The sequence below is a fragment of the Pinus tabuliformis genome, chromosome X (genome assembly GCF_031772625.1).
Source record: "Pinus tabuliformis cultivar Carrire ecotype Pingquan chromosome X, CPIR1, whole genome shotgun sequence".
NCBI classification, from domain to species: Eukaryota; Viridiplantae; Streptophyta; class Pinopsida; order Pinales; family Pinaceae; genus Pinus; species Pinus tabuliformis.
The window spans coordinates 452,846,754-452,918,842 of record NC_142308.1 but is presented as its reverse complement, the minus strand read 5'-3'; the positions used below and the strand labels follow the sequence as shown (position 1 = coordinate 452,918,842).

The following is a 72,089-nucleotide window of genomic DNA, read 5'->3' as shown; positions in this document are numbered from 1 at the left end:
ATTTTATCCTACACCTACTAGGTTATCAATATGTAATTTTGGTAATTTTGATTTCAAAAGATATTTTAAAGAAATGCAATGATTTCATTTGTGTATTCAATAAACACACGATTTTATAATTGAGTAAAATATTCGCCATGGCTGGTGAGAGATTCGCTAAAAAATTATATATACATATCATATTATTGATAAAATCGCCTTCCATTTTTCCTATATACCATGGAGATTCGCCCATTTATTATACATGTAAATTTAGGGGGGTTCTTAAAATTTTCCCTGGCTTTTTCCTAGATTTGTGGCATGCACATTATAAGCCTCGATCTTATCAAAACTATTTATTTGACGCTTCAGAGCTCATTCCTCACATCGATCTTAGATCTCTATCATCCCACATCGCATCTAGGAGCATTCGGCACACTCAGCTCAACTTTTTCCAGGTAAGTTCATTTTTCATGTCTTTTGTTGCTTTTCTATTGCTTTTTGTATTTCAGTCTGTGTGAGTGATGTTTGCTTGGTTTCATTGAATGCTTACAGTTGTTTTAATGCATGTTAGCTTGTAGAAGAATTGTTTCAAGTTTTTCATTGCATCTCAATATTGTTGTTAGGTCCCTATACTACTAGTGTAACCCCTTATTGTTATTGGTGCAACCCCCTTAGACTACTATATATAGAAAGGAGGTATTGTCATTTGTATTATTGAAGAATTTTTCATTTGTGTAATGTAAAGGAGGTTTCCCCCTTGAAGAAGTTTATTTTTAAGTCGTTGATCTATCTTTCCTATCTTTTTGTGAGTTGGTTTCATAACATTTGGTATCAGAGCTTTGGATTCTATCGTTTCACTGCTCCAAATAGATCATCGTGGTATTTTCACTATAACTTTTTCTTTGTGAAGTTTCAAAAGCTAAAAAAATCCCATTTGAGCCGAAATCGTTCTGAAACTCGGGTTCATATCTTGTCTCGCTATATTTTCAGAGATATGATCTGCGGAATTTAGGGTTTTTTCAAGCTCCAGAATTCCATCGCAAACAGGTCATCGTGGAATTTTCGCTATAATTGTTTTGCTACGAAGATTCTGTTGGAAAATATTGAGAAGGGGGGGAGGGTGAATCAGTATTCCTTAGTAGTTATCACTTTGAAATCTTTTCAGAGCATTAGTTAATCTTCAATTATTATTAATGTTTATGCAATAATAACAGTAAATAAAAGAACACATGAGGCACAAAAATTTTAGGTGGAAAACCCCCTCTGGGTCAAAAACCACCAAACGATTTTCTAATAAATTCTTTAATCTTCAATCCTAATTGAAATGAAAGCAACAACTTCCTAGAATTCTAGAAAATCATTCTTCTCCAACTCCCACTGGAAGGATGCCCCAACGCCCTGGTTTCTTCAGTAATCAATTGAATGGATGCCCCAACACCCTAGACCAACCTACCACCTTGAAGTGTTCACAGGCTCCAACCTGTAGGTGACTTCATGCACCTACCTAGCAACTCACTGCCACCCTATAATGACTGAAATGAGATAAGAGTGTGGATTGCCATACCACGGACAATGATCCACAATACAATATGATTTACAATGATTTGGACCGAACACCCAATCACACTATGAATTGCAACCCAACCATGACATCCCAACAAACACTCCTATACCTCCCAAAAATGCCTTTTCTACTTTAGGAAGATTGATTCTTTTAGAATAATGACTCTTTCAATGATGACACTTTTACAAATGACTCTTCCAATGATGACACTTTTACAAATGACTCTTTTACAACTTTAAAATAATGACTCTTGGCCTTGACACTTCTTCACAATATACGGATGACTGTCATATCTTCAAAGCATGTTCACCTGCAATGCTTCCTTTGATTTGATACTTCTACTCTTGAATTCTTGCTTGAAGTTATACTTTAATCTTCTTCTACCTGGATGCAAAATTTTCCTGACAAAACCAATCCTAAAACAAAACAAAATACCCTTCAACTTACCTCTACCTGCAAAACACATGTAAGTGCATAATAATGAATAAATACAAATTAAAATTACAATGCTTACCTGAAATGTTCTTGTCACTTTTGTTGTTGACTTGTTGCAACAGTAGACAAAGACTCCCACTCTTGATATAGGCCTAGACTTTATGCAAGACTATATCCAAAACTGACCTAAAGATATATACAATAGAAACTGATGACAAACCCTAGACTTATGATGAACCAAGTTCTAAGTATAACAACAAAGACCATTCTATCAACTATGACAAGACAAGTATCATGAACTTACAACATGATATAGATTTCGCAGACTTGGTGTAGCATCAAATGTGTAGTATCAAGAATAGGACATCCGAAATGTGGTATCAAAACTAACTGTGACATATAGAGACATAGAGATATAACTGAGACCCTGTATATACTTACATTGTCCTGCAAAAACATATGCCAGAGATGATACTCAAAATTCAAGTGTAAAAAATTAATCATACATGCCTTTCTGTAGGATACTTACCCTTGACTGTTGATGTGTGGTCCTTACTGCAGTGATCCTTGAATGCATGCTTTTTCTTTCCTTTTAGGAGCTCGATACTGAATCGGTTGTATCTATGTAATTTAGGATCACCACGGTCTGAAATTTTGTCCTATGGTAGCCCTATGAGTCCTCTTTGCAACCCCATAGGTTTGATCAAGATTGGATTCTTCAAGAAAGAGTTATGCCCAATCTCCCACGATGATCTGTTTGACATGGAATTCGAGAGCCTGCAAAAACCCTAACTTCCTCAGATCATATATCCAAAAATATAGTGAACCAAGATTTGAAATTTGGTCACAAGGTTCTTCAAGATTTCAGATCAAATGGGTTTTAATTTTAGCATTTGAAGCTTCGCAAAAAAAAATGTTACAACGAAAATGACACGATGACCTGTTTGAAGCCACAACAACCCTACTAGAGGAGGATATGAGGGTCATTATTTATATGAATGTCTTGAGTTGAGAGGGTCCTCAACAAGTGAACGTTGGAGGGATTTTAGGAGCAATTTTTTTTATTATTAATTATTTACTATTCAATGAACACAACCAATTATGAGTGCCATGCCACAACCCCATAGAGTTTTAGCCCACTAATTGGGGTTACTAACTTCAAATGCAAATAACTCTCAAACCGGGAAGAACTGGGAGGTGTACCATATATCAATGGAAACATCTCGATGAGTAGAATCCATCGAGAAGATCTTTGATGAAAAATAATATGAGTTGTCAAGTCAAAATTACATAGCAAGATCGGGGTAGCCCCTGGTACTTCTTGGGTTGACATCAATGACAACCACTGATCAACAATCTCCCCCTTTGGAATTGATCACAACACAAGTACTCGCCCTGCGATCATGACACCTCTTCCTACTACCTTCTCTCCCCCTTTGTCATAAATGGAAAAGGGTAACTCCCCATGACAAACAACCATCTTGTGGACCTGTACACACCTCCACTCCCCCTTTCTACTCGAGTAGGTAAGAGAAAGATTCTAATGAAAAATCGGGAGAATCCCAAGCTTTTGGCAAAGATACTCAAATGATTCACATGGTAAGGGTTTGGTAAAGATTTCAACAATTTTTTCCTTTGTGCCAACATATTCAAGCTTGATATTCCTTTCGACGACCTACTCTCTAACAAAATGATATTTAATCGGAATGTGCTTCGTTTTGGAATGCATCACAGGATTCTTGGAGATACTGATGGCGTTGGTGTTATCACAAAATATGGGAATATGCTCATTGAATTTGAATTGAAGATATTGCAAATTTTGCTTCATCCAAAGAACTTGAGTACAACAAGTTGCTGCCGCAACATATTCCTCTTCTGCTATGGATAACAAGATTGAAGACTGACTTTTACTTAACCATGAAACAAGACAACCACCTAGATAGAATGCTTCTCCACTGGTACTCTTACGATCATCAACACTTCCTGTCCAATCTGCATCTGTATAATCTTGGATAACCAGATCATTTCCTTTGGGATACCATAGACCATATTCCATTGTGCCCTTAAGATATTGAAGAATTCTTTTGATGACAATAAGAAGAGATTCTTTTGGTGCTGCTTGGAATCTTGCTACTTGTCCAACTGCTTGCATCACGTCGGGCTGGGAGGATGTCACATATAGGAGACTACCAATCATGGATCTATACAATTGGTCCACATCCTTTGAAGAATCTTCTAAGCTTAACTTGCAGCCTGTTATCATGGGGGTAAGGACTGGGTTGCAATCTTCCATCTGGAATTTTTTGAGCATTTCCTTGATGTACTTGGTTTGATATATGAATATTCCTTTATCCTGCTAAGAAATCTGAAGCCCCAAAAAGTATGTCAGCTCGCCAAGCATAGACATTTCAAACTAACTTTGCATTTTTGTGGAAAATTCTTTACTTAATTTGTCATCATTGCTTCCAAAGATTATATCATCCACATATACCTCGATAATCATTAGGTTATCTTGATCCACTTTCACATAGAGATTGTTTTCAATGCTTCCTTTCTTAAATCCTTGTTGATATAGATACCTACAAAGCCCTATGAGCTTGCTTGAGACCATATAGTGCCTTCTTTAATATGCAAACATAGTTTCCTTTGTGAGTGAGCAAAAAACCTTTGCGTTGTTCAATGTAAACTTCTTCTTCCAATTCACCATTTAGAAAGGCTGAATTAACATCCATTTGGTAGACCTTGATTTTTATCAAGCATGCATAATTGAGAAACATCCTGATAGCTTCCATTCTAGAAATGGGAGAAAATGTTTCTTCAAAATCGATTCCTTCAACTTGTGCATATCCTTTGCAGACTAATCTTGCTTTATTCTTGGTAACCTGTCTGTCCTCATTCAATTTGTTTCTCAAGACTTGTCATTTCCAAAAGACATTGTTCCATCCTTCTTTTCTTTCAAGGATATGAACTTATTTCTATCTCTAGTCATTTGCGTTGAGAAACACTGTCAACATACCATACGTTTCTATTGTTTTGAGCATTGAGAGCGAGAGCACAACTTTCAGTCTTCCTTTTCCATGCTTGTTCATTCTGATTTTGTGAGAATTCCTTTGAAGAACTTCCAAGTCTACAATCTTTGGTCAAGTGTCCAAAATTGTTACATTTGTAACATTCAACATCATCTCTCAAATGATCAAATTTGTTGATATTCTACTGAGTTTTGGAATATCCATTTCTGAGAGATTTCCTGGAATTATATTCATTCCAAACATACATGGCACATTCTGAAGCTCTATGTCCAAACCTTCCACATGAGTAACAATGACCACAAAAGATAGGTTGATACCTTGGAGGAAATATTCTTCGAGGAATTGTCTTCCAAGGTTCTTTCTGCGAGTCTTGATCTCTCGATCTAGCTGGGAGATCTACCTACTTGGCAGATTTTGCATATCCATCTTCTTTAATTGTCATAGAAGGACTTGACTCCTTTTCAAAATTTTCTTTACAACCAAGACTAGTCTTGTCATTGCATCATCACTGGTTACTGATGAGTTCGTCCAAAGTCTTTGAGCTGTTGGCATAGTTTTGAAGAGTTTTTCCATTTTTTACTTCCTTTCGTAAAGAAATGATTTCAGCTTCCAATGCTTCTCTTTCCTTGTTGCTTTCCTTTAATTCTTTCCTGAGCGATTATTCAATTTTGATTTTAAGATTTAGGACCTGTTCCCTTTCTATCTTTAATTTGTCATCAAGAGTGTTGACATGCTTCTTCTCAGCCTTGAGCTCTTTGATAACCCTCATCACTTTGTTTTGAAATTCAACCTGAGTTATTCTTCTTCTTCGTCTCCTTATTTTTCAGGTGCCTCTTGCTTATTATGCTTGGCCATAAACAATACTCTTCCATTGAATTCTTCTTCGTTATCACTGTCTTCCTCGGATGAGGAGCTATCTTCTTTGGAGAAGAAAATTTTCTTAAACCATTTCTTCTTGCCTTGCTTGTTGAACTTCCTGGGACTTTTATTTCCTTTCGTAACAAACTCATTTTTGTGAGGACATTTGGCTGCAGAATGCCCAAGCTCACCACAATCAAACATATTAATGGAAGTTTACCTTTAAATTCTCCCATACATGTTCTCCTTTTCTGCAAGAAATAGGAAAACTCTTTATCTGAGAATTCTTCTTCATCCTGTTCCTTTTCCTCATCCTTATAATTGCAGGTTTTTTCTTTCAGAGTCTGCTTGTCCTTACTATTCTTCTTGGATGTGGAAAATGTTGTTTCTAAGGGAGATGTGCCATCCTCTTCTTCAATCCTCATTTCATATGCCGTAATAATTCCATGAAATTCATCTATGCTGAGATTGTTCAGATTCGATCTATCTTCCAAGACATATACCTTAGGGTTAAATCTTGTTGGCAAGGTTCTGAGGATCTTTTGGACAACAATTTTCATTTCAACAGGTTCTCCCAAACCTTCTAATGTATTTGTTGTTTCATCAACACACTGAAAGTGTGCAGAAATATCTTCATCTTTCCTCATTTTGAGTTGCTCAAATTTTGCCCTTAAAATTTGAAGTTTTGCTTCTTTCACCTTTGAGTCACCTGCATATATATTTTCAAGCTTGCCCCATACCTCTTTAGAAGTTTTGCAACTCAATACCTTAAGATAAATAGATTTGATAATCCCACTGATAATAATATCTTTAGCCTTTGCATCATATACCATATTTCTCTTACCTTGTTCATCCTGGGTCGGTGTGAAGCCTTTTTCAACAATTTCCCATACTTCGTATCTTTGCACCAACAAATGAACATGCATTCTTCTTCTCCAAAGTGCATAGTTATTTCCATTGAAAAAAGGAACTCTATTCTTAGTATACTCCATGATCTCCTTCCAGTTTTTAGACTGCTATTGAAGGAACCAAGCTCTGATACCAATTGTTGGAAAATACTGATAGGGAGCAGGGGGGAGCGGGGGGTGAATCAGTGTTCGTTAGCAATTATCACTTCTAAATATTTTTAGAGCATTAGTTAATCTTCAATTATTATTAATGTTTATGTAGTAATAACAGTAAATAAAAGAACACAAGAGGTACAAAAATTTTAGGTGGAAAACCCCCTCCAGGTAAAAATCCACTAAACGCTTTTCTAATAAATTCTTTAATCTTTAGCCCCAACTAAAATGAAAGCAACAAATTCCTAGAATTCTAGAAAATCATTCTTCTCCATCTCCCACTGTAAGGACGCCCCAATTCCCTGGTTTCTTCAGTAATCAACTGAATTGATGCCCTAACACCCTAGAACAACCTACCACCCTGACGTGTTCACAGGCTCCAACCTGCAGGTGACTTCATGCACCTGCCTAGCACCTCCTTGCCACCCTATAATGACTGAAATGAGACAAGAGTGTGGATTCTCGTACCATCTTGTACCATGGAAAATTATCCATGATACAATATGATTTACAATGATTTTGATCGAATACCCATTCACATTATGAACTACAACCCAACCATGACAACATCCCAATAGAGACTCCTATACCTCCCAACAATGCCTTTTCGACTCTAGGTAGATTGATTCTTTTACAATAATGACACTTCCAATGATGACACTTTTACAAATGACCCTTTTACAACTTTACAATAATGAATCTTGGCCTTGACACTTCTTCACAATATACAAAGGGCTGTCATGTCTTCAAAGCATATTCCCGTGCAATGCTTCCTTTGATTTGATACTTCTACTCTTGAATTCTTGCTTGAAGTTGTACTTTAATCTTATTTTACCTAGATGCAAAATTTTCCCGACGAAACCAATCCCAAAACAAAACAACATACCCTTCAACTTACCTCTTCCTGCAAAACACATGTAAGTGCATAATAATGAATAAATACAAATTAAAATTATAATGCGTACTTGAAATGTTCATGTCACTTTTGTTGTTGACTTGTTGCAACAGTAGACAAAGACTCCCACTCTTGATATAGGCCTAGACTCTATGCAATACTATATCCAAAACTGACCTAAAGATATATACAATAGAATCCGATGACAAACCCTAGACTTGTGATGAACCAAGTTCTAAGTAAAACAATCGAGACCATTCTATCAACTATGACAAGACAAGTAACATGAAATTACAACATCACATAGATTTAACAAACTTTATGTAGCATCAAATGTGTAGTATCAAGAATAGGACATCTGAAATGTGGTATCAAAACTAACTGTGACATATAGAGACATAGAGATATAACTGAGACTCTGTATATACTTACGTTGTCCTGCAAAAAAATATGTCAGAGATGATACTCAAAATTAAAATGTAAACAATTAATCATACATACCTTGCTGTAGGAGACTTACCCTTGACTATTGATGTGTGGTCCTTACTGCAGTGATCCTTGAATGCATGCTTTTTCTTTCCTTCTAGGAGATCGATATTGAATCTATTGTAACCATGCAATTTCAAATCTCTAGGGTCTGAGATTTCATCCTGTGGTAGTCGTCTAAGTCCTCTTTGCAAATCCATAGTTCTGATTAAGATTGGATTCTTCAAGAAAGAGTTATTCCATATCTCTCACGATGACCTGTTTGACATGGAATTCGGGAGCCTGTAAAAACCCTAACTTCCTTAGATCATATCTTCAAAAATATAGCAAACCATGATTTTAAATTCAGTCACGAGGTTCATCACAATTTCGAGTCAAATGGGTTTTAATTTCAGCTTCTGAAGCTTCACAGAAAAACGTTATAGCGAAAATTCCACAATAACCTGTTTGAAGCCACAAAATCCCTATTAGAGGAGGATATGAGGGTCATTATTTATATGAATTTCTTGAGTTGAGAGGGTCCTCACTAAGTGAAAGTTGGAGGGATTTTAGGAGAATTTTTTTTATTATTAATTATTAATTATTTAGTGACCATAACTAATTATGAGTTCCATGCCACAACCCCATAGGTTTTTAGCCCACTAATTGGGGTTACTAACTTCAAACGCAAATAACTCTCAAATCGTGAAGAACTAGGAGGTGTACCATATATCAACGAGAACATATCGACGAGTAGAATCCATTGAGAAGATATTTGACACAAAATAATATGATTTGTCAAGTCAAAATGCCCTTGCAAGATCGGGGTAGCCCCTGGTGCTGCTTGGGTTGACATCAATGACAACCATTGATCAATAGGTTCAGACTCTGATATTAAAACCCATTTGAGCTGAAATCGTGATGAAAATTGGTCCCGAATTTTGGATATTATTTCACTATATTTTCGGAGATATGGTCCACGACATTTAGGGTTTTTGTAGGCTCCTGAATTACATCCCAAATAGGTGACCTGGGGAAAATCATCATAACATTCTCTCTGAGCATTAGATTGAAATTTCGTAATAATTTATAGAAATAGGATGACCTGTAGTTTTATTTCTATCGGTTTCAGGTCCTAAGGTTGAAACAGTAACACGTGGCACTTCATACAAGTTCACTCTACTGAACGAGTCTATAATCAAGTCATCATGGGAGATTTAGCATAACTCTTTCTTGGGGAATCCAATCTTTATCAAACTTGCCAGGTTGGAAAGAGGAATCAGAGAAATACACAGGACGCAATTTTAGACCTTGGAGATCTGAAATTATAGAGATACAACATATTCAATATTGAGCTCCTACAAAGTGAAAAAAGGTGTGTAGTTTTTTTAAAGTTTTGGATAAGTTTGGTTGAAAATTTAGTGTGAAGGAACTCAAAGGGTGTGGAAGCTAAGATGGATGGTATGGAATAAAAACTTAAAGGAAACATGGAAGATTTGAAGACAAATTTGACAAATTTGCTACAAGAAATTCTTACTAATGGCGAAAGGGTAGTAAAGGAAACTCATGATGAGAAAGAAAGAAATGTTAATAATGATTTCATAAACTCTAATGTTGGATTGAATACCCACCATGTTCCAAGGATAGATATGAGGAAGTTTGATGGCAAGGATCCCATAACATGGATACTACAGATGGAGTAATATTTCGATCTCCATAATGTGCAAAACACACAAAAGGTACACATTGCAACTTTATATTTGGAACCAAATCGATGTGTATGGTATCAATGGCTTTTCTCTCGTAAACAATTTGTGACTTGGGTAATTTTTACAGAATAAATGATAGAACATTATGAGGATACAAAAAACAACACCTTTTTTAGCCAATTGATAAATCTCAAACAAAAGGGTTCAATGCCAGAACACATTGAGGACTTCCAAAAATTGAATATAAGGGTAAATGATATACCAAAGAAGCATAGGATTGAAGTCTTCATAGGGACATTAAATGATAACATTCAACATGAGGTTTGCCTTTGGGAACCTGATTCATTAGACAAGGCATACACGTTGGCAATAAAAATTGAAAGCAAAATTATGGCAACAAGGAAGCCTACCACTCCTAACTCTAAAGATGGAAGTATTGTTGCTCCTAGCCTTTCACCACCTACAAGGTTGACACCACAACAATTGGAATAAAAAATAGCCAAAGGGCTTTGTTACAATTGTAATAGAAAATACACTAAAGGTCATAAGTGTGCTGAGAAGAAATTAATTTACATAGATGGGGAAGAGGAACAAGAAACATCAAAAGAAGAGGATACACACCAGGAACCGATCCCATAGAAAGAAGAAATGAATTGACCATATCTTGTAATGCATTGATAGGAATTACCACTCCTCAAACTCTTAAGATAGAAGGGAATGTCAAGAAGAAAAAGGTAATAGTGATGATTTATTCAAGTAGTACCCATAATTTTATTCATTGTAAGATAGCCAAGGAATTGAATTTCTTCCTATATCCAGCACTAGATTGTCAAGTAATGGTTGCAAATGGAGGAACCACAAATTTCTCTGGAAAGTGCCATAATATCAATCTATCCATGGGATAATATGTCTTGAATAGTCCAATGATTTCCATTCCAATGGGTGGTGCAGATGTTGTACTAGGAGTCCAATGACTACAATCTTTGAGTACGATAACTTTTAATTTTCACGAACTTTTCTTGAATTTTTTTTGGGAAGGAAAGGAAGTTGGATTAAGGGGTATCGCAGGGAAAGAAGGAAATATAATCAGCTGTAACAACATGAAAAATATTCTAAAGAAAGAACAGTGGGGCCTAATTTCACAATTATGTTCACTAGAGGTTTCCACATCGAAATCATCTATTTCTTTAGATCTCCAAAACGTTTTGGACAATCATTCCAAGGTATTTGAGACTCCCAAAGGCCTCCCACCTATTCATGATCATGATCCTGCTATTCTTTTGATTCTAGGAAGTATTCCCCCAAACATCAAGCCTTACAGACATCTAGAAGTTGGTATAATTAAACCTAGTCAAAGTTCTTTCTCTGCGCTAGTGGTATTGGTACACAAGAAGGATGGATCATGGTGCATGTGTCCGAATTACAGGGAGCTCAACAAGATTACTATTAAAGATAAATTTCCCATTCCTGTCATTGATGAATTTTTGGATGAATTACATGGAGCAATTTACTTCATGATATTCGTTCAGGATATCATCAAATCAGAATGAAGACTGAAAACATTCCAAAAATAACATTTAGAACTCATGAGGGTCTTTATGAATTTTTGGTCATGCCTTTTGGCCTTACCAATGCACCTTCTACATTTCAAGGTTTGATGAATTCCATTTTCAAACCCTTTCTTATAAAATTTGTGTTAGTATTTTTTGATGATATACTTATCTACAACATGTCTTGGAAGGATCATGTTCAACATGTTGACAGGGTGCTCAAACTATTGGAGGAGAAACAATTATATGCAAAAACTCCAAATGTTTCTTTGGAGTACAAGAGGTGGAATATTTGGGTACTCAGTTAGCTCATAGCTCATCTTATCATCCTAAATCTGATGGGAAAACTGAGATAGTGAACAAATTTTTGGAAGGATATCTTCATTCCTTTGTATCTAATAAATAGACACAATGGGTCAAGTGGTTGTCTCTGGAAAAATGGTGGTATAACACTTCCTTCCATACTTCAGCAAAAATTATGCCATTTATGGCACTTTATGGATATCATCCACCATCCATCACATCATCTTTAAAAGAAAATTCTAATGTTCAAGCAGTGGAAGATCACATCGAGCATCAACAAAAAGTTCTCAAACTCTTAAAGGATAACCTCACTTTGGCACATAATAGAATGAAACAACAGTTAGATCAACATCACAGCGAAAGAAGTTTTGATGTAGGTGACTGGGTATTTCTACCACTACAACCATACAAACAAATGTACCTCAAGAAAGATAAGAAGGATAATAAATTATCACCAGAGTATTATGGTCCGTACAAGTCATTACAAAAGATTGGTACTATGGCATACAAATTGGAGTTTCCTGCATCTTCCCGAGTGCACCTAGTTTTCCATGTTTCATGCTTAATGAAGGTTATAGGTGAGAAGATACCAGTTCAAACAATATTTCTAGAACTTGACGAGGAAGGAAAAATCATATTGGAACTGAAAGCAGTCACAAAAAAAAAGAAATCGAAAGCTACGAAGTCAATCAATTTTAGAGTATCTCTTCAAGTGGAAGAACTTACCCACTAAATATTCCACATGGGAGGATGAGAATTTTATACAAAAGCATCCTAAACTTCTCAAGCGTTGAGGACAACACTTTTTGAAGGAGAGGGGCATGTTGGGTCCCTATACTACTAGTGTAACCCCTTATTGTTATTAGTGCAACCCCATTAGATTGCTATATATAGAAAGGAGGCCTTGTCATTTGTGTCATCGAAGAATTTTTCATTTGCATAATGTAAAGGAGGTTGCCCCCTCGAAGAGGCTGATTTTCAAGTCGTTGATCTATCTTTTCTATCTTTTTGTGAGCTATTTTCATAACAGTTGTCACATGCATGACAATGTTTCTACACTAACAGTCCCCATTACGAGGACTCACTTCACACACTTACTTGTTTTCCTATTTTCTGAATCTTGCACTCATTGCTTGCATGCATGATCATTCACTCTTGTCTGCACTCAACTTCACCATGCATTCAACCTTTACATGTTTTCATCCACCCATTGGCGGGTCTGGGTTGCCTTGGCTTGGACCTTTCCTTGTCCAGCTTGCACAACACATTTATGACAGTGAATAATTTTCCTTCCTTCCAGAAATTGTGTAGAGCTGGCCCAAAACTGGCCTCTAGGATTTCTCTGCGCAATTCTGAGAGGCAGTGCCCGCTGGCCCTGGGAATTGTGCAGATGCAACTTTCTGGGTTGCAATCATTGCTGATTGAAACTACGAATTGTGCCGCTTCACTCCTCAGTAGACCAATATGGACTATGATTTGCGCAGTTTCAGCATTCAGTCAGCCCATTGACTGTCCAGACTGTGTTCTCCGCAATTTTGGAAGTTAGTCTCTTACCCTCCCAGTGAAAATTGCGCAATATTTCTAGTGAGTCACCCAGGTGTGTTGCATGTTAGTCCTCAAGTTGTTTTGGTTTTCAACTGACATTTTTATTTCCATGAGTGTTTTGTTGTATCTAGGTATCACAGGTGTTCATCTGTCTCTCACTAGTACAGGTACAATGGCTTCTAAGAGAGCAGGGTCAAAGGACACCGTTAAGAGTGCAACTGGAGATCCAATTGAGAAAGTGTTTATGAGCTTGCCCACCTATGAAGACACTAAGTTATTCATAGACAAGCATATCAAGATGAAATGGCAGGACATCAATGACACCTTTTCAGGCACATCTGAGGAGAATCTGGAAGACCATAGGGTCTATTTCAACATACACAAGTCTAGCTTGTACTGGATTTCATGCAGGTATCCTAAATTTCCGTGCGCGAACATGATCCACTAGATTGTGTCGCATATTGATCCCGAGATAATGGTGTTGAGCAGTGTCAATGGAACACAACTTGCTACCTTCAGGGCGAAGGACTTTCAGAAGATGTATCACTTGCTGCAATCAGTGATCATGATGGATACAACCTTCACCAGACCCAACAACAGTGCAAAATCAAGAGACATCTTGAAGAGCTGGGTAAAATATTCGTCCAAGTTCAGGACAACACCCAACCAGGTTTACAATACAATGATATTGCAGAAGTAGTATTAGCTCTTGGTCATCTTTTCATCCCTCTTATATGACCAAGAGAGCACAAAAACCTTCCTGTAGAGTTGGGTGATTGTGTTGGATCAACTGGTGAGAGAAGGAATAACTTTCAATTGGTCCAACATGTTGGTTCTCAGGTTGAAGGAACAAGTAATAGAAGCCCGACATCCACCCAAGGGTCAACAAGCAAACCTCTTCATGTCCGCTTACATACATGATGCAGTCCGGGCCCATCAATATTTCCTAGGCTTGGGTTGGGCATGGACACCTTCAGAAACCTCTGTGCACACTTATTGTAATTTGTTCTCCAAATGCAACTTCCATGGAGTTATCATACAACTATAATACCACTTTGTCACCCCGGTATACATGATGATATTTGATCAGGATCCACCTTGCATGTCATAGGCAATGATGGAGGCATTGATCGACATAATAGATTGGTATGCCTCGCCCCTTGGAACCTTCATACAGATGTATATTGCTGAGAAGGCTCTACATGTTTTACCGAAGTTTTCCATGGATAAGTGATCCAAGTGGATATTGGTGGCCACCATCCAATTCCACTTGGACCCACACCATTGCTTCTTTTAGTTTTTCAGTTTCCTTAATTGTAGCACAATTTACTATTTTAGCAGTTTTTTGGGTCCTAAACTTCCAGAGCCATTTTTGGGCCCTAAACACCGTTTTTTTGGAAATCTACCACCAGAGATTTTGTGTTTAAATCTGGATCAGTGGTATCAGAGCGGTCTACTCTTTCTTTGTTTTTCCTTGGATGTCCCCAACGAGGTCAGGATATAAGGAGTTAGGGTTTGAACTAGTCGAACCTTTGCAAGAACAGCCTTACAAATCCCAATGGCCTCCCATGGTGGATGAAAAGAAAGATGAGGGGGCAGGAGATCCTATCAAAATCTTGCTCGAAGAGGCCCTCGAGCGACAAAGGAACGTGGTGATGGACAACTTTGCCCAGATCCTTCAGCAGCTATCCAGGGGAAACACATCTACTTCTAGTAGCTACTATGGAAGCGCTACACCCTTTAAGGTACAAGTTAACTTTGACATTCCCATATTTGAGGGTCAAATACATGAAGATGCTATAGATAAATGGTTAAATCTGCTAGAAGGGTATTTTTATATTCATGATTTTTCTGGCCAAGAAAAGATTACTTTCGCTCTTCTCAAAGCCACCCCCCACATCAAGGACTGGTGGGAAACCTACTGTGAGCAGAAGGATGAAGGTATGGACTCATAGTTTTCAGCCACACCCACGTGGAATTCATTCCGGGCTGCCATCAAGGAGCAGTACTACCCTATCAGAAGCTATGAAGATCAATACATAAAGTGGACCATGCTGCAGCAACGAAGGGACCAAGACGTTCCAGAGTTTACCAATAGTTTTCATACCCTTAGCACAAATTTGGGTTTCAAGGATTCGGAGCAGCATTTGGTACTCAAATACCGCGGCTACCTGCACAGGTACATCTAGGGCGAAAGAGAATTCCTGAACATCTCCTCGCTTAGCATAACATACCGACATGCCGTCAAGATCGAACAAAAGTTTAAACAGAAGAAGCGAGACTTTGGATCTGCTAATCTGAAGCAGGGGAAAGGTGCCCCCAAACCACAGAATAAAGGACGAAGCCAAGACGGGGTAGCCCAGGACAACCCGCCAAAGTCGCAAGCAAAGAAAAGTGGTGTGAGTTCCATAAGAGCTCCACTCACAACATAAGTGAATGTCGAGCCAAGAAGTCACTAGTGGCTGAGCTAAAGCCTTCAGAATTAGATGCATGTTCCGACTCTGAGTTAGAACCCGACAAGGGGAATGACAAAGGGAAATAGATTATAGATGCGGAGCCCAACACCACCGTTGCCACCACGAAGATCCATAAGGAGGAACCCGAAGATCCAGAGGAGGAGGAATGCCTCTTACACTCCCAGATGTGGGTAAAGGGCTCCCCGCTATAGTTCATTGTTGACAGCGGGACCAAAAAGAAACTCATTTTGGCAGAGGTCGTGAAGCGGCTGGGCTTACCAACCACAACACATCCACAACCGTACACCATCAGGTGGCTTCACCAAGGACGAGATCTTCGCGAGAGCCAAGAGTGTCACCTTCCATACAACATCAAGCCCTTCACACATGAGGCATTGTGTGACATTTCTCCCCTTGATGTTTGTGATGTATTATTAGGCCAACCATACTTGTGGAAGCGAAATGCTATGTATGAATCAAGGGCTCGTGCTATTATTGTTACTTTGGGAAATAAGTTGTACAGGATACCAGAGGTAGCACCACCTATCACCATCTCTTTGGTTACTACAAAACAATGCAGTAAGCTCATTTCCAAAACAGAGAAATTTGTTTCCTGATGATATGCCCTCAAGGAAAGAAGAAGGTAGTGGCCACGACCTCCAAACAGGGCCCCTCCACATGACAACTACAGATGGACAAGGTCGTGGAGGACTACGAGGACATCTTCACCTCCCCTGCGGGGGTTCCTATGCACTGTCAGGTCAAGCACTCCATCGACCTACCCCCAGGTGCACCACTGCCCAATGGACTAATCTATCAGTGCTATGTTATGGAGAACGATGAAATCAAGAGGCAAATTCAAGAGCTGCTGCAGAAAGGTCACATCCGATCAATTTCATCACCCTGTGGGAGCCCGATCGTGTTGGTACAGAAGAAGGACGGGACTTGGAGACTTTGTATTAACTATCGGGTGTTGAACAAGATCATTGTCCGGAATAGGTACCCGATCCCACAGATTGATGACCTTCTAGACCAATTGAAGGGGCCAAAATATTTCAGTAAGATTGATTTGAAGTCAGGATATCACCAGGTACCAATCGAACCCTCCGATGTGTGGAAGACTACCTTCAAAACCAAGGAGGGCCTTTTCGAATGGTTGGTTATGCCTTTCGGGTTGACAAATGCTCCTGCAACCTTCATGAGGCTAATAGATGACATCTTGCAGCCATTCACCAAGTAATTTGTAGTGGTATACTTGGATGACATCCTGATCTTCAGCTAGAGTTGGGAAGAGCACCTCCACCACATCCGACAGGTTCTCCAAACATTGCGGCAACACAAGTTATGTGCCAATTTGGAGAAATTCACTTTTGGCATGACCCAGGTTCAGTATCTGGGATACATTATTGATGAATGGGGGGTGCATGTGGATCTAGCCAAGATCCAAGTCATTCAGGATTGGCCATCTCCAACCACTTTGACAGAGCTCCGTAGCTTTCTGGGTCTCGCCAACTTCTACCGTAGGTTTGTGTTGGGATTTTCTCATATCACTTGGCCCTTGAGTCAAGTCACCAAGGGAGGAGCGAAAGAAAAAATATTTTGGTCTGAACCTCAATAGAAGGCATTCACAGAGTTGAAACATCGCCTTTGCTCAGCACCAGTGCTCACATTACTAGACTTGCAACAACCATTTGAGATCAAGACAGATGCCTTTGACTATGCTATTGGAGCAGTCCTTACTCAACACGGGCATCCAGTGGCATATCACAGTGAGACACTTTCAGACATAGTCTGGAAGTATCCCACTTATGACAAAGAGATGTATTCCATTATGTAGGCCTGACGACAATGGAATCATTACATTTTGGGGAAGGAAACAGTCATCCACACAGACCGCCGACCCTTGTAGTTCATACAGACCCAAGGGAAGTTGTAGAATGATCATCATTAGAAGTGGTAAACATACCTGCAACAATTCCATTTGAATATCAAGTATAAGAAGGGCAGCACCAATAATGTTGCAAATTTCCTCGGTCGACCGCTGATCATGGCGTTAACCACCGTGCTCAACTCATATGGTCACGAGACTTCTGGTTGGCCACTTCTCTACGAAAGCGACGCATAATTCAGCCACACATACCAAAAACTCTTGGAGGGTCATCATGTTCCAGATTTTCACCTCCAGGATGCCCTATTATGCCACCTGGGTCACCTTTGTGTTCCTTCAAGCGAGCGTGCCAAGATGATTTAGGAAGCACACTACAGTCAAGCTGCTGGGCATTTTAGGGTCGAGAAAATAGCGGCAGTAGTGCAGAAGTATTTCTACTGGCCGAATCTTTGACAGGTGGTGAGCTCCAGTATTGTAGCAATAATGCTACAACTCTTGGAACTCCCTTCTTTAATTTTATCAACCCGGTAGTTCGTAACAAACTTGGAAGCGACGGTGCTGTATGCACAAGTACTAGCTCTTGCCGCAGCTGTCACTTGGTCAGCTAGCACAAGTCCACTAGGAGCTTAAGCCAACTTCTATGAGCTCTTAGAAGAATCTTTTTAATTGATGGATGAAAGCTAACTTGAAGGAAGCTAATCTAATTGCAAAAAGAAACTGAAAGCCAAAAAGAAACGCAAACCCTAGCAAACCCTAATTCTACCAGCTAGTCCTACTGACGCAAAGGAGAGCATGAAAACTACTGAAAGAGATGCCATTACTTCTATGAAGGTAAAATACATGTGTCTAGACTACCTCTATCTGAAGAAAACATCTTTTTGTATTTTTGATTAAGTTGTTGGAATTATCATGCATGTGCTTTTAACTATTTTTGACTGTGCAGAGGTGGATCAAGGAGGGGAAATGCTTGGGAAAGGTTGGGAAGGTTCAGAGAGGGTCTAAGGGGTCCCTAACACCCTTCCAAAGAGTCTCACAAAGCTTGGCTACCAAGAAACCGTGTTTATGAGCTTCTACAGGAAGTCTGCAGGGGTTCTACAGGATGTTCAGAGATTTCTACAGGATGTTCTGAAAAGAGGATTTTGGAGAATGGATGGAGGGAAAAAGGTGGACGAATGAGTATGGAGGTGAAATAGGGATGTAGGGGAGTTCAAGACTTGGAGGATGGAGTCGAGGAGTGGCGCAGATGGTGAGATTTGTTCAAGGAGGGATGAAACAATGTTGCACAAGAAGATGAGAATCATGGCAAAGTAAGCGAATGAGGTAAATGTAAGGTAAGGGTTCTGAGTGAAGGATGAAACAGGTAGGTTGGATGGAGTATGTGCAGGTAAGGAAGGGTAATAGGTACTCTGCAAGTGGTTTTTCAAACTGAACAAAGAAAGACATGCAAGAAAATGAAAAACTAGTTATGCTACCCTAATATGATCTAGCTAACAGTAACAAGAATGGACAACAGCTTTATTTGCAAGGAAACCATGTATATTAACTATGCAATGAAGCATTCAAAGATCTGAACATGTAACCAACTTCTGCAAGTGAAAACCAAACACTAATGATTGCATGGCAAAGCAAAGTCAGTGTTTTTGTGGGCAGCAAAGTCATCCTAGTCACAGCTCCTGATCCCACTGAGGGAGAGGTGAAACCACAGATGTTTGTTGGCCCTTTTCTTGAAGCTTTTTCTGTTAACAACTTATCAACTAAATCTGAGCATGAAAAGCTATTTTACTCATCAAAAACAAATTAAATAACAAAACAAGATTTAGATCTAAATAACAGATTTTATTCTAAGAATGCAGCAAAGACACATAAAGGTAAACAAAGGAGGTACTGGGTGCTTGAGATGGGCCCAACCCCAAGAGCTACAGCCTCCTAAGAGAGATTTAGAGCTGGTGCAAAGCTGGATTCATCTTTATTGATCAAGAAATGAAGAGTTACATCAAAACTGTCCACAAGGAGAACTTGAAAATGAGCTGACAGCAAAACTAATCTATTGCCTAAAAATCGAATTACAAAATGACTACAACAAGACTATGAAATGACTAACTACCAGCTACAAAATGACTAACCACTAGCTAACCAAATTGACTAACTGAAATGAGGCCCTCAGCCCTCTTATTTATACAAATTGAGGACCCAACAGTCCTCCTAAACTTTAGGGACTCGGCTGCCCAAGACTTGTAGTTAACAGCAGTCCTACTTGACTTGCTTGGCTGCCCTTGTGCTAATTGATTTGGTGGCACTTGAACTCCGAGCTGATGGTGGAGAATTCGAGGTAAGGGCCCATAAATGAAGGGGACACCTTCCTACAAATCCTCTCCCTTGTTCTCCCACGAATTTGGCTGCCAAGTGCTCATTAAGACCTTCAATTTTGTCTCCAAGTTGACCAAAAAGGCTACACAAAGCACCCATTAGACTTGTTGGCATAATGACTAACCAAATTCACTCTATTAGCATAAATATAATAAAAAACATGCAATAAACTAATGAGAATGGTGGATTAAGTCAAATTAGGAGGTTGAATGAGCCCAAATAATTATCCATTTTTGGGGCTCATCAACAGGATGTCGGGAAGTACATCAGATCCTACACTGCCTGCACCATTGCCAAACCGACCATCAAGAAGCAAGGCCTATATACCCCGATGCCTACCCCTAGTCGACCTTGGGAATCCATCTCCATGGATTACATGTCGAGCCTTCCTTCTACTAAGCATGGAAACGATTGTGTTTTTATGGTCATCGATAGGTTCTCGAAGATGGAAATTATGATGGCTTGCATGAAGAATATCACAGCAGAAGCCACTGCTAAACTCTTCTTTGAATGAGTGTGGGTACACTTTGGAATCCCACAGTCTATCATCTCAGATCGGGACACTAGGTTCCTCAATACATTTTGGTCCAATCTCTGGTCGATGCTGGACACCAAACTCACTAAGTCCACAGTCTTCCATCCCCAAACTGATGGCTAGATAGAGGTTGTCAATAGGATCATCATACATATTCTGCACATGTGCAACTCAAAGCATCCATGGACATGGGATGAGAGCCTCCCCTATGTTTAGCACAGTTATAACTAGGCTCTCCACAGCTCGACTGGCCATAGCCCTTTTCAGGTGGGCTTGAGATTTCAGCCACTATGTCCCATTGATGTGGCCATGCCATTTGCAACTACTCAGGAAGATTCGACTCATGTCCAGTTTGAAATAGATAAGGCAAACAATTTCATTGAGCACACCCAACATATCTTCCATGAGGTCCACGAAATTCTGGAGAAATCAAATGCCAAGTACATCCAATGACATGATCAACATCGGGTGCCACACAAGTTTTAGGTGGGCAACAAAGTTTGGTTGCATTTACAAAAGGAACGCCTTACAGGAGCCTATCGGAAACTCGGACCACTTCGATATGGTCCTTACACCATTACGAAGGCTATGGGGGACAATGCATTTGAGCTCAGAATTCCCCCATTCCTTGGCCTACACCCAGTGTTCAATGTGGATTGCCTTCGACCATACTTTCCACCATTACTAGACACATCTGACATTACAGAACAACTCATACCAACATAGTTAAATCTAGATTGCATGGAACAAGCTGCAACTGATCAGATCATGGACACATAGGTCAAGCACACTCTCCAATAGAAGATCCAACTGTATCGAGTTGTCAAAGCAGGCCAAATCCTTCACCAGGGCAAGTGGCTCACCAGGGACCAAGTTTAGCACAAGTTTCCTCATCTCATGGAGGAACTCAACGCAATGGGGACCATTACTTCCTAAGGGGGGAGGAATGATCCAAGTGGATATTGGTGGCCACCCTCCAATTTTGCTTGGACCCCCACCATTGCTTCTTTCAGTTTTTCAGTTTCCTTAATTGTAGCACCGTTTACTATTTTTAGCAGTTTTTCGGGTCCTAAACTTCCGGAGCCGTTTTGAGGCCCTAAATGACGTTTTTTTGGAAATCTACCACCAATGGTTATTTGTTCAGAATCATCTTTTCCATCGTAGTCCTTAGAGAGATATTTCCAATGGGTTATCATGCGCGTCAAACGAAGATAATATGACCAAGTCGCGACCTCGAGAAGTTGGCTGTCCAACTCACCCCAACGGGGCCCATAAACTCTTGGTGTTACATCTCCTCGGGTTAGGGTTTTGGTTGTTTAGGGTTTTCTCTTATTGTTCAATAATAAAAAGGCCCTTTATCCTCATTATAAGGAGTTCAGAGGCATGTAGCCGCCACATCTCTTCTCAGAGATAAGCTACCATCGCCCGAGCTAGTTTATTTCCATTTCTGTTTGTAAGCATATTTCAGTATTCTCCATTAATGAAATGAAGTATTATTTCTGTTGTATCTCTATATTTGTGTTTATTTTTGTACTTTATTGCGTTCTTGTTTAAATATGGATCAATAAGTTGGTCATGCAAGAAGTGTCATATCACATCTTAACAGGGTCGTCCACTAGACTACACAGGAAGAAGAAGACACCACGGCCCACTCTTCCTTTGCAGATCGGTTTGTATGAGATCTGAAATCTCAAGCATGTTGAGGCCAAGACGAAGGAATTCAAGAGATTCAACTTTGGCACCAGAAGTTTCAATCCATATGACCTGAATTGCTTAGTGAAGGACCACTGTGTGAGAGTGCATCATCCTTGGATCCATGGGGCATGTCATTGGCTGAAGGAAGACCCATGGAGATATTGCTATCACTTCTCAAGGTTCAATGAACCAGTCAACATAGTTTTAGAGTGGTTATTAAAGCAAAAGGAAACAACATTCGAGAGAGTAGCATCATCAACAGAAGCAGACCTGCGTTTGATAAAGGAAAGATGAAGGTTGTTGAAAATGCAGAGGTGGAGAAAACTTGCAAGTTCAAAGAATATCCACTTGTGTTGAGAGAAAATTTGGATATTGGGGTTAAGAGGCGACAACGTGACAAAAGGATTGCACAAAGGCATAGGGAGAAACAAAAGCTGGAGGAAACAGAAAAGGAGTTGAAGTAACAACTTAGGGAAGAACAAGAGTTGGATAGAAGAGAGAAGGAAGCACAACAAGAATAGGGACAACAGGAGGCAAAACATGCAAATATTAATGAAATTACACCCATACATGTTATTGACTCATCCGAGCAGCTGGCACAGAGCAACCATGGTGAGTAGTCATAGGAGCAGGAATTTTCCCAAGAGATTGAATAGATGCTAGAATAGATGGACACCGATATGGTTAAGCCAGAGTCAAATTAAGATATTGACCTCATGCCTCAGAACCAAGAGGTCACCCCACCGGCTTCACTAGATCCAAAAGCAAAGAAAGTCTAAAGGGATCAAGGAGATAATGAAATCCTTGAAGACAATCTGGAGGCAGAGATGCACAACATATCTTTCGATGAGTCACAACATAGAGTTGTGCAATCGCGTAGAGTGCCTACTTTGGATGGCCAGGTATCCCCTGTGTCGTTTGAAGAGTGAGTGATAGTGTTCAATGTGTGCAAACATCTAAATGCATTAGCTGATGCTACCAAAGCATATGTCGAAGCCACCAAATCAAGTGTTAGATTATTGATAGTTGAGAACGAGCGCTGGCTAAAGAGTTATAAGCGGTTAAGCAAGGAGGAGAGCAGGTTACAGTATCCACCAAAGCAGAGTTGAGGAGAGAGATACTAGATGAAGTATCGTCTCTCGAGACAGTCATGTGGAAGCTGTACTTCAGATTCATCACCGTGCATAAGTCATTTTTCCATCTCAACGGTTAGAAGCAACGCTATGCTAGGAAAGCACACATTTTGTCAGATCTATGCACTACTGTTGATCACATGCAAATATGGACAATGAGGTGCAAATTAGCCCCATTTCACTTTCCAAAGATGATGAATCCAAAGGGAGTAAAGTTGAAAGCACGTATCTGGAGTCAGATCCAGAACTATGAGGAACTCCCGCAGTTCATCACCAGTTTCCAGGATTCACATGCACGGGTGTTCAGGAGCATGGATGTCATTGCGCACATGTGATCCCATCCATTGGCACACTCATTGAGGTGAAGTCAAAGAACCAATTCTGACTGGAGATGGACATGTACTTTGATCAGTTGATGCGCGTAGCCACCAACATAGACTTGTAGATGAGCATAGACACCATGCATTAGTATATTGTTGGTCCAGTTGCACTCAAGACTATGATGTGCATGTTATCTGATGAGTTGGACAGAGGTGCCAAATCAGTGTACCGGATGAAATAGAGGAAAGAGTTCACTTTCAGAAGGATGTCACCACAGAGTACGCAGACACCATAATAGACTACCAAGCTTGGCATTAATTTTCCACCATGAATCATCCCAAGGATGTCGAAGAGTTAGTCTTCCCAGAACTATCCGAGTATTAGTGATGTCTTGCATGGCTTACTCAAGCCTATTTTGTCTCATGTGGGTACATGTGCATATTGTAATATAAACATGTTATAAAAGTGAAAGACCAAATGTCGATAGTAGAATGTAACATTCACGTAGTAGTTGAAGAGTCATGAGGGTAGGTGAAGAGTCACAAAGGGGAATGCTAGGGGTCACCCCACCCTTTGCTATTTATAGAACCTCATAACTCATTGTACAGGCCTTTGGGAGCCAAGCTTCCTATAGGTGTAACTTAGAGAAAGGTTGGAATCTATTGTAAAGAGCCTTGGCTTCTCCACAGTGCAGAGCTAGTACATCTCTTTGGAGGAGAAAGCGGCAGTGAATGTAATGTTTCACTATCGGGGCAAGTGGAAGTCTTTTTTGTATGTATGATTGGATCTTGCACTCTTTTAATATAATAGAGACAACACATTTCATGCATATGTTGTTATTGTAGTTAGACTATCCTGGTTACTTTAATGATGTATATAGTTGTTATTTACTCATGTATGTATGGACTATTCTGTATGTGTCTATATGAATCTTATCGAAACATGTTGTTGATATAACCCATCACTTTGGATCATCGACTATCCCTCTTTACATCTCATGATGTCTTTCTGCTCGTGTGTTCCCTTTCAAGTTGTGTGCTATCATAGGTTTCTAAGAGCGTAATCACTCCCCCTTCCATGTGTTAGAGTATTTCATTCACCTTCCTTGACTTGTTGCAAGGTCACACCCTTGCTACCAACAAGGAAATCTTACTTACCTCTGCGCGCAACCACAGCCAAGGCGATACTGTACTACCCACTACTGGGACTCCTACTCCAAATGGTCTAAGGTCTAGTTGGGACTTCTTATCGAGGAGATGCTCTGACATGTTGGCGGGTCCAACACTGTCAACAGGGACAGGAAAAATAGAATAAATAAATGAAAGGAAAAGAAAAGAAAAAAAATCAAAAAACAAAAAATATGTTTGAAAATGTCCCCCTAGGTGAGAAAATCTAAATGCCACCAAGAAAAATCAGTATTGCATCAATTTACATTTAGAAATTTTGAATAAAGTGTGCAGCTTGTTTAAATGCCACTTGGTAAATAGGAAAATTAGAAATGATTTGGGCTAATCACACTGTTTAATCATGATTAGGCTAGGAATACAATAGGTTAGGTTAGTGAATAAATTAATCACTTGGTTTAATCGTGATTAATTGATAGGAAAAATCAGTAAAAGTGTGCTCTGCTAGTTCAAATGCAGCATGGAATTGTTTCTGAATAATTTTTAGGGAAAGTTAGTTTTTTATTAACCTTACCTTAAGTAAGGGTTAATCGCGCTTTAATGCGCTTGTAATAAAGTTGGAAATATGTATTTTAGCCCAAGATAGAACTTTAGAAGAAAACAAACGGCTGAGATCGTCCCCCTCCCGAATCAACAACGGGGGAATGTTACTATGCTTTTTTCATGGGGGGGTTTTGAAACTCCTGCTACGTGGTGCCCTCTTGATGTTTCACACCCCCCTCACATTCCTCTCATCCCCCCCCCTTAGAAAGTCTCCCACTACTGACTTTCCGCCACTTCCACTCATCACCCACCACGTCAACCTCCTGTCCCCACCTTCCCTCCATGCGCTCTCCACCACCTCACCCTCGTGGACCCCACTCCCACAACTACTCCTGACTGTTAAAACTCATTCTGATGACTTACTTCCTCCCAATCCTATGCTTCCACCTGGCGCCCCTCTTACCATGTCAGGAAGCCATTGCGAGATTAACTACCCTTTGCTCCTTTGCAATGGACCTGCTCCCCGTTAACGGTAACATGATTAATAGTAATTATGAAATTACTCTATATAATGATCAAAAAATGTAAAATTCCTTTCCTTCACCGTGTCGTATGATCAGTAGCCTGTTACATATTCTTAAGCCACACAATGACCATTTGATTTTCCCAGCCATTACTGTTTCAGACTGTCATCAGGGACCCAGTTCAACATATTTCTGTCTTTTTCCTATTCTAGGTAATCCGTGACCTTTCCTCATTTCAACAATTCATCATGCCACCCAAAATGAAACTCCCCAAAGAAAAGGGAAAGAAGCCAGAAGAGAACCCTATGTTGCCCCCACCTGTAGACTTAGATCATGTACCCTTATTAGACCTGTAGTATAAAATTGTTGAAACCAACTATGAATTCGACTTGTTCGAACTTCACAGTTGGTTAAAACAAAAATTCCTTGACCAAAGTGATGAAATTAATCTGTGGGAGTCTACCCTACCTCAGTTTATGTTCCCACAGACCCATTTCTTCCCTAAGTTTGTTTCTTGGTGCCAATTGAGTTATGTCCCCTCTCATAGAGCTATCATAAGTCGCAATGGTGAAGTTTTGATCAGTATCATAGCTGAAGCCATTGCTCAAATGCTCCTGGTAACTATCCCAAAGTCAGCTAAGCCATTGTCAGTAGACTCTCTCACAGAGCTCTACAAGAATTTAACTTTTCCCTATAGAGCCAAGATCTTTGAAATTTTTTTGCCTGAAGATGCCCAATTACCGAAAACCAATCCTCCATATTCATCTTCCATGTTCCCTAAGGGAAATAAGCAGATTATTTCCATCATTTCTTACATTCTTAGTTATCACTCTAACCAGTGGGTTGATGAGGCCATGGTTGGCTTCTTATCAATTTTCACCACTGGTGAGCAACTAGTTATTTTTAATTATAGTCAGTTTATTGTAGAGGCTATGCATGATTAGTTTGTCAGATTTTCTATATAGGGAGCTTTCAAATACTCCTCTGTTTTAGTGTACATGTTTATTCATCAACAAGAAGACAAATTCCCTTTCACCTTGCAGAAGATGGATGAGCATGGAAATGCTCAGTCAGTCATATAATGGAAATCCACGGTGAGAAGGAATTCTAGAGAATTCTCTTTCATAGACTTTGTGGACCAGTTCTTATATACAGTGGTATGTCTCCTACATAGTGATGTGGAGCCCAGGATAGGTGAAGACATTCAGAAGATTCTACATCTCAGTGATCAAGTAAAGACAGGGGACTGGTATCTTTACCAGACATACACAGAAATTCAGATATATGGGTGTGAGCTGCCACCTTACAAACTGCCCAAATTTGTGCCTATGAGACTTTTCTCATTAGAGTACATTCAAAAGATGATTCACATGGATGACCTACATTTCGTGGTAGCCAAGAAGAAGGCCCAATTCAAGATTAAAGCCAAAGTGGGACCTTTTGTCTTCAATACCATATAAGGAAATCGATTTGCTGCTGAAGCAAATGAATTTTAAATTGAGTTTCACCTAGTCTTATGACCCTTTTGGCTTGATCTCAAAGCTAAGGGTGGAGAAAAAGACCACACCTTATTCACATACTCCTTGACTAGAAATTGAGCAGTACATGAACCAGACTCAATGGATGGAAAGCACACTGCAGGATGCAGAGGAGCAGGTTCTCTCTATTACAACCACTCAAACACCCATACCTAAAGAGAAATAGGAGAAGAGAGCAAGAGAAGAAGAATCTTCCCCAGTGATGGAAATAGGAGCAAAGGATTTCTTAGTTTATACTAAGAAGCAGAAAACCAACTCTGCAAATGTTTTTCAGCAGGACACAAAAGAACAACAGACTATTGTAAAGATAGGTCCTCATGTGTCTAGTATAAAGGAGGATATCTACATAGGATCACCATCTTCATATACTTCCAGAGATCCTCCAAAGGCACCAAAGACAACTGATTTGGCTCAAGACACTGTTGAGCCCAACAATTTTTCCAAATACAAGACAATTAAGCAAAGGAATGAAATTCTAAAAGCCTCCAACTATACACAGTTCTGGAAACAAACAACTATCTCTTAGGACAATTTACTATCAACATTCGACTCAGAGAAGGGAAAAATGCAGATAACATTTCTCAAAGCCAAAGTACCAGCTCCTAGGTCATCTGCAGATTACAAGGAATCTGTGTTCACTTTTGATGCACATCATATTCATCCCATAGACCAGATGGAAATGCACAAATAAACAAGTGAGATCCACACTCATTGAAATTGTTATGTCTACTTATAAATTACAGGTATCACTAAATAATGTACAGTCCCAGCTCAAATTAGATAAGGTTTCATCCTTAGCCAAGGATACTAGAATCAAGTCACTGGAGGACTTGGTGATAAAGTTGGGATATAATCCCAAAGATATCAAGGCAACTGAAGAACTTCTGAAGAAAAAGGATGCTGATATAGTAGCCTTGAGAAAAAAATTGAAGTTGCATACTACGGAGGATCCATAGGCCAAGGAGCTAGGAGAGAGTGAGAAGCAAAAAGAGGATATGTTCAGGATAGTCATCGAGCTAAATATCCAAAGAGACATGGAGATAGAGTTAGAGAAACTGCTCAAAGAAAAAGAGCAGGCGCAACAGTTGGCCATAGTTCCTCTTACTGCAGTTCCAATTGCAATGGCCATAGCTACAGGAGCTTTTTCATCTACATCAACAACTACAACAGATTCAACAAGTTAATTGGTTAGATCCATGGACATTCTAACTATCCAGGAGCAGGAAATTGCAAAGCTAAAAGCTCAAATTAAGACATTGTCAGAACATAAGTTAAAGATTGATAATTTTTATGTGGTAGAGTTACAGAAAACCCATCAATTAAATCTAAAAATTGAGTAGTTACATAGTGAATCAGTGATGGGTCATAGTCTGGCCCAAGCCAGAGAACATATATGGACTAAAATTGGTGAAGCCATCACAGAGATATGGCCTTCTATACAGATCATTTTTGAACAATAGGAGTTATTGCAGAAATCCAAAGAAGTAATCAGGCAAACTAGAATAGACTTGGGGCAGAAACCTGGGGAAGCTACAACCCTCATCAAATTTTTGAATTCCAAGAACAGACAAGAACTATAGGAGCTGGGAATTCAGGATAGAACAGATACCATCTTGGAGGTGAAAAGGATGTAGACCAAAAGGACTCTTATGAATTAGTTGGATAAAAAATGCCAGAATTTAGAAATCAACATAGATGGATTCCATAAGAAGTTGTAGGTATTGAATAGGAAAAGTCTACCAAAGTTGACAAATACAGAAAATCAGCTCATGAGCCTAACATAATACCAGGACGAATTAATCAAGATTTCCCAAGACAAATCAAAGCTTGCAGGGATCAAAGTGAATATCATAGGGAAGGCATTCATGGAGGCATTAGATTTTGATTTATTTATCAGTCATGAGGTCAAGCACCTATTTTTCATCAAGCCAAATTTTCAGAAATACAAAGATGTGGATGAAAACTACAGGAAGTTGATTAAGTTTTCAATCCCAAGTGAAGATAGGAGGGAGAAATTGTGTGAATTACTCCATTGGATAGCAAGACAAACAATTCAGCAGATTTTGAGGCCCAGTCACCAACAATCTTCCTCAAAAACAGGGCCAACATTCAACAGTTTGAAGATTCCTATTATTTTGTTCTAATTTTGTAATTAGTTTTAGACATTAATAGGATTCCATCTTGATATTTTGAATCAATATACTTTGTAAATAGTTTTGTATAAATACTTCAAAAATTGAAGTATTAGTCTTGGGATTAGTTTTGAAAAAAGGACTTATGTTGTAAAAATTCTCACAGAGCTACCTTTGATCATATTTCAGTAATACAGTTCAAGCATTACATGATTCTTGTATCAATTTCATTGGTGAAGTGCATCTTTCTCTGTTAAACGTTTTCATTGTTTTTCATATATGTTTCTGAAATCTAAATTATTCTAAGAAGAGTACAAACAATGTTTTTTTAAAAGTACACTCTCTATCTCACTTATGAATAATTTCTATGTTTTCTACTAAAAATTAAAAACATAATTCTTAAATTGCTCTTCTTTTAATTGGATTGTCGAATCTATTTCTTCTCCTCCACACCATAGATTTTAAAGGATCCAGTGAACTTGCCTTCCCTGCCTTGTAATTTTAGCATGTAAACTCTGTGTTTGATCAACCTAAACCTATAACTCCATTGCACAATTTCCTAATTCCACTATCTCAACCCAACAATACAAAAGCCCAAACCTAGACATGATAACTAGCCTAATATCATAAGTAAAACAAAGCTAAATCATAAAGAGAGATACCTCTCTGAAACTGGAAGGGCAGGATTCCCAATTTCCAAAGTGGTTCTAAGGTTACCTCTGTGATTTATTCTGCAACCTCAAAAATTACGGAGTGATAATAGGACAGATGGACACATATGAGGAGGAGAAAGGGAGAGACTCAACGAGAGGGTAGGGAGAGGTTGAAGTTTCTAAGGAGTCGAATTTTTTGAGTGTAATACTTAATGATGTTCATATATCATTAGGAGTAATTATCAGACATAAAAAAATGTGATTTTTTAATTAGAACTAGAAAATCAACATGGTATAAGAGCAATAAGATCTTGCAAGGAATTTTCTAAGTGTAATTACTTAATTATGTTCATATATCATTGGAATTAATTACGAGATGCAGAAAATTGTGGTTGTCTAATTAGAACTAGAAAATCAACATGGTATATGAGAAATAACAATTAGCAAGGAAAAATACTCGTTAAATTTTTTTAATTTTGACTCCCACCTAAATTTATGCAAAGATCTCAATAATCTATGGTGGGAAGTAATTCCTAGTAAATTTGTTTAATTATCGTAATATAAAGATTGTGTTGGAAATACTAAGAAGGTGGGTGAATCAATATTTCTTTTCAATTGTTACTTTTACCAGTTATATCACTTCTATTTAGAACACAAAATGAACAATAATAATAAATGATTTTATTAATTTCTTCAATAAATCAAGTACAATATATGTAGGGTTCCAACCCTAGATGAAGACACTGATCCTCAATCTCCCAAGCTCTAACCTGTATTTTCCAAGCACCGACTTGGACTTCCAAGGCTCCATCCTTGTCAATTATGAGGTACCAACCTCAAGGGCTCCAATCTATTTTCTTAAAGACTCTAATCCCTAGGGCTCCAACCCTATACTCCAAGGCACCAACCTTGTCTTTTCAAGGCTCTAACCCTTACTTTACTTCGTCAAGATGTATTTGGTTATAATTCACAGCTCCCAATGTCTTCTTCAACAAGATTTTTCAATATTTAGCTATGCCTTCCCTTAGTCTCCACGTCACGTCATCAATGACAACTTTACCAATCACTGAAAGAGTCTTCAAAACTCTTCATGACTCCCAGTGTAAGTTCCTTCAACGTCACTCCATGAGAGTTTTCAACAATGCATCATGTGCTCCAAAGATGCTTCCAAGTCAGCTTCTAGAAAGGTCTTCAACAAGTCTCAAATGAAAATATTCAAGAGTGATTTAACCAGGTTTCTTTACTTCAACAATTCTGCACAAAGGTTTCTTGATTGAAATGGTGAAAAACTGAGTCTTCAAATTTATTCTTCAAGACGCCTTCAGAAATGCTCTCAATACTTCTCCAAAAGATCTCTATCAAGACATCTTCAAATGTGCTCCAGGAGACAGACTTCAATACTCCAAAATATCCTTTATTGATGCTTTAGAAATGTTTTACAAGCTAATGCAAATGTTGACAAAAATGGTTGTTCCAAACTAGATCAAAAGACTTCAATCCTTCAAACAAAAAGAGGCAAGCTCCAACAATTCAAGTTTGTCACATTTTCAAACTTCTTTGCCACAAGTTTGAGTTGTTATCCTTATGCTACAATCCAAGATAAGCAACAATATGGATTATTTCAATACAAGTCCAATATTTATCTTCTATCAAAGCTTCTATAATTGGCACGAGTCTGTAGTTTGAATTTCACAGGTCCGTGTTCCAAAGATTCTACTCACAGTTCTTTTACCCTCAGATAGAAAATCATTTTCAGCTTCAGAGGAAAAATATTTTAACAATTCTGTAACTGGTACAAAATCTGTAGCATGGCTGATGTCTGTAAAATCTAAAGTCTGTAGTAGGCCAAAATTTCAGTGCTGCTAGTTTGTAACAACTCGAATTCAAAGGTTTGTAGCAGATCTTTCAAAGGGAAGAAAGAGTAGACCAAAAAATTAAAAGAGGGCAATATCTGTAGCCTTGATTTGAGCAGAGATCTATAGCTTCAATAACCCTTTTGAGTGAGATCATAAACCTTTGTTCAGAACAAAAGAAAAATAAAAAAAAACCACAGAGATTTACCTTAGCTGCTCAATTTCGTACCCCAACTTTTGTCTTCTGTTTTTTTTCTTTCTTCGCTGCTCTGTACTTCTGCTCTTTTCTTGACCAAAATTAAATTCTAGAAATGAAGTCTTAATCATGTATATATAGTGATTTTGTTTTAAAACTGAAGGGACATGCATTCCTGGAGGGAGGCCGACATGAATGTGTAGGTGTAGGTGGGCTTACAATTGAAAATAATTTTTTCTAACTTAAAAATTTATTATCTCTTCAACCACTAGGAGTTTGAGGGCAAGTAAGGGCTCATTAGAAAGGTAAAATATACTCTATAAGACGGTATAGGTCTCATTATGGAAAGATGCGTCCAAGGTGTCAATTTTTTTTTCTTTGTGGTTGTCCTTGAAATATTTAGTGTAGAAGATGATTAGGACAACAATAGGTCATTAGGGCTTGATGATTAGGACAACAAGAATGTTATTAGTGTCTTCCCAAGTGATTTTTCATCATGTAATTCATCCATGTCACCATGATAGTGTATCTGGCATCATGATAGTGTATTTAGCATTCATGTCATCATGATAGTGTAGCATCATGTATCCAATAATAATGCAGTGATATGTCACCAACCATAGTGCAACATTTATTAATTTTCTATTAGGAGATTTCCAAGTCCTTCATGTCATGTCTCCAATCATTGTCCATGTCATCAAGACTTTCATCAAATGCCATCACATATGACATCATCAAGTGTGGTCATTCATGTATAGTCCTTCAATATCAAGGGTAAGGACATCATCCGGGTTCTAGGCTTCTTCATCAAGAGTAAGAACATCATCATGATTTCTAGGGATTCTTCATCAAGAGCAAGGATATATGAGGTTATGGTGTCTTCCTGGTTAGTTTAGGTATCTAGGACAAGAAATATTCTTAGTGGCTTAACATCATAATGGAATCATTAATAGCTTGACATCTTCATTAATGACATCCTTATCAAACAAGAGGGACTTGTCATCATGAGCAAGGACGTCATCATATTATGCATCAAAAGAATATTTTCCATCCCAAATAATTCCATATTGACATCAATGACAACCTTGATTAACACTCTCCCCCTTTTTCATTGATGGAAATATTCTTGCCCTTCCAACATTCTCTCCCTCTTTGACATCAATAGAAAACAGGGTGCCCAAGTACTCCCCCTGTCAAGCTGCTTCTTTTCTTCATTAATAGTAGTTCTTCATAGGTATGCTACTCCCCCTCTCATGTTGCTCTTCCTTCTGGAAATGTGATCCATGATACATGTGTTTACATGAACCAACTCCCCCTACCTGCATAAAATCCTCTAGCTTCTTTAGACAAGAATGATCAAGAACTCTCCCTAACTTTATTCATGGTCTCCCTTTTGGAAGAGTCTCATCAAACACTTGGGATATCACATTTTGATATCTTCATCAAATCAACAACATGTGTTGTTGGTTGGAGTGTCAAAGAGACTTTCAGATCCAATTTTCTTCTTTCTCCATATTTGTATAACTTTCTTTTTTGGCTTGGTTTTCATGGTTCTATCTTGTGTAGGGACCCAAGTCAAGTTACAATCACGTGTCATATGTCCAATGTTATGGCAATTGAATCACTCCATCTTGTTTATGAATGAGTAATCATGATTTCTTATTGCAAGATTGCTTCTAGGAGATTGATGGGGACCATTATATTTGTCTTTGTGATATGCCCTACAATATTTTGCCGTGTGCCCAAAGTTTGTACAAGAATATAAATAACCAATAAATATACTTTGGTACTTGGGAGATGAAGATTTTCTTGATGTATTTATGAAGTCTTTTTTCCTTGGGATTCTTTGATGATATTAATTGCCTTTTGTATTCTTGACACCATATGCAAGTCTCATTAGAGTAGGATTTCTTCCATAGTTGTCTTGACTCTTCTCCTTGCCTTTGCTAGAACTGGGAGCATCAACATTTATTTCTGGCTTCCTCACATCCTTGTTGTTTGAAGCATTATCATTCTTTCTTGAGGATTCACGTGCATAGCCAAGACCTGATTTATCAAGGAGAGATCTTTGATGACTTAGGATGTCATCTAGGGTTTCAGAACTTTTCAAGTTCTTATTCAGCTAGTCAACTTCCTTTTTAAGAAATATATTTTCTTCCTTCATTTTCTTGCATTCTTCATCCTTGTTTGATAGTATGATCTCCATTTCTTCATTCATCTTGGTTGCTTCACATGATTGGGCCTTAAGAGAAGTGATTTCTGATCTTAACTTAGTGATGTCATTATCCTTTTCTTCTAGTTAGCATGTCATGGTGTTTCACTCCTTTTCTTCTTCATCAACTTGTCCTTCTATGAATGCCAAAGCTTCCATTGCCTTCTATTAAATTTAGGTATGTTTTATGCTTAGAGCAATTTACTTCAATTTTTCATATTAGCCCAATGTCAATATTCAGATTAGTAATCACATCAACATGATAGTAAAGTGCAGATAGAACATATACATAAAAAGTAGAAGACAAGCCAAGACAGGAGGACACAAGATGTGGCACTAACCAGGGACAAAACCCAATGTGGGGAAACACGTGATCAATTCTTATTATATTCTTCAATAGTTCAGCAGAGAGAAAGAGATAGAGTATAATGATTTGAAGTCAATACTTGACTTTCCAAATAGGAGATCAAAGGTCTTCTTTGTGACGATGACACAATGAGGTTGCAATTATGATGCCAAGGACTAAAGATATGCAACAGATGATAGACCTAGCACAACTCAACCAATTACCCAGAATACTGAGGCTTTCCTTCAATAAGACTCTCCTTCCTTCGTTGTTTCACTGATCATGACAAGGTTGGTAATATGGCACCTTTCATATGCTGCAAGGACTGGTACATTTCATGGCAGACCTGGTCACTGGTTAGGGCACAAGCTCTAAGTGCCACAACATCCTAAACACATCCAACAATCCACTTATTCAATGCGGCTAGACTTCATACAGTTCCTCCAACTACACACTTCCTTATAGGGTTGCTATCCTTTTGAACACAACACTTAAAACCTCCAACTGCTGGCTATGGCCTGTGGCCTAGCCCAGCGATGGACTGAAACTTAGGTCCCCTTAATCAACCCTTAAGAAACCAGCCTCTAGCTCCTCTTTTCTGTGGATTCTTCTGCCCAGCAAACCGAGTTCAAGAACAACTCGATCATGCCCAAACAGTCCTCCAATAGGCCACGTTGTCACATATAGAAATGTGGTTTTATCATTCATTATGACAAAGGATTAGGTGACTGCATCCAAGTCTCTCTTTAAGCTGCGTATGATGCCTCTCTCTTGCTATGACTAAGCCTTCTTTTGACTGCGGTTAGGATTACTTTTGACCAGCAGATTATGTCTCCTCCTATAGTTGCGTATTAGGGTCTAATTGTTGCGGAATTAGGGTCACTCTCTAGCTGTGTATTAGGGCTCAATAGAATGTGGATTTAGGCCTTCTTATTTGACTGCGGATTAAGGTCTCTTCTAGACCTGCGACTAGGGCTCTTTTTGGGCTTCCTTTACTAGCGAATTAAGGTCTCTTCTAGACCTCCAGCTAGGGCTCTTTTAGGGCTTCCTTTGATAGCGTATAGAAGCTCCTCTTGGCTATGGATTAAAGCCTCTCCTTGTTGCATAGAAGAGCCTCCTATGTTGTACATAAAATCCTCCTTCACTGCATAGATTTCCTTCAACTGCAGCTAGATGTCTCCTCTAGGACAACGTATAGGGCTTCTCTACTAGACCTCTCTTTCCACCAAAACCCAAATGAGTGGAGAGAGAGATCACAAGAGATGAGTGTGAGAAATGACTTGAATACCTCTTCTATTTATAGTGCAACATTAAGGTTGAGTTGGGGTAATTTAGTTGCTAGCCGACCTTGACAAGTTGTCAAATAACATAAATAAATTCATATATCCATGAATACATGTCAGAATTGGATGGTATTTAGATCAATCCTAGACCTCTCGGCGAGAGGAATCCAAGAAAAATATCAGCTTCCATAAATAAGAAGACCCACATGGAGTTTGGCCCTAGTTTCCAATTTTAACACTCCCTCTCAACTAGGGAGAACTCCATTTGCTAATCCATCTTCTAGCATGTACTATCTCTGCCATCAATTCAATTCCCTGCACTTCTCTGCTCTGCGTTACTGAACTATGAAGAAGAAGAAGTGATCGAGAATGTATCATACCATTCTCTACTGACCCGAAGTTAGTCCCATATAAAGAGAGTGTCTCATACCACTCTTACTGATTTGAAATCAGTTCCAAATAAAGAGAGTGTCTCATCCACTCTTAATGATCCGAAATTAGTTTCAAATAAAGAGAGTGTCTCATATCACTCTTACTGACCTGAAGTCAATTCCAATTGATCCCAGATCAATATCATCCTAGCATAGGAAGTATGGTAGTACACGATGCGTCCATCAGTAATACTATGGTCCCTATCCTTATTTCCCTACTCATTGGACAGATGTGAGGTACTTCCCATGAGTCACAGACTGCATGGGACTCATACTCTCACTCTCCCTCTACCATACTCATCCTCTCTCTCAATATATTCCTCCATATCCCTTTCTCTCTTCCCCTATCTCTCTCTCTCTCAGCCTTACTTTGCATCATCTTTAGCTCCATACAACTTCCACTATAGCCTGCAATACTTCCATTGCAACTCCATACAACTTCCATACTCCCTCTCTCTCTCACTTTTGTAGTACCTGACCTTGTTTGCATGAGGAAATGCAAAACCTCAGGCATGGGGGAGTGGTTGTTGGGACCTTTGGATTCCTTGTTAGCATTTTTTGTTCATTCTCTTCATCTTCCTTTAGAAAATAGGATTGGAATGCCTCAACTCCAACTCTTCTATATCATTGCAGACTCTCAACCTTTGCATCATATTTAGCTCAATATAACTTCCACTACATCTTGCATTACTTCCATTACAACTCCATACAACTTCCATACTCCCTCTCTTTCTCATTATCCCACTATCATACTCATCCTCTCTCTCAATATATCCCTCCATATCACTTTCTCTCTTCCTCTCTCTCTCTCTCTCACACATATACACACACACACCATTTTCCCTCACTCTCTCTCCCCTCCCTCTCTTTCCTCTCCCTCTCCTCCTCTCCCCTTCGCTTCTTTTATACCCAAATTCTCTATCACACTCTCTTATTTTTCTCCCTCAAAGTCTCTCCCACTTCTTTATCCTCACTCTCTCCCTGCCCCCCTTCCTTTGTTCTCCCTCCCTCCCTATCCCTTCTCTCTCTCTCTCTCTCTCTCTCTCTCTCTCTCTCTATGGCTCCCTCCCTCCCTATCTCTTGTCTCTCTCTCTCTACGGATCCCTCCCTCCCTATCTCTTGTCTCTCTCTCTCTCCCTCTCCTATATCTCTCACCATACCTCTCTCTCTTTCCCTCCTTCCTATCTCTCTCTCTCTGTCTCTCACTCTCTCTCTCTCTCTCTCTCTCTCTGGATCCCTCCCTCCCTATCTCTTGTCTATCTCTCTCTCCCTCTCCTATATCTCTCACCATATCTCTCTCTCTTTCCCTCCTTCATCTCTCTCTCTCTCTCTCCAATATATCCATCTATACCTTATTTAGCTCCCTCCCTTATCTGTCTCTCTCTCCCCCCTACCCATATCTCTAGTTTTTCCTCCCTCACTATCCCTCCCACCCATTTCCACTTTATATCTAACCTTCCCTCTCTCTCTCTCTCTCTCTCTCTCTCTCTCTCTCTCTCTCTCCATATATGCCTCTCTTTCCCTCCATCCATATATATAATTTCATTGCTCTCTCTCCCCCCCTTCCCTCTCCCCCACTTTCTTGCTCCCTCCCTCTCTCTCCCAGTCCTCCACTCTCTCCGTCACTCCACCTCCTCCTATCTCTCTCCCCCTGACCCTCTCTCTCTCTCTCTCCCTCCCTCTTTGACTCTCTCTCCCCTTCACTCACTCCATCTCTCTCTCCCCACTTCTACCTTCATATTTCACCCCCCCACCTTTCCCTCTCTCTCGCTCTTTCCCCTCTCTCATCTTTGTCTGTCTTGCTATTCCACTTCACCTATATTTCACCTCCATCCCTCTCTCTATCTATATCTCTACCTCACTTTCTACCTCTCTCCATATCCCTTCCTCCCTCTCTCTATCCTATCTCCTATCTCTTTCCACCCTCTCTGTCATTAGAGGAAATTTTAGAATAAAACTACCATGAAATTTTCAAGTAATTTCCATGTCATAATATGTAAACCCATAAAAATCCTTTAAATTTAAAAAGAGGTACATGTCTTAAATAATTTTAAATTGTCTAATTTGGATATTCGTGAAATATTTTATCATTAAAATAAAATATAAAATATATAAGGACAATTATTGTAATAAAAGTGTGGGATTTCAATAAAAATAAAAAATTAGAAATAATATATTAAAAATATTATTAAATATCAAACTAATAAATATTGAGGAACATAGATAAAAGTAAAGTAATATTAAAAATTTGTCTGCATGGCATTCTTTTATTAATTTCTTGATTTTTCCTTAGGAGGCCACTCTAAGGCTAAAATTTCTTCTAATGCTCCCTCCCTCCCTCCCTCTCTCTCCCTCCCTCTCTCCCTCTCTCTCTCTCCTCTCTCTCTCTCCCTCCCTTTATCCCTACCATCTCGTCTCTCTCCTTTCCTCTCTCTCTCTCCCTTCCTCTCTCTCTCCCAATCCCTCTTACTCCTATCCCCTCTCTCACCTTTTTCTCTCCCCTGTATCTCCCACTCCCTCTCCCTCTATCTTTCTCACTCATTATGTATCTTCGTCCATCCCACTCTTCCTCTCCCTCTCTCTCTCTCTCAGGCTTCTTTTCTCTCCCACCTCTCCATATCTCTATGCATTTTTCTATCCCTCTCTCTCTCTCTCTCTTTATTCTCTCTCTCTATCACTCACTCATTCTCTACCTCTCCCTCTCTCGCCCTCTCTCCCTCCATCCCTCCCTCCATGCCTCCTTCCACTCTCACATTCTCTCACATATCTCTCCCACATCTCTCTCCCTTTTTCCTCTCTCCCACTACCTATATCTTTATTTATGCCTCCCTCACTATCCCTCCCTCCCATTTCCACTCATTATTTAACCTTCCCTCTCACTCTCTCTCTCCATATATGCCTCTCTTTCCCTCCATCCATATTTATGCTTTCATCGCAATCTCTCTCCCCCCTCCCTCTCTCTCCCTCCCTCTCCCTCACTCTCTTCCTCCATCCCTCTCTCTCCCACTCCCCCACTCTCTCCCTCACTCCACTTCCTCCTATCTCTCTCCCCTGACGCTCTCTCTCTCTCCCTCACTCTCTCCCTCACTCCCTCCCTTTTCCCTCTCTCTCCCCTTCCCTCACTTTATCTCTCTCTCCCCACTTCTACCTTCACATCTCACCCTCCCCTTGTCCCTTCCTCTCCCTCTCTCTCTCTTCCCCTCCCTCATCTTTATTTGTATCTCTCTCCCACTTCACCTCTCTTTCACCTCCCTCCCTCTCTCTCCTCTATCTCCTTTCTCTTTCCCCCCTCTCTTTATCCCTCCCTCCCACTCTCTCTCTCTCACTCCCTCCGTCCCTCCCATCCACTCTCTTTCCCTTCCTCTTTCTATCCCTCCCTCTCTCTCTCCCACTCACTCTCTCTCTCTCTCCCCCTATCTCACCTCTTTCTCTCTGCTCTATCTCCCTCTCCCTCTATCTTTCTAACTTATTTTGTCTCTTCCTCTATCCACTCTTTGTCTCCCTCTCTCTTTCTCAGACCACCTTTCTCTCCCCCCTCTCCATCTCTCTATGTATACCTTCTATCCCTCTCTCTCTCTCTTTCACTCACTCATTCTCTCCCTCTCCATCTCTCATCGTCTCTCCCTCCATCCGTCCCTCCATACCTCCTTTCTCTCTGAAACTCTCTCATATTTCTCTCTGACCTCTCTCCCCATTTTTCCTCTCTCTCTCTCTCTCCTTCTCTTTCCCTCCTCTACCTCTATCTCTTTAATATTTTCAAGGTTTCTCTCTCTCTTTCTCTACCTCTCTCCCTCCCTCCACCCTCCCCTTCTCTCCCTCTCCCTCTCCTTCTCTCTCATCTCTCCCTCCCCCCTCTCTCTCTCTCATCTCTTCCTCACTCTCCCTCCCTCTCCTTGCCTCTCTCCATCCCTACCACTCTCTCCCTCATCCCTCCCCACTATATATCTCTATCCCACTCTCCTACTCCCTTCCTCTCTCCTCCATTCCCCTTAATCCCTCTCACTCTCTTTTCTTCTCTCTCCCTATATCTCTCACCCTCCCTCTCTCTTCTACTGATTTATCTTTAACTCTCTCTCTTCTCTTCCCTCCCGCTCTCATTCCTTCCCTCTCTCCCTCTCTCTCAACCCCACCCTCTCCCTCTCCTTCTCTCTCATCTCTCCCTCTCTCTCTCTTGTCTGTTTTCCCTTCCCTCCCTCTCTCTATCCCTTTCCATTCCTACCACTCTCTCCCTCCTTCCTCCCCCCTTTTATTTATCTATCCCACTCTCCTACTCTCTCCCTTCCTCTCTCATTCATTCCCTTCCTCCCTCTCTCTCTCTCGCTCACCCTATCTATCTCTGATCTCTCCCTTCCTCTCTCATCCATTCCCTTATCTCTCCCTTTATCTATCACCCACCCTCTCCATCTCCCCTCTCTCTTCTTTCTATTTCTCTTTAACTCTCTCTCTTCTCTTCCCTCCCACTCTCTCTCCTTCCCCTCTCTCCCTTCCTCCCTCCTTCCTTCCTTCTCCACTTCTTCTGCCCTCCCTCACTCCCTCCTTACTTCCATCTCTCTCTCCCCCCCATGTTATCTCTCCTTCCCTCCCTCCCTCAATACACTGCTTCTCTCTCCCCTTCTCTCCCATTTCTCTTTCTCTCTATCCTTTCCCAACCCGTCTTTATTTCTCTCTTATAAGCAATAATTAGAGGACTTATCACATATAAATACACAAAAATAATGTTTAATATATAAAATGAAAAAGGACCATATCATAAATAATCTCAAACAAATGATGACTAATTATATATTTACATTTGAATTAATAGAAAAAAAAATAAAAAAATAATCACCTTCTAGAATAAGATGCATAATATAAATAATCATAATATGTCAATTATGACTAATTATATATTTACATTTGAATTAATAGAAAAAAAATAAAAAAATAATCACCTTCTAGAATAAGATGCATAATATAAATAATCATAATATGTCAATTATGACTAATTATATATTTATATTTGAATTAATAGAAAAAAAAGAAAAGAAAACTAAAATAAGATACATAATATAAATAATCAAAATATGTCAATTATATAGGAACATAAAACATCACCCCTATTTAGCATAACCTAAATAATTGTTAAATAAGAAATATTTAGCATAACCTAAATAATTACTAAATTTTAATTAAAATTATATCGTTTTGATATTTATTTTATAATATACATTATATTAAAAATATATATTATAATAATAAAAATATCATAATTGAAAAAAGAAAAAAAAAAAATATGTTAAATGTATATCACTATTTACAAATAAATAATAATATTAAATTCTCGCCATCAATAGAAATAGAGGGGGAAAGGCTTGAAAGTGTGGAAGTGTAGCGTATACATAAAAAGAACGCAATTCCTTCAAAGCATTCTCCTCTCTTTCTGACCCAACACTCACATAACACGTTCGGTATAGAATTTGGCTCTCAATTTGATAAACCAACCCATAATATTTTATATTAATATAAAATTAATATAAGTGAAGTAATCATTAAAACTATAATTAATATATAATCAGAATTGTGTACCAGAAATCTATGTTATCCTATTACAATGAGGTTATAATAACCAGAAAAAATCTAGGTTATAACAACATAATATCAAAATAATAATAAGAAAATTATAAATATTTTTTTTCCTAAAACATGGGTATGGATTAAGTTATGGGTTAATTGATTTTTACGTTGTAAGGCGTTCCCTTTGAAAATAACTTTCCTCTTTGCTTTTCTGTCATAATTTTGCGCTTTGGATTAACATGTTAGACGATTAGAGAATGTTAAACCGTCAGATTATACGAAGGTAGTTGGAAGGCGGAGGCAACGGTTTATATGTTCGGTTTTGTAACGGTCTTAACCATTTCTTTCTATGCTTCTCCATTCTAATTGGAACGTGGTTAACCAAGCTACCGCATCAATATCGTAACCATCGATCTATTCAGTGACCTCTCGCTGCATCGTGAAAATACAACTAACCAGCGCACAACCGTTCAATATTCTACAGGATTCCGAGCCACATGAATGTGGCTTCTTTTCTACATCGGTTCTTGGTTCTTCAGGCTGCTTAGCACTAACCAGTGCTATATTTTGAGAGATAGCATCAGCAACAGACATTTCACATCAAAAATTTGATAATATTGTTTTTTTACGATATAGGCCTTCTGTGAAGTTAGTGGGACAGGATACCGAAACTGTGAATATAAGCATTAAGCAAGAAGATATGACGATAACAGTGTAAGGATTTAGTTTCGAAAAAAATCCATACGAAGAAAGTTATTTTGATGACATCCGCTTGTCTTTCATGATTTCAAATATCGACTTGGGATGGTTCATTGTCTTTCATTAAGACTTGCAGGGGTCTTTCATACTTTTTGGAAACAGGTTGACTCTCTGGATGCTTAGCACTAAACAATGCTGTATTTTGAGAGATAGCATCAACAACAGACATTTCACATCAAAAATTTGATAATATTGTTTTTTTCACAATTTCTGATTTTATTTTTTTGATAGCTAGATTTTACACGATATAGGCCTTCTGTGAAGTTAGTGGGACAGGATACCGAAACTGTGAATATAAGCATTAAGCAAGAAGATATGACGATAACAGTGTAAGGATTTAGTTTCGAAAAAAAATCCGTACGAAGAAAGTTATTTTGATGACATCCACTTGTCTGTCATGATTTCAAATATCGACTTGGGATGGTTCATTGTATTTCATTAAGACTTGCAGGTGTCTTTCATACTTTTTGGAAACAGGTTGACTCTCTGGATGACGCTTTTGATATTTTGTTGCCCAATAACAGATTGAACTTTGTTTTATTTTCTCGATGACTCTTCATGGCATTAAACATCTTAGAAGTTTACTTGGATTAAACATCTTAAAAGTTTACTTGGATTAAGAAAGGAAGGGAGAATTTATATTTCCACGCTTTTTCTTTTTTCACTCACAAATTAGCTTGGTTGTAATTTTATTTTGTGAGAAGTGTCACCACAATTCTAACCAAATACAAGATACAAAGGGAAACAACCTGATAACTTTCTCGCTTCACAACACCGAAGTGTTTTTGTTTACAATCATAGTAGAATACTTAGCTGAAATCTCTATCGTGCCATAACAAGAAGAAAATAATTATAAGAATGATCACTTTCTATAAAAAAATATTGCATTATCAACTAAGAAAGTGCATATGTTATTGACGCTTATGCTATCCATATGGTTCTTAGGTATACTAATTCCGACCCGGATCTTACATATTTTACATGGTTATATTTCTAAGTAATTTTATTTAAAAGTGAGTATATTAGTTAAGGTTATAAATTATATAATTTTATTTCTAATATAGTTTTTAAGGTATTTAATTTATTTATGTCATTCTAAACATATTTTGAATATTTAATATAATTGTGGTTTTTTTGGGATTATATTTTCATTAGAATGTCCATAGAAATGTATTAGAATTATAACAATGTAAGTTATTTTGATGACATCCGCTTGTCTGTCATGATTTCAAATATCGACTTGGGATGGTTCATTGTATTTCATTAAGACTTGCAGGTGTCTTTCATACTTTTTGGAAACAGGTTGACTCTCTGGATGATGCTTTTGATATTTTGTTGCCCAGTAACAGATTGAACTTTGTTTTATTTTCTTGGTGACTCTTCATGGCATTAAACATCTTAGAAGTTTACTTGGATTAAGAAATGAAGGGAGAATTTATATTTCCATGCTTTTTCTTTTTTCACTCACAAATTAGCTTGGTTGTAATTTTATTTTGTGAGAAGTGTCACCACAATTCTAACAAAATACAGGATACAAAGGGAAACAACTAGAAATGCGATACCTTTCTCGCTTCACAACACCGAAGCTGAAATCTTTGTCGTGCCATAACAAGAAGAAAACAATTATAAGAATGATTACTTTTTATAAAAAGATATTGCATTATCGATTGAGAAAGTGCATATGTTATTGACGCTTATGCTATCCATATGGTTCTTATGTATACTAATTCTGACCTGGATCCTACATATTTTACATGGTTATATTTCTACATAATTTTATTTAAAAGTGAGTATATTAGTTAGGGTTATAATTTATATAATTTTATTTCTAATATAATTTTTAAGGTATTTAATCTATTTATGTTATTCTAAACATATTTTGAATATTTAATATAATTGTGGTTTTTTTGGGATTATATTTTTATTAGAATGTCCATAGAAATTTATTAGAATTCTAAATTTGTATAATACAAATATTTAAAGATATTTCAATATATTGAATGTATTTGAATATATTTTAAATATTAAAAATGTATAATCTCATTAAATATTATATAAATAAAATTTAAATTGGAAAACTAAATCATGACTTAATTAAATTATATTTTTCTCATTTTTATTAAATTATATATACCAACATGATAATATTACAATTAACCCAAAAAATTATATAACAATAATTAATTTATAATTTTGGACTATAATGTAGAATTATTTTTTATTTACTTATTCTTATTTTTGTGAAGGATAGTCTTCTATTTAATATTTTTTAGATTTGGAATTATAGTGAATGTAGTTGTTTGCCGGAATTTATCATTTGATCTCTAAGTTAAAAATTTCTAAAATTAATTTGAAAGTCAAAACCAAAATCAGTCTATCAATAAATTACATTCATATGATCATTTCATCTCTAAGTTAAAAAAAATAAGAAAAAATCGTAAATATAAAGTCAAGTCTCCTATTACTATAAATGTAATATGTGGTATTTAAATATATTGTTACAACATTTAAGTGTCATGAGTAAGTACATAAAAAAGCTAATTCAATAATCGCGACATTATTTTAGTGTTAACAATTTGATTTTAGGAAAAGTTTGCACTTGAGAGATTTGATATAGATCCGTAGTTAAAAGATGGATGTAGGATGGTGTAATTATCAATAATATATAATTAATAATTAAAAACATACTTGATCTACATTATTGGAGGTGGAATAACTCTGAAGTTTATGCATTTGTTCAAATTGAGAAGTGATATGAACCAAAGGTTCAGGGAGTCAGGACCCAAGATAACATTATGAGAAGAGGCCCATTTGTTCAAATTGAGAAGTGATATGAACAAAGGTTCAGGGAGTCAAGACCCAACATAACATTATGAGAAGAGGCCTCATTTGCAATGATATGCATTGACCGAGATGTATTGGGAAAATTCTCATCATTTTACTCTAGAAAATTCTCATCATTTGACTCTTTTTCTGCACCCGTGAACAATGTTGTTGATGATAGTACATGTACATGTTCACCCAAATGTCTATTTAATATTTTTTAGATTTGGAATTATAGTGAATGTAGGTGTTTGCGGGAATTTATCATTTGATCTCTAAGTTAAAAATTTCTAAAATTAATTTGAAAGTCAAAACCAAAATCAATCTATCAATAAATTACATTCATATGATCATTTGATCTCTAAGTTAAAAATTTCTATAATTAATTTGAAAGTCAAAACCAAAATCAGTCTATCAATAAATTACATTCATATGATCATTTAATCTCTAAGTTAAAAAAAAAAAAAAAATTAAAAAAAAATCGTAAATATAAAGTCAAGTCTCCTATTACTATAAATGTAATATGTGGTATTTAAATATATTGTTACAACATTTAAGTGTCATGAGTAAGTATATAAAAAAGCTAATTCAATAATAACGACATTATTTTAGTGTTAACAATTTGATTTTAGGAAAAGTTTGCACTTGAGAGATTTGATATAGATCTGTAGTTAAACTATGGATGTAGGATGGTGTAATTATCAATAATATATAATTAATAATTAAAAACATACTTGACCTACATTATTGGAGGTGGAATAAGTCTAAAGTTTATGCATTTGTTCAAATTGAGAAGTGATATGAACCAAAGGTTCAGGGAGTCAGGACCCAAGATAACATTATGAGAAGAGGCCCATTTGTTCAAATTGAGAAGTGATATGAACAAAGGTTCAGGGAGTCAAGACCCAACATAACATTATGAGAAGAGGCCTCATTTGCAATGGTATGCATTGACCGAGATGTATTGGGAAAATTCTCATCATTTTACTCTGGGAAATTCTCATCATTTGACTCTTTTTCTGCACCCGTGAACAATGTTATTGATGATACTAGAAGCCCCAAAGGTACATGTACATATTCACCCAAAATGTCTATTTATTATTTTTTAGATTTGAAATTATAGTGAATGTAGGTGTTTGCGGGAATTTATCATTTGATCTCTAAGTTAAAAATTTCTAAAATTAATTTGAAAGTCAAAACCAAGATTAGTCTATCAATAAATTACATTCATATGATCATTTGATCTCTAAGTTAAAAATTTCTATAATTAATTTGAAATTCAAAACCAAAATCTGTCTATCAATAAATTACATTCATATGATCATTTGATCTCTAAGTTAAAAAAAAAAAAAAAAATCATAAATATAAAGTCAAGTCTCCTATTACTATAAATGTAATATGTGCTATTTAAATATATTGTTGCAACATTTAAGTGTCATGAGTAAGTACATAAAAAAAGCTAATTCAATAATAACGACATTATTTTAGAGTTAACAATTTGATTTTAGGAAAAGTTTGCACTTGAGAGATTTGATATAGATCCATAGTTAAAAGATGGATCTAGGATGGTGTAATTATCAATAATATATAATTAATAATTAAAAACATACTTGACCTACATTATTGGAGGTGGAATAAGTCTGAAGTTTATGCATTTGTTCAAATTGAGAAGTGATATGAACCAAAGGTTCAGGGAGTCAGAACCCAAGATAACATTATGAGAAGAGGCCCATTTATTCAAATTGAGAAGTGATATGAACAAAGGTTCAGGGAGTCAAGACCCAACATAACATTATGAGAAGAGGCCTCATTTGCAATGGTATGCATTGACCGAGATGTATTGGGAAAATTCTCATCAATTTACTCTTTATTGGGAAAATTCTCATCATTTTACTCTTTTTCTGCACCAGTGAACAATGTTATTGATGATACTAGAAGCCCCAAAGGTACATGTACATGTTCACCCAAATGTCTATTTAATATTTTTTAGATTTGAAATTATAGTGAATGTAGTTTTTTTTCCGAAATTTATCATTTGATCTCTAAGTTAAAAATTTCTAAAATTAATTTGAAAGTCAAAACCAAAATCAGTCTATCAAAAAATTACATTCATATGATCATTTGATCTCTAAGTTAAAATTTCTATAATTAATTTGAAAGTCAAAACCAAAATCAGTCTATCAATAAATTACATTTATATGATCATTTCATCTCTAAGTTCAAAAAAGAAAAATCATAAATATAAAGTCAAGTCTCCTATTACTATAAATGTAATATGTGGTATTTAAATATATTGTTACAACATTTAAGTGTCATGAGTAAGTATATAAAAAAGCTAATTCAATAATAACGACATTATTTTAGTGTTAACAATTTGATTTTAGGAAAAGTTTTCACTTGAGAGATTTGATATAGATCCGTAGTTAAAAGATGGATCTAGGATGGTGTAATTATCAATAATATATGATTAATAATTAAAAACATACTTGATCTACATTCTTGGAGGTGGAATAAGTCTGATGTTTATGCATTTGTTCAAATTGAGAAGTGATATGAACCAAAGGTTCAGGGAGTCAGAACACAAGATAACATTATGAGAAGAGGCCCATTTGTTCGAATTGAGAAGTGATATGAACAAAGGTTCAGGGAGTCAAGACCCAAGATAACATTATGAGAAGAGGCCTCATTTGCAATGGTGTGCATTGACCGAGATGTATTGGGAAAATTCTCATCATTTTACTCTAGAAAATTCTCATCATTTGACTCTTTTTCTGCACCCGTGAACAATGTTATTGATGATACTAGAAGCCCCAAAGGTACATGTACATGTTCACCCAAATATCTATTTAATATTTTTTAGATTTGGAATTATAGTGAATGTAGTTGTTTGTCATAATTTATTATTTGATCTCTAAGTTAAAAATTTCTAAAATTAATTTGAAAGTCAAAAGCAAAATTAGTCTATCAATAAATTGCATTCATATGATCATTTCATCTCATTAAAAAAAATAAAAAAAAATAAATAAATAAAATAAAATAAAATCGTAAATATAAAGTCAAGTCTCCTAGTACTATAAATGTAATATGTGGTATTTAAATATATTGTTACAACATTTAAGTGTGAGTAAGTATATAAAATAAGTATAATTTATTATATGGAGTAAATGTTAGCCTACTCATATATTAGTATAATCACATAAAGTAAATGGTTAGTAAATATAGATAGACATTAATCCATATTAAGCATTAAAACGCTTTTAGAGATAATAGAGTAAGTTATTTTTCTGGAATTAATTCTATAATATTAATAAATATAAAAATCTATTAATGTTATTCAAAAGCTAATTCAATAATAACGACATTATTTTAGTGTTAACAATTTGATTTTAGGAAAAGTTTGCACTTGAGAGATTTCATATAGATCCGTAGTTAAAAGATGGATCTAGGATGGTGTAATTATCAATAAATGATTAATTAATAATTAAAAACATACTTGACCTACATTATTGGAGGTGGAAAAAGTCTAAATTTTATGCATTTGTTCAAGTTGAGAAGTGATATCAACCAAAGGTTTAGGGAGTCAGGACCCAAGATAACATTATGAGAAGAGGCCCATTTGTTCAAATTGAGAAGTGATATGAACAAAGGTTCAGGGAGTCAAGACCCAAGATAACATTATGAGAAGAGGCCTCATTTGCAATGGTATGCATTGACCGAGATGTATTGGGAAAATTCTCATCATTTTACTCTTTATTGGGAAAATTCTCATCGTTTTACTCTTTTTCTGCACCCGTGAACAATGTTATTGATGATACTAGAAGCCCCAAAGGTACATGTACATGTTCACCCAAATGTAAATGTTAATTCCGACCCGGATCTTACATATTTTACATGGTTATATTTCTACGTAATTTTATTTAAAAGTGAGTATATTAGTTAGGGTTATAAATTATATAATTTTATTTCTAATATAATTTTTAAGGTATTTAATTTATTTATGTTATTCTAAACATATTTTGAATATTTAATATAATTGTGGTTTTTTTGGGATTATATTTTTATTAGAATGTCCATAGAAATTTATTAGAATTCTAAATTTGTATAATACAAATATTTAAAGATATTTCGATATATTGAATGTATTTAATATATTTTAAATATTAAAAATGTATAATTTCATTAAATATTATATAGCTAAAATTTAAATTGAAAAACTAAATCATGATTTAATTAAATTATATTTTTCTTATTTTTATTAAATTATATATACCAACATGATAATATTACAATTAACCCAAAAAATTATATAACAATAATTAATTTATAATTTTGGACTATAATGTCGAATTATTTTTTATTTACTTGAATGACTCCACATGAGACCAATTCTTGAGTTCTTTATTTACAAAGTTCAAAGCTATAGTAGGTAGTCTTCTTTCATACACCAACAATATCAAAAGGATAGCCTCACCACGTCTATATTCAAAGAGAGGGTTCCCGTGCTCGAATTCAGGATTTGGGAATTGAAAAGATGATATTGTGGTTGAGAGTATCAACCCTGATTGGGAATTGTTTTAAACTATTGAAATTTCCTTTTTAAGGTTTTGGTGAATTTAGAAGCAATTACCAGTCCTCTGAGAAGAATATTGCAGGAGCTGATAGTGGCAATGATCGTTCTTTAGAGAGAACTCCTACTTGGGCAGTAGCAGTTGTTTGTTTCGCATTTGTGGCCATCTCTTTACTTCTTGGACATGGTATTCATTATGATAGCAATGTAAGGTTTTGCTTAGATTTCAACTGTGCAGTTTTTGGTTTAGTTGAATTGGTCTTACTTCGGTTCACTTCTGCATTCAGTTTGTTTTGACTAGTAGAAATTTGATAAATTTTGGCTTATGAAATCACCAACAAAACACACTTTTAAAACCCAATATGAATGGCTCATATTCCATATGTCATCAGTGATTAGAAGTAGAATTATTGCATTGGTTATTACAGGAAAAGGATGCTGATAGAGGAAGACATGATAAACAAATCTGCAGGATTACAAGTTTTGAATTCTACTTGCATCTGTACTAATAAAGCCCTTTTCTGTCATTATATTTACAGTGGCTCTCCAGAAGAAATAAAAAGGCTCTATATGAAGCGCTTGAAAAATTGAAAGCAGGTAATGGATACTCGAAACCACTCATATCCACCATGTTGCTTCTTGTAGTCTATCCCCCTAATACTCTGAAACTAATTTGAACAACAAATTTATGTTGTTTTAGATAGAACCTCCTTCTAAAATGGTTACATGGGTTGAACTTGACAATATCTGTTTTATGTATTTAACTGATCTTCTTAGATTGCATTAGTAGCTTGTTTTGGATTTTCTAAATTGAATTTTAGCCTTTAATTTTAGGCAACTACACTGATTTCTTTTAGCACCTATTGGCTAGAATTTCTGAATATGTCCTCTAAGCAAATATTTTTGAAAATCGTCTTTTTGGGTTGCAGAGTTGATGCTTCTGGGTTTCATATTGCTTCTACTGACAGTTGGACAGAAGCCCATTTCCATTATTTGTGTACCCAAAAAAATAGCTTATATTATGCTTCCATGTAAGAAGGAAATTGATTCTAGCGATATAAAGGTGGAAGGGGATAATGACCAAGAAAAGGAGCACATGCAAAAAATTCTATGGGAATCAATGTCTACTGAACAGGAGGTCCCATGGAGACGCGTCTTAGCTACTTCTGAGGGTAGCCAACATTGTAGCTCCGCACATGTAAAGGCCAAACCCTTCTCTTAGTCTTAATGCGCATGGTTTCTTTATCCAGGTCCTATGATTCTTTACTTCAAGCTCCATTTCTTAAGTTGAAAAAAAAAACAACCTCACTAGCTTTGTAGCTTTGAATTACAGGTTGCAGAAATTGTTATTAGGATAATGTTGGGGTAGACCGTAAGAAATTATGCTCTGAAGTTTAATTGTGAGGCCGTTGAGTGGATCGTTGATGCCTAGATCTTGCCACAAGAGAGTTTTGAACTGTCCAACGCCAGAAAAGTTGAAAATGGGAATTCAAGTGGGGGAATTGGCCGATTCACAGATGTAGGCAAAGAGTGGACAACAATTGGCCTTCCCATGCCATTGATGGACTTGGGTATGGATTGATGGACTTGGGTTCACGTTTATACTGACAAATTGAGTGACTTGGCCTTCCCATGCCATTGCATTGACTTGAATGACTCCACAGGAGACCAATTATTGAGTTCTTTATTTACAAAATTCAAAGCTACAGCAGGTAGTCTTCTTTCATACACCAACAATATTAAAAGGATAGCCTCACCACATTTGTATTCAAAGAGAGGGTTCCCGTGCTCGAATTCAGGATTTGGGAATTGAAAAGACGATATTGTGGTTGAGAGTATCAACCTTGATTGGGAATTGTTTTAAACTGCTGAAATTTCCTTTTTAAGGTTGTGGTGAATTTAGAAGCAATTACCAGTCCTCTGAGAAGAATATGGCAAGAGCTGACAGTGGCAATGATCGTTCTCTAGAGAAAACTCCTACTTGGGCAGTAGCAGTTGTTTGTTTGGCATTTGTGGCCATCTCTTTACTTCTTGAACATGGTGTTCATTATACTAGCAATGCAAGGTTTTGCTTAGATTTCAACTGTGCACTTTTTGGTTTAGTTGAATTGATCTTACTTTGGTTCAGTTCTACATTCAGTTTGTTTTGACTGGTAGAAAAGTGATAAAGTCTGGCTTCTGAAATCACCAACAAAACACACTTTTAAAACCCAATATGAATGGCCCATATTCCATATGTCATCAGTGATTAGAAGTAGAATTATTGCTTTGGTTATTACAGGAAAAGGATGCTGATAGAGGAAGACATGATAAACAAATCTGCAGGATTACAAGTTTTGAATTCTGCTTGCATCTGTACTAATAAATCCCTTTTCTGTCATTATATTTACAGTGGCTCTCCAGAAGAAATAAAAAGGCTCTATATGAAGCGCTTGAAAAATTGAAAGAAGGTAATGGATACTCGAAACCACTCATATCCACCGTGTTTCTTCTTTAGTCTATCCCCCAAATACTCTGAAACTAATTTGAACAACAAATTTATGTTGTTTTAGATAGAACCTCCTTCTAAAATGGTTACATGGGTTGAACTTGACAATATCTGTTTTATGTATTTAACTGATCTGCTTAGATTGCATTAGTAGCTTGTTTTGGATTTTCTAAATTGAATTTCAGCCTTTAATTTCAGGCAACTACACTGATTTCTTTTAGCACCTGCTGGCTAGAATTTCTGAATATGTCCTCTGAGCAAATATTTTTGAAAAACGTCTTTTTGGGTTGCAGAGTTGATGCTTCTGGGTTTCATATCACTTCTACTAACAGTTGGATAGAAGCCCATTTCCATAATTTGTATGCCCAAAAAAATAGCTTATATCATGTTTCCATGTAAGAAGAAAATTGATTCTAACGATATAAAGGTGGAAGGGGATAATGACCAAGAAAAGGAGCGCATGCAAAAAAATCTATGGGAATCAATGTCTACTGAACAGGAGGTCCCATGGAGACGCGTCTTAGCTACTTCTGAGGGTAGCCAAAATTGTAGCTCCGCACATGTAAAGGCCAAACCCTTCTCTTAGTCTTAATGCGCATGGTTTCTTTATCCAGGTCCTATGATTCTTTGATTGATTTTCGTGCCGAGATCAAGTTAATTTAGACCATATTGAAATTAGCTTCCCATACAAACTTCAAATATTTATTTTATGTTGTATTTTACTTGATAACTCTGCCACTTTGTATTCAGGGTAAGTATCCTCTGGTTTCCCAAAGTGGCATGCATCAACTCCACATCTTCATCTTTATGCTGGCAGTTCTCCATGTGTTATATAGTATCTTAACTGTGGCACTGGCAAGAGCAAAGGTAGGTGGAAGGGGAGTTCAATTATTTTGTCCAATAATGTTCAATTAAATTCTGCCTTGGGTTTTACTGTTTTTACCTCTGCGTGCATTTATATCCTCTGTTAATACTGAGATCTACAAGTCCTCTTGTTTCCTAGATGAGGCGTTGGAAAGAATGGGAAAGGGAATCACAAACTCTGAATTATGAGTTTTCAAATGGTGAGTTGATGTTCTTTTATTTATTCTCCCTTAACTAGGTTGCTATGGAATCTTATTTACTCCATTCTTTGGAGACTCTTTAAGTTGAAAAGTAATAACTGGTTGGTAACCTGCCAATTCTAATTGGCATATACTGTGTTAGTTATAGGCTGATTGGTCAATGGATCTTAGTTCAAGTAGTTTGGTAAACAGTTTGTTTCCCAACTATGTGGATTCAAGTCTTTAGAGACATGTTTAAGTTGTAACTGGCATGTTTATAGTATTTATGAAATAGTTGTAACTGGTTTAATAGTGATAGCTGATCTTTCAAGTTACTGATTCTCCAAAAAAATCTTGTATATTGAGGCAATTGCTTACTTTATTGGTCCAAGCAGATCTTGCAAGATTCAGATTAACCCAAGAAACCTCATTTGTAAAGCATCATATGCCTTTATCGAGCTGAATATCGATTCTTAAATGGATGGTATGTATTTCATACTTGCAAATGATCTATGGATATATTTGAGTTTGACCTTTGCATGTTAACTGAGAAATATCCAGTTCTAGTTTAGCATTAATTTTCCTTGGATTTGCAGGTATGCTTCTTTCCACAATTCTTTTGGTCAGTAACAAAAGTTGATTACCTGACCTTGCACCATGGCTTCATTGTTGTAAGTCTTGATAAATTTAAATCATCTTTTCCATTTCATCTTTGTTATATCAACACTCATATCATTTCTGTAAGGAATCTAATTAGTACTATAATTTTATTTATTTATTGGAACTGTATAGGCTCACTTGACCCCAAATAGCAAGTTTGATTTTCATAAATATATCAAGAGGTCATTGGATGATGACTTCAAGAGGGTTGTTGGAATCAGGTTAGTAAAGATTTCCCTATTCACAAAAGCTTTGGTCTTCAGAAATAATATTAGGTTTCCTTCTTGGGCCTTGCTATGTCAACTTCTTGGAATGTCTTGAAAATCCCCTTGAATTTTACCTAAACAGAGGCCTTTTGATGCATTATCTGCAGTCCTTCCTTGTGGGCTTTCGCTGTATTTTTTTGCTTCTTAATGTGTATGGTAAATCTTCAAGACTCATCTCTCCCGCTAAAGACATAATTTTGCATATTCATAAAGCAATTTTCGCTTTTGTTCAATTAATATTTTCTTTTGGATTGGATGTGTTTCTCTGAGAAAGATGGTATGCGTACTTTTGGCTCTCTTTTGTTCCCTTAGATGTAAGTAAACAAAAGTCTTAGGCTAATAGGATTGTCTTATTGATGATGTGAGTTAATGACCTAGAAAGTTTCTTGATTGAATTCTTTGGGCTTATTGCCATTCAATCTTCAAAATGCGCAAACGGTTTTGTTGGTTGGCACAAAGCTACAAGTTATAATAACAGAGATGGCCTTAGAAATTCAAGAGAGGCATGTTGTAGTTCAAGGAACTCCCATAGTGCAGCCAACAGATGAACTTTTTTGGTTCAGTTGTCCTAAACTTGTTCTTTTCTTCATCCATTTCACTCCATTCCAGGTATCAAAATGATTTTCACACCAATGCCTCACTGACAAATTCTATTTCTGAATCTTTTTTACTGAATATTCATGGAAATGACAACGCTTTGATGGTTAGCAAACTTAACTTATGTTCTGCAGGATGCTTTCCAGCTTGCTTTCTTCTTGTGGATATGGGTAAGCACTATGTTCATTTAGTAAAGAATGAACTTTTACATGTAGAATCATTGGATTTACTATTATAACAATGGTAACATATTGCAGTGCTAGGTGTTTTAAATCAATTTTAGTTTACACAACTAAAAAGTTTCAATTCTGATCCCTCTGTGCACCTTATTCAAATTTGACTTCATTCTTGCAGTATGAATTTGGCCTGAGATCTTGTTTTCATGAGATGTTTACTTTCATCACAGTAAGAATTATCACAGGGTAAGTATGCAACATATAGACTAGTGTGCTAATTTATATTTTTTTGGGTGCATGTAATGGACATTCTAACTTCCAAGCAAACTTCATCATTTTAACTGTTCGTTTTTTATTTATTTACTATCATTATCTCTTCTTTGACTTAGCACTAGTTGATTGTTTTGCAGATTTAATATGTGTAAGGAGAATATTGAGAGTGACCTTATTACGCATCTGATAACGATTACCTTGGGTTGCTTGTGTTTGTGTCTAGGGTTGCTGTGCAGTTTCTATGTAGTTACATCACACTTCCACTTTATGCCCTTGTGACACAGGTCAGTCTACTCCATGTTCATTGAAAATACAATCAATTTAGGTGTTTAACAAGATCGATTGAACTTGAGAAAATGTTGGCTTATATAATTACAAAAAAGGAGAGTTACATCATCCAAGTATTCACTTAGTGTATTCACCTAGTTTATTTTGTACAGAAATAGATTAATCAAACCCTACATTGTGATATTAAATATCTTACTTGTATTGATAAAATTAGAGATAAGGTGTCACTTGATAATGCATTAACACAGTTGTTTAATAAGACCACTTTTGATTTTTTTTTGGGTGATTTTGCCCAAAATTTGAGTAGAAATTGTTAAAACCATAGTTTCTGATTAGAAATAGGGGAAATTTTAGCTTTAAGTTGTTGAATTTGCACAATCCAAATGTTTAAGGGATTTTTCAGGACACTGAATCCATTTTTGTACTCAAAAATACAATTTAAACAATGAAACATTGTGATCTCACCAAAAATCGTGTCATCAGATTTTGGTGAAACGGTTAAAAAATCACCTCATTAAAAAATAGTTAAACTCATAGTAGACAAATTTATCAGGAGATAGAAAACAGTGGAGTTATCTCTCTATTGAGAGCTTCAGGTAAAGCCTCAGAGGATTTTTCGAATGAAAAGTATGACCACTCTAAAATATGCTTCCTTTTGTTTGTTAAATTAATTTTTTTTGCAGTCTGGAGGCTTCCAGAAAAGCAGAGAAATAGAAATGATGATTTTTCTTTAAATCATTTTAATTTTATTTCTTGATATAACCCTGTTTGTTGATAGATAAAGAACATCCATTTTACCCTGTTTGTTGATAGATAGAGAACATCCATTTTTGGGGCAAATTTTGTTTTTCCAGTATGTACAAATGTTTTAGTGAACTTTTGGATTGTTCAAAAACACTTTGTTCTGGTTAAATATCATGTATAAAGGAATGTGCTCTTAAAATATGATGGGATATTTTTATGCAGATGGGATCTCACATGAAGAAGGCAATATTTGAAGAACAGATAGCCAACGCTTTGAACAGACAGCCAATGCATTCTTCCCCTGGTTTCACAAGCAGATCAACTATGTTTTCGGGATTTCAAAGTGGAGAAACAACTCCAATCCATGGATCTTCTCCATTGCATTTGCTCTGAAGATACAAAACAACAGTAGACATGGAAACTGCAGATGCCTCTGAGAGATATGAACACTCAGAATCCAATGCATTAGATTCGGAAATTGATGCATCTTCTTCTTATCCTCCCCAGCATAATCAACCTGTTTTGGTTACCGAGGCCCCTGAGGATATAGAGACTACATAATATCCCAGTTCAAAAGATGCACACACAAATGATGACAAGTTTCCCTTTCCTAGAATATAAATGTTCCATCCACATCATACAAAACCCTGGTTCAAAGCCAATTTATATCTAAATTTGACTTATCTTCGATGGTAAAGTTTATCTTCATTTAAGTAGCAGAGAGAAGTGGACCCATAACAAACAGGGAACCAAAAAGGCATCTGCACATTCTACCTACATTTCGTTTCATTGAAAAAATAGCTTTCACTAAAATCCACTATTCAAATATTTTTAAAGGAGGAGCCACTTGCTTCTTCTCCTCTCCATTCTATCAAATTCAGCTAGCACCGGTGCCATGATGGAAAGCCTTGCCATCGCACTATATGGGAATGTATTGGGAAAGACAACACAGCAGGCCCTGCCACTGATGAAGCAGAATGACATATTCCTTAGACTTGCTCTTACCATCACGGGATCTGAAAAGTCTCTAGAACCTGGTAATGGCGGTCGGCAGCTGAATATACAAGGACTTAGGAATTATATAGGTTGTGAAACGTGTTATGTTAAAAACATTAGTTAGGCTGAACATTTAATGTCCCACAATGAATCAAAAAAATGGCTAAGAGGCCAACAAGTGAGCAGAACACGCATGCCTGCTAAGAAACCCCAAAGGGCGCACCAGCAAAAAAAAACCAAAAACCCCAACAACAAAAACTAATGGGATTTCGAACAAAAAATTGGGCACAAGTCGTCTGGATAACTCCCAAAAAAACCCTACAGATTCATGGCATGCCAATCAGTGTTGAAGACCAAAATATGATGATAGCCTTTAAATTTTCAACTCTAAATTTCCAAAGAAGGTGTAACCTTTTACATAACGATCAAGCAATGAAATATATGGGGCTTTTACATAACCAAATGAAATCATTAAGATCAAGCAATGAAATACATGTGGTTTGATAGCTTGAAGGTCCTGATCTCCTTGGTACTAGTGGTAATGCTTCTAAGGACAAGGGCAGTCCTTTGACAATAGCTCATATACAAAGGTTTCGAAGCTTCTATATCTTAAATGGCTAAACAAGATAGCTTCTATATCTTAAATGGCTAAACACGATTTGTTAGACCTGTGGATTTTAATATATGAAACCATTTATACTTATGTTACCTAACTAATTGGCTCTCTTATGGAGCAATATTCTTGGATCATATGCCCATTTCATATGGAATGTCTACTAAGTGGTCCCAGTGAATGGGGCATTCATTTGAGTGTTCAATATATTTTTATTCTTTATCAAAGTATTTTTTTGCTCTATTTGCTTTCTTCAATTTATGCCTTATGGCGTTTCCTTTGCAACATCCGGTGCAAATGCTAGTTAAAAACAACTTAAAGGCGTGACCGAGTACACAAACAGTCACCATCTAAATCGATTAAATAGATGGAGGTATCTAACTAGAGCCGACATACACACAACTGGTAAAAAAGTGAGCACATCCAAAAATATATATCCAATTAAAAGCAATCTAGTGTAAGAAAACCACAAAGTCCGTATCTACTCACTAAGCGATTCACTTAAATTTATTTCTTTAATCTTGTTCAATGTCCTGCAATATTTTAATAGAAAAATTCATGGTGGTTCTGAATCACACTATTAAAAAAAAATAAAAAAATTGATTATTGTTTTAATTAAAAAAAATATAAATTCAATTTAACATGGTGACCAAATGACGACGCAAAAATATGTGGCGATGCTTCCTTATTTATAAATTGTCTAATGAACAAAAGGGACGTCGTGAATTAGATTAATTAAACTTTATTGGAAATTCCAAAAATTATTAACATGGAGGAAGAGAAAAAGGATGTCGTGAATTAGATTAATTAAATTTTATTGGAAATTCAAAAATTATTAACATGGAGGAAGAGAAAAAAATGGGTAGCACATAGGATACATTTAGAAAAACGTGGAGAGTAGAGAAATTAATTTACATGGAGGAAGAAAAATGGCTAGCCCAAGAAAGGAAAGAACAGAGGAGAGACACAAGAAAGTCCAGAGCAGATCGATAATTAAGCATACAATAAGCATACAATAGGTACCGTATAACAACAGATAACAGTGATCTTCATGAATTAAAGAATTCCCTTAGCAACTGAACCGCTTTCTTTCACCCTATCTTTAGAGTTATTTGCAACACGTGATGAACCAGATCCAGCCACCTCCTCTATTATATAGAAAGGCTTCTCATGTTACACAAAAGTCCGATACGTCCATTGAAAAACACACGCGCTTAGGCACACAAGCAAACGGCTATAATTCACTCACAATTCGTCAACGACTATATTTCAACGGTTACAAGATAGGGTAGTTGCACTCCTCTATTTCAAACCCAATTGTGACCCGATGAGATAGATTATCTATAGAACTGGGTAATCTTTATCGTGTAAAGGAGTCCATAAGATAAAATAAGATAATTATATTTATCTCCAATTAATGACTACAAAGTAGGTCAAAAAGATTGTTGAGTACACTATGTATATATAAAACGGGAGAACCAAAGGGTCTCCTATAAAAGATACAATGCATGAAGTAAATCAACATCTGGCTCTAGCAAAAAAGATCCAGGAGCTAATAGGTCTGAGGATAAACCCATCTCTCCTAACATCTAAAGGTGAATGAATGACGCTGAAGAAACTCAACAAAGTATGTTGGCCTGATGAAGAGCTAATGGCAAGTGCAGATTGTCCACTAAATTGTTTCTCGAGGGCGGGGCGGAGGGGTGGGTTCACACGCTACTGAACGCTAGAGGACCTAGTCCGTCTCCCATGAACGGATCTCAGACGGAACTATTGCTGAGATCTCGTGTGGTAGGGTGAAGTCCCATGGATCCTCACTGATCTAGAGTCTGGATATGTACTGGTATTAATCAATCTCTTGGTGCCCCTGTTTGAAGGTAGTACCCTGAAAAATGTGGTGATCCTCTGTGTGGAGTCTGGTCTAATGGAAGGCTGAAGAATATGCGCTCGGAACCTAAGAGCCTCCTGCATATATAGGGCCAAACATCTCTGATCAGGATACCTGAAAAAGTCGGCGAGGGTCCAAGAATCTCTGAACAAGCAATGAAACCTTCCTCTAATCTCGTAGTAGACATGACATCCAAGAATGAAGTGCACCTCGATCTCCACTTCCTGTAAATGACATACCTGGCAAAGTCGTCTCTACCCGAAGTCTATGAGAACCTACTCTGAATTGGCCTAGAGGAATGCGAAGAGCATGCATCTAGTGGTGAAACGTATACTAGGGTCAACCAATGAGCCCGTCTCTCAACTCCAAGAAGTGTTTAGTGTAGAAGGCCATCTTTGAGCGTAACCCTCTTGGAAGATTGACCCAAGTGACCTATACGAACTGCCTGTAGATGTCCTCCCTGGTGAGCTTGTTTAGCTCCTGTCTAGCAGGTAAAAGGTGACTAGAAGCACCTAAGGAATATTGGAAAGGAGGGAGACGACCCCACTGAATTCCCACTGACTCTAAGACATTTGAAACCCCTGTAAACCAACACCTTGCTCGGCTTGAGGGAGTAGAACGGGCAATAGTCTCAAAAGAGCAATATGCCAAGTAAGGATATCAATCCCTACTCTTTATTGAGTGTGCCAAGCCCTTGACACGATGCAATAATGAAACCAATTTGAAGACCGTCTCAAGCCGAAAGCGCTGAGCTCCAAACTCTGCAAAGATGATGTGCTACGGCACTGTCAGTTTACACCTAATAATGCGGTAGAGAAGAATAAATTGATAAATTGCTTTTTCTCGGTTTCCTTAATTAACCGTGTTTTTTCCCTCATTTCCACTTCCTTAAAGCTATAACATAGCGCATTTTTCCACTTCCTCAAAGCTATAACATAGAGCAAACTATCTTAGAGCAAGAAATTAGAGAAAAACAATTAATCTATTTTTGTCATAGATGGCTTTACCGGGCAGGCCAGACATAGACAAACCTAAAATTGACCTGTCTCATTTGGTCAAAGTTGGCTTGGAAAGAAGAGTATCTGCCCCATCCTATATTATAGCCGTTGAAGGAGCTGTGAGTTGGAAAAGCAACCCTTGATTATAGCCGTTGAAGGAGTTGTGAGTTGGAAAAGAAACCACTGTTGAAATATAACCGTTGAAGTAGTTGTGAGTTGGAAAAGCAACCACTGTTGAAATATAACCGTTGAAGGAGTTATATTGGTAATTTCGTGCATCCGAGATGAAAGTTAAATCTCATTTAGGACCTTGTTTTAGTTCGTTACTCAGCTTTTCCTTTGCTTTCAAGATTGAGCTATGACAGACTGAATGAAAATTTTGGATTGCTGGAACGAGAAAAATGGGCGGACGCAGAAAGGATCATCATCATCGTTTAGAGCGAGTGCTACCAAAACTCTCACTCGTCATTCAACAATTCTGCAATCAGGTGAGTATCTCAATCTCAAATCCCATGCCACTTGTATATGGTTTATATGGTTTTGTATGTGCCCGGAAAATTATGGAAATTTTTATTATATTTTGTAAAAATTTGGTAAGAATTTTTGTAAATCTAAATAAAAATTGTTAAAATTTATAATTTTAGGTGTGATTGACATTTTTTTTTGGTGCTAAATCTATTTCAACTATCAAAAATATGATTCAAACGACTACTTCTACAAAGTTTTTTTGAAACATTTTTACTTAAATTCCAACCACTTTTAACTATAAAAACAATTTCTCCGCTTCATAGACACGTCAGTGCCCAAAATTAAATCGTTTAAATTTTCTCCGCTTCATAGACACGTCAGTGCCCAAAATTAAATCGTTTAAATTAGCTCTATTTGTGGAAAAAGAATACGTCCAGGGTGACCATGGTATAAACAGTGACATTAATTGCTTCTTCTATCTTTAGAATTTAGAATTTAAGCCTTCATCACTAGAATCAACAAGTACAACAGAGGGAAGGAAGGAATCTGCCTTTCACCTTTATACTTGAAAATAGTTCATAGTTCATAGGAACAAGTTCATAGTTGAGTTATATTGTTTGTCAATTCACTATGTTTTTTTTTTTGAAAAAGATGCGTTTAGATATTTATTTGTATTCAAAATTATTGTAAATAAGTAACTATTTTTGGTATTTAAGTTTTTGTAATTTATAATGAATTAAGTAAAAAAAATTTTAAAAAATTAATAAAAATTACATAAAATAAATTTTTAAACCATATTTGATTTCTTTTTTCGTTTGAATATATATATATATATAATTTTTTATTTAATTTAATTTAATTTTATTTGTTATTAATAGTAAATTTAAGTTTTATTTTTAAATATATTTTTTCAATAATATAATAATTAAATTATAAAATAATCGCGTTTATGTTGTTTAAGTTGGCTCCCTTTGGCGTGAAAGGATACCTAAGAGAACAGGTAAAGCCACCAAATTGACCAAGGTGACCATTTGTATCCAAAGTTAAGTTAAACGATAGTTGATTATATGGTAACCATTTCCGTCCTATGTGTTATATGATGGTATACCTTGGACAATTTTTAAATATTTTTATTTTTTTCTTTGGTTGACATTTTCGTCTCTCCATCGGACGATTCTTGCTTAGCATTTAGCCCTCCTCGTTGGGTTTAAAAATTCACTTTACCGTGTTTTTTATACATACAACCAAGCTTAAATGTCTTTTTGGTTATTTTTAAAATGTATAATTTGTTTTTTATTTTATGTTTCAAAGTTACATTTTTCATTAATGGAAAGAATTGCCAATTTATTATTTGAAAGTGCTTTTTTCTATTATTTAATATTTATTTGTTAATAGCTATATATGTTTAATATAATTATTTTTTTAATTCTTATATCCATATCAATATAATAAAGATTTTGAATACTACGTGTAAATGTTATATTAATATAGAGTTTAATGAAATTTAGTGACTATTTATGTTGTGTTAAATATTTGTATAAATATTTTCATTATATGTATGGTGATATATATTACTATGTAATTGCCAAATTCCAATTATTTGTTATGCTTTTTATACAAAAAGGTAATTATATTTTTCTATTTTTTAAATTGAAATGTAAATATATAATTAATCGTTTATTTGAGATTATACATAGTGTATAACCATTTCATTGTGTATCTCAAACATTATTTTATTTTATATTGATATTTTAAGTCTTTTAATTATTGCTTATAGGAGAGAGTGATTGAGCATATGGAAAGGGAAGGAGAGAGGTGTGACAAAGAGGGAGAGAGAGAAAGAGAGTATAGGGAGCAGGATGTGAGGTGGGATAGGAAAGGCGTGGAGAGAGAGAAAGAGGAAGAGAGAGAGAGTGGGGGATAGAGAGAGGTAGAGAAAGGGAGGGAGGGAGAGAGGGATAGAGTGGGGGAGGGATGGATAGGTAGAGAGGGTGAGAGAAATAGAGATGAGTATAGAGAAAGTGTGAGGGGGGAGAGAGAAAGAGAGAAGGATGGGTGTGTGTGTGTGTATATATATATATAGAGAGAGAGAGAGAGAGAGAGAGAAAGAGAGAGGGAGGGATGGGAAGAGAGAGAGGTAGGGAGGGAGGGAGAGGGCGAGAGAGTGAGACTGTGGTCAAGGAAGGGAGGGACAGGATGGTGACAGAAGGAGGAAGAGAGGGATAGAGTGGGTGATAGTGGAATATGAAGGGACAAGGAGGGAGGGGGAGAGGGAGAGAGTAGGAAGAAGGAAGAGAGAGGGGGAGGGAGTGGGTGAGAAAGAGAGGGAGCGAGAGAGGGAGAGACAAAGTAGGAGAGAGAATGTAGACAGAGGACAATGAGGAAAGGAGGGGGTGAGAGAGAGAGTTGAAGAAAGGGTGAGAATGAGAGAGAGTGATGGAGGAAGAAATAGTGATCCAGGTGGATATTGGTGGCCACCTGCCAGGTCCACCTGGACCCCCACCATTGTCTTTCTCAGCATTTTCAGTTTCCTTAATTGTAGCACAGTTTACTATTTTTAGCAGTTTTTCGGGTCCTGAACTTCCGGAGCCGTTTTGAGGCCCTAAACGACGTTTTTTTGGAATTCTGGGGCGACCGAACCCTACGTTGCCTCCCAAAGTGGTAGTACTCGGATAGATCTTTCTAACGAGCTATCGTACGCGTCAAACGGAGATCGTATGCCAAAGTTACGACCCCGGGAAATTGATGTACCAATTTACCCAAACGGGGCCCACAATTTGGCGTTTCATCTTCTAGGGTTAGGTTTCGGTATGTGAAGGGTTTTCCATTGTTTCTCAACAATAAATAGGCCTTCGAGCCTCATTGTAATACAGTTCAGAACAGTTCAGAGGCATGTAGCCATCACATCTCTTCTCAGAGATAAGCTACCATCGCCCTAGCTAGTTTATTGCCATTTCTGTTTGTAAGCATATGTCAGTATTTTCCATTAATGAAATGAAGTATTATTTCCGCTGCATCTTTGTGTATATGGTTATCTCTGTAATTTGTTGCGTTCCTGTTTAAATCTGGATCAGTGGTATCAGAGCGGTCTGCTTTTTCTCTGTTTTTCTTTGCATGTCCCCAACAAGGTCGGGATATAAGGAGTTAGGGCTTGAACTGGTTGAACCTTTGCAAGACCAGCCTCGCAAATCCCGACGGCCTCCCATGGCGGACGAGAAGAAAGACGAGGGGGCAGGAGATCCCATCAAAATCTTGCTCGAAGAAGCGCTCGAGCGACAACGGAACGCGATGATGGACAGCTTTGCGCAGATCCTTCAGCGGCTACCCAGAAGCGGCGCATCGGCTTCCAGCAGCTCCTCTGGAAACGCCACACCCTTTAAGGTACAAGTTAATTTTGAAATCCCCATATTCGAGGGTCAGATAGACGCCGATGCCGTAGATAAATGGTTAAATCTGCTAGAGGGTTATTTTTCTGTTCATGAATTTTCGAGTCGGGAAAAGATTGTTTTTGCTCTTCTCAAAGCAGCCCCCCACGTCAAGGACTGGTGGGAAACCTACTGCGAGCAGAAGGATGAAAGTACTGGCTCACTATTTTCAGCCGCACCCACCTGGGATTCGTTCCGGGATGCCATCAAGGAGCAGTACTACCCTGTCGGAAGCTATGAGGATGAATACATAAAGTGGACCACGCTGCGGCAGGGAAGGGACCAAGATGTGCCGGAGTTCACCAATCTTTTCCATACCCTTCGCACAAAGTTGGGTATCAAGGATTCAGAGCAACATTTGATACTCAAATACCGTGGCTGCCTGCACAAGTACATCCAGGAAGAAATACAGTTCCTAAACATCCCCTCGCTCGGCGCAGCATACCGGTATGCCGTCAAAGTCGAGCAGAAGTTTAAACAAAAGAAGCGAGACTTTGGATCTGCGAATCCAAAGCAGGGGAAAGGTGCCCCTAAACCACAGAACAAAGGACAAAGCCAAGGCGGGACAGCCCAAGACAACCAGCTGAAGCTGCAAGCAAAGAGCAACGCCGCGAAGCCGAGAAAGGACACTGGAAAATGGTGCGAGATCCATAAGAGCTCCACTCACAACACAAGTGAGTGTCGGGCCAAACAGTCACTGGTGGCTGAGCTAAAGGTTTCAGAATCAGATGCATGTTCCGACTCTGAGTCAGAACCCGATAAGGGGTATGAAAAAGGGAAGCAGATCATTGATGCGGATCCCAGCGCCACTGTTGCTACCGCAAAGATCCAGAAAAATGAACCCGAAGATCCAGAGGAGGAGGAGCGTCTCTTCCACTCCCAGATGTGGGTCAAGGGCTCCCCGATACAGTTCATTGTTGATAGCGGGAGTCAAAAGAACCTCATTTCGGCAGAGGCCGTGAAGCGGTTGAGCTTACCGACCATAGCACATCCACAACCATACACCATTGGGTGGCTTTACCAAGGGCGAGATCTTCGCGTGAGCCAGCAGTGTCGCCTTCCATACAACATCAAGCCCTTCACGGATGAGGTATTGTGTGACATTGCTCCCCTTGAAGTTTGTGATGTATTACTAGGACAACCATACTTGTGGAAGCGACATGCTGTGTATGAATCAAGGCCCCGTGCTGTTATTATTACATTGGGAAATAAGTTGTTCAGGATACCAGAGGTACCACCACCTGCCGCCATCTCTTTGATTACTGCAAAACAATGCAGTAAGATCATTTCCAAAACCAGGAAATTTGTTTTCCTGATGATACGCCCTCAAGGGAAGAAGAAGACAGTGGCCGCGGCCTCCAAACGAGGTCCCTCTGCACGGCAGCTACAAATGGACAAGATTGTGGAGGAGTACAAAGACATCTTCACCTCCCCGGCAGGGGTTCCTCTGCACTGTCAAGTCAAGCACTCCATTGATCTGACCCCAGGTGCGCCGCTACCCAATGGACCAATTTATCGGCGCTCCGTTCTGGAGAACAATGAAATCAAGAGGCAGATTCAGGAGCTCCTACAGAAAGGTCACATCCGTCCGAGTTCTTCGCCCTGTGGGAGCCCGATAGTGTTGGTACAGAAGAAGGATGGGACGTGGAGACTCTGTATTGACTATCGGGCGCTGAACAAGATCACTGTCCGTAATAGGTACTCGATCCCGCGGATTGATGACCTCCTAGACCAACTAAAGGGGGCGAAATATTTCAGCAAGATCGATCTGAAGTCAGGATATCACCAGGTACCAATTGAACCCTCAGATGTGTGGAAGACTGCCTTCAAATCCAAGGAGGGCCTCTTCGAATGGTTGGTCATGCCTTTCGGATTGACGAATGCTCCTACAACCTTTATGAGGCTAATGGATGACATCTTGCGGCCATTCACCAACTCCTTTGTAGTAGTATACTTGGATGACATTCTGATCTTCAGCCAGAGTTGGGAAGAGCACCTCCACCACATCCGACAGGTTCTCCAAACACTGCGGCAACACAAGCTATGTGCCAATTTGGAGAAATGCACTTTTGGCATGACCGAGGTCCAGTATCTGGGATACATCATTGATGAACAGGGGGTGCATGTCGATCCAGCCAAGGTCCAAGTCATTCGGGATTGGCCCTCTCCAACCACTCTAACAGAGCTCCGCAGCTTTCTAGGTCTTGCCAACTTCTACAGCAGGTTTGTGTTGGGATTTTCTCATATTTCTTGGCCCTTGAGTCAAGTCACCAAGGGCGGGGCGAAAGCAAAATTCTTTTGGTCTGAATCTCAACAGAAGGCATTCAGGGAGTTGAAGGATCGCCTCTGCACGGCACCAGTGCTCGCGTTACCAGATTTACAACAACCATTTGAGGTCGAGACAGATGCCTCTGACTATGCTATTGGGGCAGTCCTTACTCAACATGGACATCCAGTGGCATATCACAGTGAAACACTTTCAGACACAGTCCGGAAGTACCCCACTTATGATAAAGAGATGTATTCCATTGTACAGGCCTGCCGACAATGGAAGCATTACATTTTGGGGAAGGAAACGGTCATCCACACAGACCACCGACCTCTGCAATTCATACAGACCCAAGGGAAATTGCAGAATGATCGCCATCAGAAGTGGTCTACATACCTGCAACAGTTTCACTTGAATATCAAGTATAAAAAGGGCAGCACCAATAATGTTGCAGATTGCCTCAGTCGACCACCGATCATGGCGCTAACCACCATTCTCAACTCTTGCGGGCACGAGACTTCTGATTGGCCACTTCTCTACAAAAGCGACCCAGAATTCGGCCACACATACCAGACACTCTTGGAGGGTCGGCAGGTTGCAGATTTTCACCTCCAGGATGCCCTATTATGCCACCTCGGTCACCTTTGTGTTCCTTCAAGCGAGCGTGCCAAGATGATTTGGGAAGCACACTACAGTCGGGCTGCTGGGCATTTCGGGGTCGAGAAAACAGTGGCAGTACTGCAAAACTATTTCTATTGGCCGAATCTTCGACAGGATGTTGGGAAGTACATCCGATCATGTACTGCCTGTGCCATTGCCAAACCGACCATTAAGAAGCAAGGCCTCTATACCCCGTTGCCTACCCCTAGTCGACCTTGGGAATCCATCTCCATGGATTACATGTCAGGCCTTCCTTCCACTAAGCATGGAAATGACTGTGTTTTTGTGGTCGTCGACAGGTTCTCAAAGATGGCCATTATGATGGCCTGCAAGAAGAATATCACAGCAGAAGCCACTGCTAAACTCTTCTTTGAACGAGTGTGGGTGCACTTTGGGATCCCACAGTCTATCATCTCAGATCGGGACAGTCGGTTTCTCAGCACATTTTGGTCCAGTCTCTGGTCAATGCTGGACACCAAACTCACGAAGTCCACAGCCTTCCATCCTCAAACTGATGGCCAGACAGAGGTTGTCAACAGGATGATTGTGCACATTCTGCGCATGTATAACTCAAAGCATCCACGCACATGGGACGAGAGCCTCCCCTATGTTCAGCACAGCTACAACCGAGCTCTTCACAGCTCCACTGGCCATAGCCCTTTTCAGGTGGGTTTAGGATTCCAGCCACTATGCCCCATTGATGTGGCCATGCCACTTGCAGCTACTCACATGAATTCAGCTCATGTCCAGTCCGAAACAGATAAGGCCACCAGCTTCATTGAGCGCATCCAACATATTTGCCAGCAGGTCCATGACATTCTTGAGAAATCAAATGCCAAGTACAAGCAGCGACATGATCAACACCGGGTGCCACACAAGTTTCAGGTGGGCAACAAAGTCTGGTTGCATTTGCAAAAGGAACGCCTTACCGGAGCCTATCGGAAATTGAGACCACTTCGATATGGTCCTTACACCATTACTAAGGCTATGGGAGACAATGCATTTGAGCTCAGCATTCCCCCATTCCTTGGCCTGCACCCAGTGTTCAATGTGGACCGCCTTCGGCCATACTTTCCACCATTGCTAGACACATCCGACATTGCAGAACAGCTCAAACCCACAGAATTAAATCCCGATTGCATGGAACAAGCTGCAACTGATCGGATCATGGACACACAGATCAAGAACACTCGCCAACAGCATATCCAACTGTATCGAGTTGTCAAAGCAGGCCAACTCCTTCAGCAGGGCAAGTGGCTCACCAGGGAACAAGTTCAGCAGAGGTTTCCTCATCTCATGGAGGAGCTCAACGCAATGGGGACCATTGCTTCCTAAGGGGGGAGGAATGATCCAGGTGGATATTGGTGGCCACCTACCAGGTCCACCTGGACCCCCACCATTGTCTTTCTCAGCATTTTCAGTTTCCTTAATTGTAGCACAGTTTACTATTTTTAGCAGTTTTTCGGGTCCTGAACTTCCGGAGCCGTTTTGAGGCCCTAAACGACGTTTTTTTGGAATTCTGGGGCAACCGAGCCCTATGTTGCCTCCCAAAGTGGTAGTACTCGGATAGATCTTTCTAACGAGCTATCGTACGCGTCAAACGGAGATCGTATGCCAAAGTTACGACCCCGGGAAATTGATGTACCAATTTACCCAAACGGGGCCCACAATTTGGCATTTCATCTTCTAGGGTTAGGTTTCGGTATGTGAAGGGTTTTCCATTGTTTCTCAACAATAAATAGGCCTTCGAGCCTCATTGTAATACAGTTCAGAACAGTTCAGAGGCATGTAGCCATCACATCTCTTCTCAGAGATAAGCTACCATCGCCCTAGCTAGTTTATTGCCATTTCTGTTTGTAAGCATATGTCAGTATTTTCCATTAATGAAATGAAGTATTATTTCCGCTGCATCTTTGTGTATATGGTTATCTCTGTAATTTGTTGCGTTCCTGTTTAAATCTGGATCAAATAGGTAGAGAGTGGGATAGAGTGGGAGAGAGATATGGAAGGAGAAAGAGGGGGTGGTATAGAGGGAGAGAGTGGGAGAGAATGTGAGAGGGGGAGAGGGAAGGAGGGAGAAGAAGTGAGAGGGAGAGGATGAGGGAGGAAGAGAGATAGGAGGGAGAGGTATATTGAGGTCAAGGAAGGGAGGGAGAGGAGGACTAGGGAAGGAGGGAGAGAGGGATAAAGTGGGTGAGAGTGGAATAGGAAGGGAGAAGAAGGGAGGGCGGGAGAGAGCATAGGAATAAGGAAGAGAGGGGGGGAGAGAGTGGGTGGGGAAGAGAGGATTCTAGAGAGGGCGAGAGAGGGAAGGAGGGACATAGTGAGGAAAGGGAATGGAGAGACAAGACGAGGAGGGAAGGAGGGACTCAGAGAGAGAGGCGAAGAGAGGGTGAGAATGAGAGAGAGTGGTAGAGAGGGAGAGAAAGAGAGAGTGATGGAGGTAGAAATAGGTAGGGAGTGGGAGAGGGGGAGAGAGAGATGGAAGGAGAAAGAGGGAGTAGTGTGGAGGGAGAAGAGGGAGAGAGTGGGAGAGAGTGTAATAGGGGAAGAAGGAGATAGAGGGAGGGAGGAAGAAAGAGGGAGAGAAAGTGAGAGGAATAGGATGAGGGTGTAAGAGAATGGGAAATATAGGAGGATGGAAGTAAGGGGAAGGAATAGAGACAAAGAGAGGGAGAGAATGATAGATGGAGAGAGAGTGAGTGTGGGAGGGAGGGAGAGAGAAAGTGTGGGAGGTAGGGAGGGACAAAGAGAGAAATGGGGAGAGTGAGAGAGGAGAGAGGGAGGGAGTATTGAAAGGGGGGAAGAGAGACATAGGGAGGGTGAGTGAGGTAGTGACAGGGGGCATAGGGTGGGGAACAGAGAGAGAAAGGGTGGTAGTGAAAGAGAGGAGTAGGAGGTAGGAGGGATAGATATGGGAAAGGGGGATGGAGGAAACGAGATAGAGGGTGGGAGAGAGTGGTAGAGACAGGGAGAGAGAGGGAGGGAAGGAGAGGAAGAGACAGAGGGAAGGACCTAGCATGAGAGAGAGTGAGATAGGGGAGAGAGAGATAGAGGGGGGAGAGAGGAAGAAGGAAATAGATAGGGGGGGGAGAGAGGAAGAAGGAAAGATAGTGTGAGAAATAGTAGGATGGAGAGAGAGGGAGAGGGGGGGGAGGGGGGGGGGGGGGGAGGGCGCGAGGATGGAGAGGGGGGGACAAATAGGGTGAGAAAGAGAGAGGATAGAGTGGGAAAGGGAGAGACATAAGGCAATAAGGGGAAGGAGAGGGAAGGAAGGAGTAGTGGGTAAAGGAATGGAGAGAGAGATATAGTGAAGTGGGGAGGGAGGAAGGGATCGAGGGAGGGAGGGAGGAAGGGATCGAGGGAGGGGGAGAGAGAGATAGAGATAGAGGGAGATGGGTCGAGAGAGAAAAAAAAGAGGAGGAAGAGAGTGATTGAGAGTGAAGAGAGAGATGGGTGGAAAATAGTGCAAGGAGAAAAGAGAAGAGAGTATGAGAGATAAAGGTGGTATGGAGGGAGGGAGGGAGGGTAGAGAGAAATGAAGAGAATATAAGATGGAAGGAGAGGGGGAGAGAGAGAAGGGGGTGGGGGGGATGGAGAAATAGGGAGAGATGGAGTTAGGGAGGGAGAAAGAGAGAGAATGAGAGAGAAAGAGGGAGGGATATGAGAGAGAGAGAGAGAGAGAGAGAGAGATGGTGGGAGCAAGGGACTGAGAGAGAGGGGGGGGAGAGGGAGATGGGGGAGAGAGAGGAGAGATATGTAAGGAGTGTGGGAGGGAGAGGGGGATGGGTAGAGGAGGAGAGATGGAGAAAAATAGAGAGGAGAAAGGGTAGATCAAGAGTGAGGGAGAGAGATGGAAAGGGGGAGGGTGATAAATCAGAGAAGAGGGGGAGAGCGAGGAGGAGTGAG

General features: G+C 38.3%; 1 pseudogene; it reads left to right on the top strand.

Annotated features, from left to right (window-relative positions):
- The first annotated feature begins 28,554 nt into the window (after nt 1-28,554).
- On the top strand, nt 28,555-57,256 carry LOC149140550 (MLO-like protein 9; annotated as a pseudogene).
- Nucleotides 57,257-72,089: the final 14,833 nt, after the last annotated feature.